Here is a 72,089-nt window from a genome sequence, read left to right as displayed (position 1 = left end):
ACAAGCAGACACAGTGTGTAGACAGAAAAGGGAGAACGGACGCATTTTGGTAACGATAAAGGTGAAGTTATAACATTGAAACGCCCTCAGGAAGAGGTGCTTTAAGACATGGCTAGCTAGCTAGCAGCTAATATCCATCCGCTGTCAGCAGTGTTTTAGCTACTTCTAAATCACTAATCCTGGTCTCCCTGGCGACAAAAAAAGTAAGTTTCTTACAAGTATCATCTCTACAGGACGAGGAATAGCTAAGCATGCTTCACTACACACCGTAGCTCACCGGCATCAAAATGTAAACAAACGCCATTGATGGATCTACACCTAACATCCCCTGCAATGATATCAAGTACAGTAGCGTATCTAGTCGATACTACTATGATTACGTCGATATTTTTTGGCATCACAACATCTTTAGTTTTTTTAAATGTATGTTATGTTTATAAACTCAGGAAATATGTCCCTGGACACATGATCCTGTAACTACTTAACCCACATTTTTGGTATCATCCAAAACTAATGTAAAGTATCAAACAACAGAAGAATAAGTGATTATTACATTTTAACGGAAGTGTAGATAGAACATGTTAAAAGAGAAAGTAAGCAGATATTAACAGTAAATGAACAAGTAGATTAATAATTAATTTTCTACCACTTGTCCTTAATAATGTTGACAAAATAATAGAATGGAAAATGACACAATATGTTACTGCGTACGTCAGCAGACTAATTAGGAGCCTTTGTTTGTTTACTTACTACTAAAAGACAAGTTGTCTAGTATGTTCATTATTTTATTAAAGGACTTAACTGCAATAAGAAACTTATGTTTAATATACTCTAAGATCTGTTGTTAAAATAAAGCCAATTATGCCATTTTTTTGTGGTCCCCTTTATTTAGAAAAGTACCGAAAAGTACCAAAATAATTTTAGTACCGGTATCAAAATATTGGTATCGTTATGGGTTGTACTTGTATAGCGCTTTTCTACCTTCAAGGTACTCAAAGCGCTTTGGCACTACTTCCACATTTACCCATTCACACACACATTCACACACTGATGGAGGGAGCTGCCATGCAAGGCGCTAACCAGCAGCCATCAGGAGCAAGGGTGAAGTGTCTTGCTCAGGACACAACGGACATGACGAGGTTGGTACTAGGTGGGGATTGAACCAGGGACCCTTGGGTTGCGCACGGCCACTCTTCCACTGCGCCACGCCGTCCCTACAACACTAACACCTACTAACCAAGCCGTAGGAGACATTTAACTTATGAAACACATACCAGAAGGTCCCCAAGTAAAGTCAGTTCATGAACTGGAGCTCATAGTAGTTCTGAGAACAACTTCACCTCTCCTGGGTCATGGAGGAAAAGTCCACTCTAATATATGTTGATGTCTTCTCACCACACTGAAAAGGAAAATGTTGGAAGCTTGTTTTGTTTGGTGCCTCAGGCCAGAGGTTTACAAAATGTCCAGAAGGCAAAAGTCTACTGCTATTCTTGCTCAAATGGCTGCTTGTGTATGCAATACAATACCGTAATGTCATTCATTTACTTTGGCTGTCCACCAAATGCGTAAGAGTTAAAACCTTTGCACAACATTTCAATATATAACCTCACGACCGTTACTTGTTGATGGAAATTTAAAGTGGACCTTCTCGCTTGTTTTGATGATACATAGTCAATCGTCCAAAGGCTTCAAATCTAATACAGAAATCATCAAAGAGGAACCGAGGAACTCGTAAGCCTCTTACCTGCAGATGGTGCCATGTTTTGTTTGGATGTTCTCCTTTCTTCTGCTATTTTGGCACACATGCTTGAACTCTTCTTTGCTGCGGTTCGTCTCACATGAAACAAATTTCCATCTTTTTAATGCTCCTTTGTGTGGCTTTTAATCAACGTCCTAAACACGTCACATGCTCGGGCTTCCATTCCTGAAACATGAACTACTTATTTTATGTTAAAAGGTTGACAACGTTATTATATGGCGCTTGAAAATTACGAGTGTGCTGACGCCACTGAAGAACTTCGGTACAAATGTGCTAATAAACTGTGGAGGAGGAGGTAGGAGAATAGGAAAACGAGAGTAATGTAAATGTGCGTCTTTGGTAGACAAACACGTTAAGAGCCAGTGTTGGGACTAACGCGTTACAAAGTAACGCGTTACTGTAACGCCGTTAGTTTCGGCGGTAACTAGTAATCTAACGCGTTATTTTTTATATTCAGTAACTCAGTTACCGTTACTACATGGTGCGTTACTGCGTTATTTTACGTTATTTTTTATGTAGTATCGGCTAGAAACTGAGGATCTGATCGTGTTTTATGGCAGCGAAGCAATGACATGCTTCTGATTCTTCCTCTGTGCTCTGTGTGTGTGTGGGGAGGGGAGGGGAGTGGAGGGGAGGGGGGTGCGCAATACAACGGAAACAGTTGGCCAACAAAAAAGTAACACAGAACACTATACGACTATACTATACGGTATAGTGTTCTGTGGTTACTTTTTGGTTGGCCAAGCGGACGTGACGACAGGCTGTCCTCACTCAGGTCCACACGGACCTGGAGGGGGCGTGCCTTAAGTCCGGCTGGAAATCGGGAGAAATTTGGGAGAATGGTTGTCCCGGGGAGAGGCAAGTATGAGATATTCTCACTTCTTTTCTTTTGTCGAGCACAAAGAAAAGAACATTTTAGTTAAATGTAAGTTGTGTCTTGGATCAAAGATCCCGTCTACTGCCCAAAACAACAATTCAAATCTGCCTGGTTAGGCTCTGTGTATGTCACGTGTGCCTTCCTTAGGTGAAGCCAGCTTTACAGCTATGTTGTTGATTGATTGAAACTTTTATTAGTAGATTGCACAGTGAAGTACATATTCCGTACAATTGACCACTAAATGGTAACACCCCAATAAGTTTTTCAACTTGTTTAAGTCGGGGTCCACTGATTGATGATACAGATATATACTATCAAATATATACTAACATCATAATACAGTCATCACACAAGATAATCATCAGGGTATATACATTGAATTATTTACAATCCGGGGTGTGGGATATGGAGGACGGGGGGGGGGTGTTAGGTTTGGTTGGTATCAACACTTCTGTCATCAACAATCAGCATCAACAATTGCATCATCAGAGAAATGTACATTGAAACAGTGTAGGACTGACTTGGTAGGATATGTACAGCAAGTAGTGGACATAGAGAGAGAGATATCAGAAAGTATAAGAAAAAATGTCTACATTTGATTATTTACAATCCGAAGAGGTATTATGTGGAAGGGAGGGTGTTAGTTTAGGGTTGTAGTTGCCTGGAGGTGTTCTTTTAGTGCGGTTTTGAAGGAGGATAGAGATGCCCTTTATTTTACACCTGTTGGGAGTGGATTCCATATTGAAGTGGCATAGAAAGAGAATGAGTTAAGACCTTTGTTACTTTGGAATCTGGGTCTAACGTGGTTAGTGTTAGTGTTATTATGCTGTTTGTTACTTATGTATGTTATGTTGCAGCTATTTAAAATAGTTTTGTCAATTTGTTCTGGCCTGAAATAAATTGGCCCTTTGAAACATATCTTTGTCTTTGTGTGTTGTATGTAGACCACATTGCTTAGCAGAGTTCAGTGATGCAAATGCATGTGAAGTTGATCAACACATTGTATTATTCTCCAGTGCAATAACAGTACTGAAATGAAGGCTAAAAGGGCATTAATGGGAGCTTTAAAAACAAAAAGGAGAAGAAGTAACTAAATAGTTACTTTTCACAGTAACGCATTACTTTTTGGTGTAAGTAACTGAGTTAGTAACTGAGTTACTTTTGAAATAAAGTAACTAGTAACTGTAACTAGTTACTGGTTTTCAGTAACTAACCCAACACTGGTCGGTTTGTTGGCAATATCACTTAAAAAGTTATGGACAGATTTTGATGAAATGTCTGATGAACTATTCCTCTTATCTAATACGAACACACTTCTCCAGAATACTTCTTCTTTTCCCTATCTTTACGGCGTTCCATGCCCCCACCTTGCTGGTCTTGCGCTGTGCAGAGAATTTTGGGAGATGCCGTTTTTTTTCCAGTCCTACCAACGCAAAAGTGCCAGAAAAAAAATACTCTCACCAAGTTTCCGCTTGATACCGTCACACATCACAGCATTATTGATACCTCGGTATTTACAATACCGTTTCATCCCTATTCCATATCAATAACAAATGCCACCATGTCAGGATGGTTATAAAAGCTGGGAAATATAATTGTTATTTCTGCTCATCATGGACGAAGCCCTTCCACAAGACACATTTTAAAGTGGGATGGTGTGCTTCACTGATGATTGCCTGCAGGCCTTTGCAGAGGAAATAGCTGGGAAGTCAACTCTCTGTTTGGTTAATGATGCTTGTCAGTTAAATGCCAACAGAGGACTCCTGACATGCAGGCAACAAAGATACAGTCCACTGAGGCCAGCATAACAGGGCAACCATTCATTAATGGTGATGCTTGCAGGACCTTTTGCTATGTCTGAAATGAGCCGTAAATGATGATGATGCCCCTTTTTTCTTTCCAGTCTCATGCTTGCTTCCTTTTAATTCCAGGACATGCAAATAAACAAGGATAGATTGCATGCTATTTACTGCTAGGTTGCAATCATGTGACTTAGAGGCACTTTTGGGTTTTAGGAAAAGGTGTTACGGCGGGGTTGCAGCTTACTGCGCGGTTCGTTCTCCCGGGATGCAAACGGACGACTCCGGACAGGACTTGCAGGTAGGAACATGATTTAATCTTGAACAAATCAAAGAGGTACAAAAACAGAAAGCAAACCACCGACGGAACAAGGTGCCGATCGCACTTGAAGCTAAACACTTAGCAGGGGCTAGGAGACAAGCAAAACTTACGTAACAGTAGCGTGAAGCAAAAAAAGAAGCCAGGAAGAGTGACAGGCTTAAATAATGTCTCTGATGAGCAACAGGTGAGCGTCCCGAACACAAGAGGCAGGTGAAAATAATAAGTAGCTATGGTAACAAACTCAGAGGTGCACAAACAGGAACTCAAGGAGTCCAAAACTAACAGAAAAGGTCTAGAGCAGCGGACTTCAAACTACGACCCGCTGGCCGGCCTGCCTGTGTTCACACTCCGGACCACTGCATGTCCCCGAATCAGTAACCAGCAATATTATCCTTGAACTGATGGAAATGTGTTGGACGTTGGAGGGGTCTAGAGTTGGTTGTAATTGACCGTGTGCGTGACAGCTTTGTGACATAATGGTGCATATATTTAATATTGAATAGGATCATCAGAACTCCTCTTCCTCCTATCCGGGAAATCGCAAAATGCCGCTGCCTGACCAGGGCTCAGAAAATCTGTAGAGACTCCTCCCACCCCCACCAACGACTGTTCTGCACTACTGGACTCTAGAAAGAGGTTCCGCAGCCTCTGGAGCAGAACCTCCAGGTTCTGTAACAGCTTCTTCTCTCAGGCCATAAGACTCTTGAACGCATCGTAATAATCCCCTCTATTCCCCCCAAAAATGGATTAACTCGCTGGAATATAAAGACAATATAACATATATCCATAAACGTGGATGCATATGCAAAAGTGCAATATATATTTATCTGTACAGTAATCTATTTATTTATATCTGCACCTTATTGCTCTTTTATCCTGCGCTACAACGAGTTAATGCAACCAAATTTTGTTCTTATCTGAATTGTAAAGTTCAAATTTTAATGACTATTAAAGGAAGTCTAAGTCTAATATATAGGTACCGTTTAGACCGCGTTTCCAACCCATGGTCTGATTAATCAAAATCCAACATAGAACGTTAATATGAGGTACAAAACCACACAACGTGCCCACTGAACTATGTGGACATAATGAAAAATGTCCAATCAATAGCTTTTCCAAAGGTCTTTTGTTTACATCTTCTTTTCTTTAAGTTTATGGTTCACAATGCCTTGAAGTTGATAGTTCTACTATTCGCTCATAATTGATGCAGGCATCGCCTGTTTTGAATGTGTCTATTTTAAAAATAAAAACATGACATTGTTCTGACATGGTACAAGATACATTTAATTTTATTTTCACCACGCAACGCTTCCATCTGTATTGAATTGCATTGAATAGTATTGGATCGTAATGTTTAATAATTATTGTTAGTGAATCGTATTGTAACACATGCATTGAGATTAATATTATATCACCATTCACGGTAGAGATGCACACCCCTAATATATATACATATACTGTATACAGTGTATGTATATATATATATATATATATATACACAGTATATATATACTATATATATATATATATATATATATATATATATATATATATATTTATATATATATATATATATATATATATATATATATATATATATATATATATATATATATATACTGTATACAGTACAGGCCAAAGGTTTGGACACACCTCATTCAATGCTTTTCTTTATTTTCATGACTATTTACATTGTTGATTGTCACTGAAGGCATCAAAACTATGAATGAACACATGTGGAGTTATGTACTTACCAAAAAAAGGTGAAATAACTGGAAACATGTTTTATATTCTAGTTTCTTCAAAATAGCCACCCTTTGCTCTGATTACTGCTCTGCACACTCTCGGCATTCTCTTGATGAGCTTAACGAGGTAGTCACCTGAAATGGTTTTCACTTCACAGGTGTGCCTTATGGGGTTGGGACCATCAGTTGTGTTGTGAATGAGAAGCTGGCCCGTACTGTATATATATATATATATATATATATATATATATATATATATATATATATATATATATATATATATATATATATATATATATATATATATATATATATATATATATATATGTATGTATATGTTTATATATATGCATGTACATATACATACATATATATAGATACATACATATATATAGACATATATATATGTGTGTATATATATATATATATATATATATATATATATATATATATATATATATATATATATATGTCTATATATATGTATATATATATATATATATATATATGTATATATATATATATATAGACATATATACAGTATATATATATATGCAGTATATATATATATATACAGTATATATATATATGCTTTGATAAACAATGATTGTTGAAGGACTGAAAACTAAGCTATGTAGATCTTAACAGTCATAAAATATTACAGTTACTGTATGTTATAATCAATGCTGTGTGGCGAGAAAAAGATTTGTTGTGTGTGGGTGTCTGCGTGCGTGTGTGTTTTATTTGTGTGTTGGCACGTGTGGTTCCATATGACAGCGTATTGGCGAGATTCTCAGAAAATCGTGCTTTATCGATGCAGGTTGTACTGTATATTCACATGTTTATCATGTTTGGCAAACTTCTCTCTTCAATTTGGTGTTAGATTAACATGCAGACTTAAATCATTGTGACCGCTGTTCCTGTGTGAAAGCATCTGTTTAAACAAGGTCAGCACATAGTTAAGAACAGTTAAGCACAATATAGAATAAATAATAAAAAACAAACATCGTTTTTTTCCCTTAAAGTTTTAATGAAAAGTTACTGTTCTGTGTTTCCTTTAGACTATTCTGAAGTTAGTTTAGTGATTAGATATTCATTTAACCCAATGTGGCCCCCAAGTCAAAAAGTTTGGGGACCCCTGGTCTTGAGTCCCATTAGGCTACTGTTTATTTACCTGCATCAGTGCAGATTTGGGCGTATTTTGAAAGGTTTAGAGGCAAATTTATAAGCAATAATGAATTATTGTTTTTTTTTTAAATGGGATGGAATGGATTAATACACTCTTAGGATGAATCATTTTTTTAAGATTGAAACAATTTATGATCACCAAGACGTTACTGCTCACCTCAACCTCCCTTCCTTTGATACTCACAAGGATTTAGAGAAGAAAATATTGAAGATCCACAAGATGATGAAAGTGATAATTTTAAAAGCCATTTCCTTCGAAGCACTTTTGATTTTTTCCTGACTTTATTACCTCTAAGAAACACTTATTTTAGGACTCTGAAAGCTATGTCCTATCTCTCTATTTGAATGACTGTAACACCCAAGAACAGAACAACAATACAGCATTTTCTGCTCAAATTCTACACCCACTCTCACTTGTTTAAATGCTACGCTCAAGGTGCTTGACCATCGTGTGAACTAAGCCTCGAAGAAGAAAAAAGGACGTGATGTAATATTAGGGTTGCAAAATTCCGTGAATATTCGAAGGTGGAAGCTTTCCATGGGAATTAATGGGAAATAATGGGAATAAACATTGAATGCAACATGGTAGATCTTGCAGCATGATTATTAGCTAAAACAACCCGATTTAATGCAAATTCAGTATAATTTTAACCCTGCACAGTGCATTCCTCCATCACACATGCAGTGCATTCTTCCATCACATGCACAGATAATTCCCAGCATGCTACACACTACAGCAGGGCTATTGAGGCCACACTGGTATTTGAGTCCAAGGACTTTATCCAGTCAGGTAAGCTTTGATAATATTACTGGGGTAAATATATTTGATTTTGAGTTTAATATATGTGTAATTGCTTGTTACTGTATGACTGTAGACTACTCCAGCAGACTTCCACTCAAGCTAGCTAGCTGTTCCTGTACTTGTAAAATTATTTTGGGGCCAATATCTCTAGCTAGCTAGGTTTATGTACCACCACAGTCTCATAATGAACCGAAAATATTTCTCCCCGTTAGCCGTGACGCTAATTTTGTCTATGTTAAATCCCATTAATTTATGCTAACAACGTTAGCGATCCGAATTTACTTTTTTTGTGATCTGTAAAGTTAAACTAGCAAACACTAAATCAAAACGTGTATTTTCCTCTGCCTTCTGTTCTGCTAGCCATTCTGTTGTCATACAAGAATGTAGGTTATTTTGATTTAGCATGCTGATTGAGTGTTCATTTATTCATCTAGCCTATTTCTATTCATTTTTCCATCAGTAAAATATTTTTAAAGACTACTTCAATTGTTTAGATGACTATTTATATCTGTGTGTGGCATTGCATTAGTGTTTTACAAGAATAAATAAATATAAACAGAATAATGCCACGTATGAAGTGTGGAGACATTTCACCCCAACCAATGTAGGCGGAAAGGCTGTGTACATTTGCAAATACTGTGCAAAGAGCTACGTCAAAAATGCCACAAAGATGCAGCAGCATATAGACAAGTGCCCAATAATATATCATTATTGAAATTCCCCATTAATTCCCATATATTCCCATTAATTCCCATTCATTCCCATGGATGGTGTCCAACTTTGTATAATCAAAAAATGGTCAATATTTCCAAACTTCCGAGCTTAACTTCCCGTGGTAAATTTCCGGAAATTTTCCACCCCTTTGTAACCCTATGTCATATGCAACCCAGCACAGCTAAAGCTTGTGGATGTGGGACTCACCCCTAATTTAACTCAAGTTTTTCTGACTTTGTCCTTTCTTTTCTCCTCTCTTGCTTGTTGAAACACAACTTATTTTGCATATATAGATTAGTCTGTGATGCATATAAGACATTCCTACAGCTGAGAACTGAGGGGACCCCCAAAAAACTCGTCCATAATAGATCAGAGGCCATTCTGAAGCCCATCGGTATGATGACCGTGAACTCTTTCATCCTAATTTCTCTTTCTCTTACAAAGCCTCCATGTTTTTCTCACCCCTTTCATGAGTCCAAGCTGCTCGTCTGTCTCGGCGAGACACTTGTTTGTTGACGGCCATTGTAGATAGTTTGTATGTTTAGGCCTGGAAGCTGGCTGTCGGTGGGAGGTAACCATGGCTGGCATGTTTGTGGCGGGGTCATCACAGAGTCAGGGGATGCGGGATGAAGTGATGCCTGTGACCTTTGTGTGCCTTGATTGTCACTTTGTGTGAGCGCACTACGTCATCGGAATATCCTCCTGAGACCCAGCGTCCTCTGCAGTGGACATTTGGTTTCCGGTGAATTTTTTTTTGCCAGCGTTACATTTTTGGGAATAAATTTAATCCTGTTATGCAAATCAGAATTGTCGAAGCTGTCCTTAATGCAAAAGCAAAAATGTGGATGAAAGTCATTGTTCAAGTTCTGAGCCCAAAGTACAAATTACCAAATTCTGAACATCTGCGGTAAATACGTTCTAAAGTTTATACATAATTTTTTTTGTTTCATTGGGAGTCTTGGTGTAAGCAATTTTGCATACAATCCCAATTCACACAGATGTTGCAATACCTAAAGACATTCGGATTTGCACACACACCAAATGTGTTCCTCTTGAACACATCTAGGGTTCATATTATGTTTTTTTCTACATTTAAAACACTTCCTTGTGGTCTACATAACATTTAATGGTGTTTTTTTGGTCCAAATTTTGCATGGTTTATGTTTTACAGACCATCTTCAAACCGCTTTTTGACCGTCTCTTCAGGATGCGCTGTTTTGTGGGCGGTCTTATTTACATGGCTCCACTTCGACAGTATCTTCTCCCCGTCATCTGTGTTGTATCGGTAGTTTTTAGCGCTTGCATAGCGAGTCTACTAACAGATTACATTCAAAACCTGCCTTAATACACCATTTACATTTTGTGATTTGAATATTAACCAACTATTAGTGATATTGTTATTATAAGCGCTAACCCTGACAAACTATTTATAGCGGCGCCGTGAAAACTTCCGTGTGTCCCTATGTTTACATCATCGTGTGGTCTGCTGCTTCCTTGCTTCCCTGCTATCTGTGAATTTATTTTAGATCATGAATTATGCCTTGCACCTGGACAGAAGACGGCTGAGTAGGTATTCCAACAAGTTGGTACACTTGAACAGTTATTTAGGACCCAAAACTAAACAAAAAGACGCTTGGTCTCCTCCACAGCCCCTCACCCCTTTTATTTGCGAGGATTAGGAGTCATTCTTCATCTAAATGGGGATATATGAACATCCCAGCAGTCGGCATCCTAATGATAGCAGACTTTGTACAGTAAGTTATTTTTTATTATGTTTGTTGGCTCTCATGAAGTCTGCAGTGAGTAATAAAAAAAGCAAACGTGATGCGTTTTTTTAAATTAATTGCGCTGCATATGCTTAAAATCATCAATATACATAAATATTGAATATTATTAAAAATGTGCCTGCTACAACATTACATATATACTTACATTATATCTATAAAATCTTTATTGGAGGTGTTTGGATTTTTTTAGGGGCTTTTATATGTAGAATTGCACGGCTACCGTAGGCTCCATTGTAAGCAAACTTTCGATCCCATTTGTTTTATACTTTAGAATGCAAAATAATAATAATAATGATCGTGAACGATAGGCAATATTCCAAAAAAAGTGCAGTTCCCCTTTAATCAATTTTCTTGTGTATGTAGTCTGAGACAGTCTTAATTTCAATCAAAGCAACCTTATTATTGAACTATCTCAGCACGATAATCCATAAGTCATGAATAAATTCAAGAAGTTTAGCACAATACATAACTAGTTCTGCAACGCATGCTGGGAAGCAACATTTGCAGCTCTTGTCTTTATGGAAAGAGATGGCTCAACAATTTTCAAGGTGTACATGGAAAATGTTAGAATGTTTTAATAATAAACGTTCAATCAATCAATCAATCAAAGATTATTTATATAGCCCTAAATCACGAGTGTCTGGAAGGGCTGCACATAGGGATGATACTCCAAACCGATTTTCCCGGTTGTTTGATAAGAAAAGAACCGAGTCCTCGGGCTCGAATCCCTTTTTGAGAACCGGTACCCGTTATTGAGACCACTATAGTAAAGAAAAAGAGTTGGTTCTTTATTCCAATCCCTCGGAACAAATCTCGTCACGACCAGAAATGCTCCGTGGCACATCACAAGAAATGACGTCACGTAGCTCAGTCATTAGGCGCAGATAGCGAAAGCAGGAAAAACAATGGACCGGAAAAAGCGCTCCAAGGTGTAATAAAGTTCAAAACAAAAGGTATAATCAATGAATAACTTTACTGAGAGATTTGAGCAGGGTACAAACACATGACGAACACTTTTACGACCACCCGGAAACATAGCAACCAGGCTAGCAACGCACCTCCTTTACGGCAGCTGTTGCAACGTTCTTAAAGCAACCGCAGCACATACATATATATATATACACAACATATATGACATGATCTCCCTTTTTTAACTTTTGTTTTTCTTTCCTTGTTAACCCAACAAAATCACACTGTAAATGTGTTGTCTGTCTAATTATAAATAATGCAGACAAGGCGTGTTGGCTGAGTTCTTGACGTTTACTTTCACAGCGTGCTCATAATCTCATTCTTAGCTGCCGGGTGGCGACATGCAACAACACTTTTCGGGGCTACCGCGCATGCTCGTCACTCCCGTTGCATGCTGGGTAGTGTAGTTGTTATATTCCCTAGCTCATAATATCTTTACCCCTATAAAGAAATAATGTTAACTCAATAAAGTGTATTTCTTTTTTTAGCTTTAACTTTTCATTTTTTAGCATTGTAACCACATTTGCAAACAACCTTTCTCTTCATAGAATTTTCTTTCAATAAAGAAATAAAGTGCAAAAATGTCAAAGCATCATAACAAACAGTTATGTCAAATAGCAGCATATGTGCACTTTTTGGAGAGCTGTATTTTTTTCAGTTTTGTGCCCAAGGGACTGATTTTATTTAACACTATATTATTATTTATACACCTATAGTGATCACAGAGACAAGGTGTTTTTGTGTTACTATATATTAGTTTTTCTGAAAAATCCCACTTAAAGGCCTACTAAAATGAATTTTTTTTAAAAACGGGGATAGCAGATCCATTCTATGTGTCATACTTGATCATTTCGCGATATTGCCATATTTTTGCTGAAAGGATTTAGTATAGAACAATGACGATAAAGTTTGCAACTTTTGGTTGTTGATAAAAAAAAGCCTTGCCTGTACCGGAAGTAGCGTGACGTCACAAGTTGAAAGTCTCCTCACATTTCCCCATTGTTTACACCAGCAGCGAGAGCGATTGGGACCGAGAAAGCGACGATTACCCCATTAATTTGAGCCAGGATGAAAGATTTGTGGATGAGGAACGTGAGAGTGAAGTATTAGAGTGCAGTGCAGGACGCATCTTTTTTCGCTCTGACCGTAACTTAGGTACAAGGGCTCATTGGATTCCACACACTCTCCTTTTTCTATTGTGTACCACGGATTTGTATTTTAAACCACCTCGGATACTATATCCTCTTGAAAATGAGAGTCGAGAACGCGAAATGGACATTCACAGTGACTTTTATCTCCACGACAATACATCGGTGAAGCACTTTAGCTACGGAGCTAACGTGATAGCATCGGGCTTAACTGTAGATAGAAACAAAAGAAATAAACCCCTGACTGGAAGGATAGACAGAAAATCAACAATACTATTAAACCATGGACCTGTAACTACACGGTTAATGCTTTCCAGCCTGGCGGAGCTTAACAATGCTGTTGCTAACGACGCCATTGAATCTAACTTAGCTACGGACCTCGACAGAGCTATGATAAAAACATTAGCTCTCCACCTACGCCAACCCTCATCTGCTTATCAACACCGAAGCTCACCTGCGTTCCAGCGATCGACGGTGCGACGAAGGACTTCACCCGATCATCGATGCGGTTGGCGGCTAGCGTTGGATAGCGCGTCTGCTATCCAAGTCAAAGTCCTCCTGGTTGTGTTGCTGTAGCCAGACGCTAATACACCGATCGCATCTACAGCTTTCTTCTTTGCAGTCTCCATTGTTCATTAAACAAATTGCAAAAGATTCACCAACACAGATGTCCAGAATACTGTGGAATTTTGCGATGAAAACTGAGCTTTTTGTATTGGATACAATGGCGTCCCAATACTTCCGTTTCAACCATCGACGTCACGCGCATACGCCATCATACCTAGACGTTTTCAACCGGAAGTTTCGCAGGAAATTTAAAATTGCACGTTATAAGTTAACCCGGCCGTATTGGCATGTGTTGCAATATTAAGATTTCATCATTGATATATAAACTATCAGACTGCGTGGTCGGTAGTAGTGGGTTTCAGTAGGCCTTTAATATACTTTGGGTAACAACAGTCAATATTTATTTATTTTATTTTATTTTTTTAGGTGGGTAACAGTCAATATTTATTTATTTATTAGATTACATTTTTGTTCTTATATAATAAAAGTGAGCTTTTGTTAAACCAAATATTGTGTTTTTTTTTGCATATACAACAACCTAGCTGGACTCGATAAGAGAATCGATAAGGAATCGGTTCGATAAGAGGATTCGATAATAGGCTCGAACTCGATAATTTCTTATCAAACATCATCCCAAGCTGCACAAGCCACAACGACATCCTCGGCTCAGATCCCACATCAGGGCAAGAAAAAACTCAACCCAATGGGATTACAATAAGAAACTTTGGAGGGAGTGGATCTAGTTAAGTGTGAAAGTCCAGTCCATAGTGGGGCCAGCCGGAGATCGTCTTGGGTGGAGACAAGTCAAATTTGAGACCCATTGTCAAATCTGTGTATTTTCAAGCGCTGAAATGCGATTGTTTTGTAAACAAATGGCTTTCTATCTTCCTATCCAAAAAAGAACTCTGAGGTTTGTTTCCATCAACAAGCGCTTGGGAAGTAGTTCAGTGTGTAGCTCCAGAATGCAGACAGGAGGAGCGGATGATTGAACCGTCAACACTGCACCTTCTTGGATGACATACACCAACTCTGCAGCCAGAATACCTCAAGCGGAATCATGTGTGCTCACGTTCTCTCTCTTTGTCTCGCCGTCATCTCCATGTCCACAGGAACATAGTCAGGAAATGTCACAATAGCAGTTTCCTCATTCTTCTACTGTACTCTATATAATTTTCGCGAAAATCTAATGAAAAGCAGATTCTGAACGGACACGGACTGTGACTAACCCTGTCAAATCACCTCAGGACACAACTCCTATCCTCCTGACCCTTTGCAAGAAGCCAAGCCTTCACAATAAAATGCACTGATTTACATGAAGGGGATTCACTACAAAACCTCCCCAAAAAAGTAGGCGAGTACTAAAGTACTAAAATCCCCACAACATGAGCAACACCAGGTAAACACACGAGCATACACGGCCTGGTGCCGTTCTGCAGCCAGCATGTTTCCGATTAACTTGCATCCAGGCGGCTGAGTATTAAGTTGTTCAAAGATGTACAGTCCAGAGCCTCAAATCACACAGGATTACGCACAACCTCCGGGAGCAAATCAGCCGAGCAATTGGCAGTCCAGAATGGTTACGTTTTGTGGCTCGGTTTATTCAACCTGAAGGCTGCTGTGTGCTCAGTGAAACACAGTCTCCTTCACGTCAGCGACACATGACTCAAGATGAGCGTAGATTTGCAGGAAAATATGATCCAACATTTCACGTTTGTACTCGACCATCATCTTCACTGCAGGTGCAAAAGTTAAACAAAAAGCAGTGAAGAGTGAAGTCTAAAGAACATTCTTGATCAATGTGGGTTTACTGTATTTTTCTGACTATAAGGCGCACCTAAAATCCTTTCATTTTCTCAAAAATCAACAGTGGGCGCTATTACTCTTTTCGCCTAATGTACGAATTATTTCTGGGTGTGTGGGGTGTATATTGTAGCGTCTCGGAAGAGTTAGTGCTGTAAGGGTTTCTCGGTATTTGTTCTGTTGTGTTTATGTTGTGTTACGGTGCGGATGTTCTCCCAAAATGTGTTTGTCATTCTTGTTTGGTGTGGGTTCACAGTGTGGCGCATATTTGTAACAGTGTTAAAGTTGTTTATACGGCCACCCTCAGTGTGACTTGTATGGTTGTTGACCAAGTATGAATTGCATTCACTTGTGTGTGTGAAAAGCCGTAGATATTATGTGACTGGGCCGGCACGCAAAGGCAGTGCCTTTAAGGTTTATTGGTGCTTTATACTTCTCCCTATGTCCGATAATTTCCGATATTACATTTTAAAGCATTTATCGGCATCCCTAGTTGAAAGTGTTTCTCATAATTATTCTTCTTTGTACTTTGTAAGCACTATTAATTTGAACAACCTCTTAAACTGGATCACATCAGTACATTGTTTATTTTATTTACTTAATCCATTCCATAATTGAATTCCACATACTGATATGCTAAAGATTGTAAGTGTTGTACGTGCATACAAATGTTTTCAATTAGATTTTCCTCTAAGGTTATATTTCTCCTCTTTAGTAGAGAAGAATTGTTCCACATTCTTTGGTAACAATTTATAGTTTGCTTTGTACATACTTTTACCTGTTTGCAATTTCACCAAATCATCGAACTTCAATATGTTTGACTCATACCTCAGACCTACAGCCTAAGGAAAATCTGTGGAGAATCTGTCAACAGGTGCTTTCCATGGACAATTTCTAGTTAAAACGAGGTGTATTGTGTGCGTGACTGCAGCTTTTGTGCGAGCGTGTGCTTCTTGTTTTGCTATCAACTTCCTATTATTACAAAACCCGTTTCCATATGAGTTGGGAAATTGTGTTAGATGTAAATATAAACGGAATACAATGATTTGCAAATCATTTTCAACCCATATTCAGTTGAATATGCTACAAAGACAACATATTTGATGTTCAAACTGATAAACTTTTTTTTTTTTTTGCAAATAATCATTAACTTTAGAATTTGATGCCAGCAACACGTGACAAAGAAGTTGGGAAAGGTGGCAATAAATACTGATAACGTTGAGGAATGCTCATCAAACACTTATTTGGAACATCCCACAGGTGAACAGGCAAATTGGGAACAGGTGGGTGCCATGATTGGGTATAAAAGTAGATTCCATGAAATGCTCAGTCATTCACAAACAAGGATGGGGCGAGGGTCACCACTTTGTCAACAAATGCGTGAGCAAATTGTTGAACAGTTTAAGAAAAACCTTTCTCAACCAGCTATTGCAAGGAATTTAGGGATTTCACCATCTACGGTCCGTAATATCATCAAAGGGTTCAGAGAATCTGGAGAAATCACTGCACGTAAGCAGCTAAGCCCGTGACCTTCGATCCCTCAGGCTGTACTGCATCAACAAGCGACATCAGTGTGTAAAGCATATCACCACATGGGCTCAGGAACACTTCAGAAACCTACTGTCAGTAACTACAGTTGGTCGCTACATCTGTAAGTGCAAGTTAAAACTCTCCTATGCAAGGCGAAAACCGTTTATCAGCAACACCCAGAAACGCCATCGGCTTCGCTGGGCCTGAGCTCATCTAAGATGGACTGATACAAAGTGGAAAAGTGTTCTGTGGTCTGACGAGTCCACATTTCAAATTGTTTTTGGAAACTGTGGACGTCGTGTCCTCCGGACCAAAGAGGAAAAGAACCATCCGGATTGTTATAGGCGCAAAGTTGAAAAGCCAGCATGTGTGATGGTATGGGGGTGTATTAGTGCCCAAGACATGGGTAACTTACACATCTGTGAAGGCGCCATTAATGCTGAAAGGTACATACAGGTTTTGGAGCAACATATGTTGCCATCCAAGCAACGTTACCATGGACGCCCCTGCTTATTTCAGCAAGACAATGCCAAGCCACGTGTTACATCAACGTGGCTTCATAGTAAAAGAGTGCGGGTACTAGACTGGCCTGTCTGTAGTCCAGACCTGTCTCCCATTGAAAATGTGTGGCGCAGCCTAAAATACCACAACGGAGACCCCCGGACTGTTGAACAACTTAAGCTGTACATCAAGCAAGAATGGGAAAGAATTCCACCTGAGAAGCTTCAAAAATGTGTCTCCTCAGTTCCCAAATGTTTACTGAGTGTTGTTAAAAGGAAAGGCCATGCAACACAGTGGTGAACATGCCCTTTCCCAACTACTTTGGCACATGTTGCAGCCATGAAATTCTAAGTTAATTATTATTTGCAAAAAAAAAATAAAGTTTATGAGTTTGAACATCAAATATCTTGTCTTTGTAGTGCATTCAATTGAATATGGGTTGAAAAGGATTTGCAAATCATTGTATTCCATTTATATTTACATCTAACACAATTTCCCAACTCATATGGAAATGGGGTTTGTATTACTGTTGGGTCACCTGCTGCTGTCTCTTCATCAGGCTCTACTTTTATTGCGCTCAGTCGCACTGAGCATGTGCAAACACTCCACGGAGCCCCCTGGATACATTTTATGACTCACAACTGATTTGCCTTGTTTTATCTAGCTTGGTTCAGAACATTTATATCTTTGTAAAAGCCCCAGAATTCCTCACTTGTGCTTAATTTGAGTGTGTCTGCTGCAAGCCATATATTCATAAACATGCCATACGTACATATGTCAGCCACCTCCATCACGGCTGGGTGTCAGCTGAGTAAGCACGGTATAGAAATCCAATAATCATTTGTGAGTGGGCCCAAAAGGCCCAAACATGCAACCTTGACCTTGGAGAGCAGTTGGAGCAGATCCAAAAAGTGTCTCATGTTGCTCATATGACTGGCTGCAGGTCAGAAGAGAACGCGGCGTCGTGAAATGAATCCGCTCAGTGTGGCTCTGCTTGATTAGAGCCGACACTTTGGAGCGCCGCGTCGCTCCACCAGATTAATGAAGCAGCACCAACGAACACATCTGAAACACTCGCTGTGTGTGTCCGACCAGTATAATGGGCACGATAGATCCTTTCTGATAACTTGTGTCTTCTGCAGTGTTAATAATAATCACGATTAATAACACGATTGTTCATTAATTTGAAAAACATGAGTATTTATTGTACCACCAAAATTCAACTTTAAATATAATTTAAAGGCCTACTGAAAGGAATTTTTTTTATTTAAACGGGGATAGCAGATCCATTCTATGTGTCATACTTGATCATTTCGCGATATTGCCATATTTTTGCTGAAAGGATTTAGTAGAGAACATCGACGATAAAGTTTGCAACTTTTGGTCGCTGATAAAAAAAAGCCTTGCCTGTACTGGAAGTAGCGTGACGTCACAAGTTGAAAGTCTCCTCACATTTCCCCATTGTTTACATCAGCAGCGAGAGCGATTCGGACCGAGAAAGCGACGATTACCCCATTAATTTGAGCGAGGATGAAAGATTCGTGGATGAAAAACGTGAGAGTGAAGGACTGGAGTGCAGTGCAGGACGTATATTTTTTCGCTCTGACCGTAACTTAGGTACAAGGGCTCATTAGATTCCACACTCTCTCCTTTTTCTATTGTGGATCACGGATTTGTATTTTAAACCACCTCGGATACTATATCCTCTTGAAAATGAGAGTCGAGAACGCGAAATGGACATTCACAGTGACTTTTATCCCCACGACAATACATCGGTGAAGCACTTTAGCTACGGAGCTAACGTGATAGCATCGTACTTAACTACAGATAGAAACAAAAGAAATAAGCCCCTGACTGGAAGGATAGACAGAATATCAACAATACTACCAAACTCTGGACCTGCAACCACACGGTTAATGCTGTATCGTCTGACGAAGCCTAGCAATGCTGTTGCTAACAACGCCATTGAAGCTAACTTAGCTACGGGACCTCGATAGAGCTATGGTAATAACATTAGCTCTCCACCTATGCCAGCTCTCATCTGCTCATCAACACCGAAGCTCACCTGCTTTCCAGCGATCGACGTAGCGACGAAGGACTTCACCCGATCATCGATGCGGTCGGCGGCTAGCGTCGGATAGCGCGTCTGCTATCCAAGTCAAAGTCCTCCTGGTTGTGTTGCTGTAGCCAGACGCTAATACACCGATCACATCTACAGCTTTCTTCTTTGCAGTCTCCATTGTTCATTAAACAAATTGCAAAAGATTCACCAACACAGATGTCCAGAATACTGTGGAATTTAGCGATGAAAAAAGACTATTTAAGCTGGCGACCGACCTTTTCCAAAATGTCTGATTCAACTACTGACGTCACGCGCATACGTCATCATACCTAGATGTTTTCAACCGGAAGTTTCCCGGGATATTTAAAATTGCACTTTATAAGTTGACCCGGCCGTATTGGCATGTGTTGCAATGTTAAGATTTCATCATTGATATATAAACTATCAGACTACGTGGTCGGTAGTAGTGGGTTTCAGTAGACCTTTAAAAGAACAACGGTTATGAATTAGGAATGAATAAACAAAAACAAGTAAAATAATAATAAAAGTAACAACAATAACAATATGATAAAACAAAATAAAATGTTCTATGTTGAAGAGGTTCATTTAGCCTACTAATGTGTATTTATAAATGGTTGATTTATTGAGGCGGTTGAAATCAGGAAGCGGGCCCCAAAGACTATCAACAGGGACGAGGGAGCCTACCAACTATCCCACACCTGGGACACAGTCCTGCAGGACCGCCTCCGGCCGTTTGGTAGACATCCAGACGACAGGGGGCGCCCCGCCATACCCCCAGCGCACACCAGGGGACACCGCCATCCCACCACTTCAGGTGGGATGGAACAATCCATATAACACGTCACAGATGACGTCACGCTAACATCACGTGACACCTCTGATGAAGGCTGCAGAAGCAAGATAGCCGAAACTTGTCAGGTACAAAACTTTACCTTACTAGCCTATATAAATCAACCATTTATAAATAAAATGTTCTGTTTATTTTTTTTAATTAAGTTTTTTACATTTTACACTTATTTGTGTGTGGAGTCTGTGATTTTTGTGCAACTCTTACTGTGTTCACTTCCGTGAGGACTTCTTTAGAATTGTGTAATCATTTAGAAATATCAAGCAGCTAAAAGTCAAACATGGATAAGCGTGGAAGGAGTGTTTTGCATTTTTCCCATCATGCCTTGCAATGGGTGTAATTTATAATTTTTTATGGTGATGGGACGTTTTTTTGTTTTTTTTAATAATATCCACAAATTTCAGTGAGCAGGTTGTGTTCTGTGTGACATTGTGTGTTGATTTTTTGTGCTGGTTGAATTTTAATTCCTTCACCATGACTAGAAAAGTTTGTTTGGATTGGGTCATATACTTAAATGCTGTGTTGAAAACATTAATTTACACATCATATTCATTGGCCTGATTGTCTAACATCCTTCACAAGACAGTTATAAATTGCCACATGTCACTGTTTAATTTTTTTTAATTCAATTCAGTTTTTTACATTTTACACTTATTTGTGTGTGCAGTCTGTGATTTTTGTTCAACTCCTACCGTGTGTACTTCCGCGAGGACTTCTTTAAAACTTTGTAATCATTTAGAAATATCAAGCAGCTAAAAGTCAATCACGGGTAAGTGTGGAGAGAGTGTTTTGCATTTTTCCCATCATGCGTTGTCATCATGCACCACAAATAGGTAAGTTTGTTTGGATTGGGTCATATAACTAAATGCTGTACTGGTGTGAACAAGAAAGTACACATCATAGTCACTGACCTGAGTTGCTAACATCCCTCACAAGTTGGTGACGGATTGCCATCTGTCAGACCCCTGAGTATTTAAATTTCAGACCCAGAGTGTTTAAATGTACAAACCCCGTTTCCATGTGAGTTGGGAAATTGTGTTAGATGTAAATATAAACGGAATACAATGATTTGCAAATCCTTTTCAACCCATATTCAATTGAATGCACTACAAAGACAACATATTTGATGTTCAAACTCATAAACTTTTTTTTTTTTTGCAAATATTTATTAACTTAGAATTTCATGGCTGCAACACGTGCCAAAGTAGTTGGAAAAGGGCATGTTCACCACTGTGCTACATCACCTTTTCTTTTAACAACACTCAATAAACGATTGGAAACTGAAGAAACTAATTGTTGAAGCTTTGAAAGTGGAATTCTTTCCCATTCTTGTTTTATGTAGAGCTTCAGTCGTTCAACAGTCCGGGGTCTCCGCTGTCGTATTTTGCGCTTCATATTTGCCACACATTTTCGATGGGAGACAGGTCTGGACTGCAGGTGGGCCAGGAAAGGAACCACACTCTTTTTTTATGAAGCCACGCTGTTGTAACACATGCTGAATGTGGCTTGGCATTGTCTTGCTGAAATAAGCAGGGGCGTCCATGAAAAAGACGGCGCTTAGATGGCAGCATATGTTGTTCCAAAACCTGTATGTACCTTTCAGCATTAATGGTGCCTTCACAGATGTGTAAGTTACCCATGCCTTGGGCACTAATGCACCCCCATACCATTACAGATGCTGGCTTTTGAACTTTGCGTCGATAACAGTCTGGATGGTTCGCTTCCCCTTTGGTCCGGATGACACGATGTCGAATATTTCCAAAAACAATTTGAAATGTGGACTCTTCAGACCACAGAACACTTCCCACTTCCACTTTGCATGAGTCCATCTTAGATGATCTCGGGCCCAGAGAAGCCGGTGGCGTTTCTGGATGTTGTTGATAAATGGCTTTCGCTTTGCATAGTAGAGCTTTAACTTGCACTTACAGATGTAGCGACAACCTGTATTTAGTGACAGTGGTTTTCTGAAGTGTTCCTGAGCCCATGTGGTGATATCCTTTAGAGATTGATGTCGGTTTTTGATACAGTGCCGTCTGAGGGATCGAAGGTCACGGTCATTTAATGTTGGTTTCCGGCCATGCCGCTTATGTGGAGTGATTTCTCCAGATTCTCTGAAACTTTTGATGATATTATGGACCGTAGATGTTGAAATCCCTACATTTCTTGCAATTGCACTTTGAGAAACGTTGTTCTTAAACTGTTTGACTATTTGCTCACGCAGTTGTGAACAAAGGGGTGTACCTCGCCCCATCCTTTCTTGTGAAAGACTGAGCATTTTTTGGGAAGCTGTTTTTATACCCAATCGTGGCACCCACCTGTTCCCAATTAGCCTGCACACCTGTGGGATGTACCACATAAGTGTTTGATGAGCATTCCTCAACTTTATCAGTATTTATTGCCACCTTTCCCAACTTCTTTGTCACGTGTTGCTGGCATCAAATTTTAAAGTTAATGATTATTTGCAAAAAAAAAAGTTTATCAGTTTGAACATCAAATATGTTGTCTTTGTAGCATATTCAACTGAATATGGGTTGAAAATGATTTGCAAATCATTGTATTCCCTTTATATTTACATCTAACACAATTTCCCAACTCATATGGAAACGGGGTTTGTAAATGTGCAAGCAATAGTTAGTTTGGATTTTTAGTTAAGTCATCGTTCGCTTATGCTGATGTCGACATAAATATTTTTGATTTATGATGATTTTTTAATAATGGAAGCTGTAATTTTAAAGTGAGTGAACAAAAAAAACAAACAATTAGTCTAAAAAAAATGATAATACAAAAAGATTGATCTGGTTTATTTGTAATGTGACTTTATTGAAAAGGCTTTGAGTATCATAGCTAAAATACGTCTTGGCTTACATACAAAATGCAAAGGCTAACATAATTAAGAATAACATGTTTCACATTTTGGGCGTCCAAATGGACCGCACACCCCATTTTGTTAAATAATCACACTCCCCTTTAATGGAGAGTAAAGTTAATTGATAATGTGATTTTTAAAATGATAAATGACTTTGAATTAATCACATCTGCAACAAACAAGTATGCATTGTACACAAGTGATACAATCGTGACACAAACTGTGACAAAAAAGAAAATGCATTCATTCATCTGTGTGGAGTACAATATTAGTAAATATTTTTAGTATTGCTAGAAAAATGTCTTTAAAGTCTTGTGCACACTTATACTCATATTTATTAAATGCATAACGTTTTTTTGTTGCTATGTTAATGCAGTGATTCTCAAACTGTGGTATGTGTACCACTAGTGGTACACGGGTTGCATCTAGTGATATGCCAAAGAATCACATAATTAAAGTACAGTGTTTACATTGTTACTGTTCAAACTGTGTGTAATGTCACAGTGGCCAAAAATATGAAATATACGTGTTCCTTGTTTTTAACTAATACTTAGACATATTATGCTACTGTATTTTAATCTTGGTCATTACGGTGGTCCTTAGAGACACGTTTTCTCTGAGGTGGTACTTGGAGAAAAAGTTTGAGAACCACTGTGTTAATGGAATTTAGAAGTCGATAAATGGAGTAGAATTGTGTGATTATATTATTTTTCTGTATATAATAATAATAATCTTGCATTTGTTTTTGCATACTCAGTGCTGTATCGAATAATTAGTATGGCTTTAAATGAATGAAGGCTGATTAGTATGAATTGTTGCATTGTTGGCTCAATAATATTATCGCTTGTTCACAAGCAGGCTGCCATTTGTCAAACAAAACAAAGATGTTAGCAAAGCAACACTTCCATAACGTTTTATGGATAAAAGGACAGTTTTGCAGAGAATAAGTATACAGGGCGCTGGCAGTGTGTTAATAGAAAGCACATGTTGTTCGCTTAGATCTAAAACTGCAGCTTTTGTTCTGCTTTGGCTCAATCGCTTTACTGACACTAAATACAAACATTGGGCAAAAGTGTAAAAAGCCAATCAAGTGTTAGGTGTGTAATATGTTTCCAATTATTACTCAATAACGATGACTTCTATCCTCAAACAAGAAGTAATACAATAGAATGTTGAATGAATGAATACAGGGAACAAAAACAATAGGAGGACAGTATTTAATTAACTTGCGTTTGAGCAGCAACATTGTTGAAATAAAAAAAAAAAAATCTTTTGATTTCTGCGTTGCATATTGTTTTGGAACCAATAACTAGAAATGGAATTCAGAACGTAATGCACAGTAGCTTAATACTGCTGGAAGTTTAAAATATTCTAGCCTTCATTTGCTGTAGTATTGACCAGTAATGTATGTTGCATTTAAAAAAAAAAAAAAAAAAAAGCAATTCAGTGAGAACACATACAATATAAAAATAAAACAGTAACATTCCCAAGAAATAACAGGTAATAAAGTGGCTCAAAAATATATATTTCTATGTATAAAAAAAAAAAATCATCCAAACTTTCTTTTTGCCGTCATGGACGTTCTCTTTTTGACAATATTTTTTCAAATTGTCAACAATTCAGTCTCCGCTGCCGTGTAAAAATGGTAAAAAAAAACAGGTTCAGAATTGCGATTGTTTTGCTGAGGTTTGTACTTGTGACACTGAATAAATATTTGGTCTCTATAGCGATATGTTCAGTCAGCAAAATCTGCATTAATAAACAATACATATACACCAATGGGACCCATTACCTCCCTGCTTGGCACTCAGCATCAAGGGTTTGAATTGGGGGTTAAATCACCAAAAATGATTCCCGGGCGCGGCCACCGCTGCTGCTCACTGCTCCCCTCACCTCCCAGGGGGTAATCAAGGGTGATGGGTCAAATGCAGAGAATCATTTGGCCACACCTCGTGTGTGTGTGACAATCATTGGTACTTTAACTTTGACAATACTCCACTTATTCAATCCGTCTGTCTGCACTCGATGACATTAACATGTTATAATTCACATTTGATTGCCATAAATTTGCAAGCTAGTGAATATGAACACATTGCTACCTGTAGTTTTTACATGAAAATATAAAGTTGTTGCACCACATGATCAGTGCTTGTCACAACATTTTTTATAAGAGTGCCACTTTCATATTTACTTAACACATTTGATCCAGCGGTAAATATTTGCTTATTTAAAAGACATTGGGAGAGTTGTTATTGTTACCTGCCAACAAAGAATATATTGAATAGGCCCTTTTCCACCGCAGGAACTTTTTTTTTTTTTTTAGGAACTTCCCCACTTAAAGTTCCCCCTGTGTTCCCACCTAAAACTACCCGGGTAGATTTAGTTCTTGAAGAACCTTTCGGAGTTCTTACCACATAAGATATGTTTTAATTGCTGATGCGGGTTTATTGATTTTTGAATGCACCAGAAAATAACCCGTTTTGTACAATGCCCGGTAGTGCGTAAACGCGTTCCAGTATAGTATTTCTCCAGCAATGACATCAATGATGGTATTTTGAGAGATAATCATTGAAGTCGGACATCACTGAAGGCCTAGGTGTGAAACGCACGGCCCGCCACTGTCCATACGTCATAAGCCTGATTTGTATAAACTACAGATGTCCGATAATATCCGATATTCCGATATTGTCCAACTCTTAATTACCGATTCCGATATCAACCGATATATACAGTCGTGGAATTAACACATTATTATGCCTAATTTTGTTGTGATGCCCCGCTGGATGCATTAAACAATGTAACAAGGTTTTCCAAAATAAATCAACTCAAGTTATGGAAAAAAATGCCAACATGGCACTGCCATATTTATTATTGAAGTCACAAAGTGCATTATTTTTTTTAACATGCCTCAAAACAGCAGATTGGAATTTGGGACATGCTCTCCCTGAGAGAGCATGAAGAGGTTGAGGTGGGGGGGGACTAGGGGGTAGCGGGTGGTGTATAGTGTAGCATCCCGGAAGAGTTAATGCTGCAAGGGGTTCTGGGTATTTGTTCTGTTGCGTTTATGTTGTGTTACGGTGCGAATGTTCTCCCGAAATGTGTTTGTCATTCTTGTTTGGTGTGGGTTCACAGTGTGGCGCATATTTGTAACAGTGTTAAAGTTGTTTATACGTCCACCCTCAGTGTGACCTGTATGGCTGATGACCAAGTATGCATGCATTCACCTTTGCGTGTGAAAAGTCGTAGATATTATGTGATTGGGCTGGCACGCAAAGGCGGTGCCTTTAAGGTTTATTGGCGCTCTGTACTTCTCCCTACGTCCGTGTACCACTCCGTACAGTGGCGTTTTAAAAAGTCATACATTTTACTTTTTGAAACCGATACCGATAATTTCCGATATTACATTTTAAAGCATTTATCGGCCGATAATATCGGCAGTCTGATATTATCGGACGTCTCTAGTATAAACTAACCTGAACTGTGAAATGCGGTGGAAACACAAACCACACACTTCTACAGGAACCTATAGATCCAGGAACCAAACATTTGGTGGAAAAGGGCCTATTGTTTATAGGACATCTGACTTGATTCTCTCCCCATAAGCACTTGCCAATAGGAAAGAAAGCTCCACATGCTCTTTTTTCTACACACACACACACACACACACACACACACACACACACACACACACACACACACACACACACACACACACACACACACACACACACACACACACACACACACACACGCACACACACACGCACACACACACGCGTTGACCTAGCGCTCACTAAGACACAATAAACATCATGATGCGTCCGTTATCCCAAGCTAGGCTTTAATTGCACTTGGTGCCACCATAGAGCGTGGGGGACGAGTCAGTGGAAGTCCAGAGGGGCCCATGTCGGGTGGCGGCACAGATTGGCGTCGAAGTGCTGGTTGTGCAAGCGGTCCAGAGAAGTGGACGGGTACATACAGCGTGTTTACATACATCCATAGCAGTGGTAGAGAGGTACACAGGTTGGACCCCAGGATGCTTGGCCTGGTAGAAAACGTTCCTCGGACTTAGTTCTTCTTGTTGTTACGCCTTCTGGACTTCTTCACCCTGCACGCACGTTCAGAAACACAGTGGATGGTCAAACCATGTCCTCTTATTAACGAGGAAATTATCTCACAGCATGATTTTATTCATTCATGTTTTTGTGTGTGTCTATACTGACAATCATTTTTGTATTTACTGGTATACAGCACTCCCCGTGATCCCGTAAGGCAGTGTTTTTCAACCAATATCTCACTAGTGTACCGTGAGATATTGTTTGGTGTGCCGTGGGAAATTATGTAATTTCACCTAATTGGGTTAAAAATATTTTTTGCAAACCAGTAATTATTGTCTGTGCTGTCAAGAGCTCGGCACAGTAACCGTGTAATACTCTTTTATATCAGTAGGTGGCAGCAGGTAGCTAATTGCTTTATAGATGTCGGGAACATGGTTTGTCGTGATCACATTATGCAGACGACAGCGGGAGGCAGCGTGCAGGTATAAAGGTATCTAATGCTTAAACCAAAAATAAACAAAAGGCATTAAAGCTTAGGGATGGCTATGCAAAACGAAAGTAAAACTGAACTGGCTGCAAAGTAAACAAAAACAGAATGCTGGACGACAGCAAAGACTTACAGCGCGTGGAGCAGACGGCGTCCACAAAGTACATTCGAACATGACATGACAATCAACAACAAAATAGGAGCGCAAGACAAGAACTAAAACACTACACACAGCAAAACACCAAACAACTCAAAATAAGTCACGGCGTGATGTGACAGGTGGTGACAGTACACCTACTTTGAGACAAGAGCTATAGTGATTCATGGTTAGTTATGGTTTGAATTTATAACCAACAATTGCGAGGACGACTTTTTACTGTCAATATTGGCTGCTGAGTTTAATTTTTTTATGTTTTCTGCTGGTGTTGTGCCTCTGGATTTTTTCAATGAATAAAATGTGCCTTGGCTTAGAAAAGGTTGAAAAACACTGCCATAAGGGACAAGCAGTACAAAATGGATGGGTGGATACTGTAAAACATCACAACTGTAATGATGCAAAAAAGGAAGTATAATATATATATATATATATATATATATATATATAAATAGATAGATAGATAGATAGATGATGTCCCTACAACAGTTAAATAAGTCAAATAGTGGGCGGGGGTGTGTGTGACCCTGGAGAACATGCTTTATCAGTATCTTGCAGTATCATGCTTCATGCTACAGTAGCTATTAATCCTGACTTCCTCATTTTGATTTGAAAAAAATTCATACAATTAAATTTAAAAACATTGAAAAATCAGCACAACATTTGTTTGTTTTGTGGGTTCAAGTGTTTTTCATATTGTGCTCATTGAGTTTATGCTGCTGATCAATATTGATTTATTATTATTTATTGACTTTATGAAATGTTATTTATCAGGATCAAATTGTTGAAATCGGTCAAAAATTTTACAGTTTGAATAGAGATTTGTGTCCCTTTTTATGTGACACTGGTTCTTTGAAAATGCTACAAAAAAATTACAAAATCCAATACTTATCTAAAACTATTTTGAAAACATAAAATATTGTGTATATATAATACTACAAATGAAGTTTAAAAAACAAAAAAATCAAATATATTTTTCAAACAATTGTTAAAAAAGGCATATGCATTTTTATGCATTAGTCTATACTTAAGGGCAAGGTTCTTCAGTGTTTTTTAGTCCAAGATTATATTATATTATATTTTATTCTACTCCAATTTCTAGCAGCATTAGGATATGATAAAAATAAATACTATAAGTATAAAAAAGTACACTGAAGATATGTTAAAAAATAAGGAGATGTTAAGTACTCCTAAAATTTAAAAAATCTAATCTTAAAATACACACGTAAAATATTGACTATTAAGCAATGAGAGAAATAACAGCCAAATTGACGGAGAGATACTTATATATCCTGTATAAAAATGTATTTTAAGTTAAAGTGGTCCTAATAAAAGTATAGCGCTACTAATCGCTAGCAGCCAAATATAGCACTAAGTGCGAGCTATGCTAAATGCTAACATGAATTTAATAATACAATTATTCATGTTTTCATTTCAAACCTGCAAGGTACAGTGAGAAAGGTGGGCATACTGCTGCCATGTAAAAACTACTCTACAGTGTGTTGGATTAAAGTTAAGTTTATACAAAGACATTTAAATTTGTGGACAAATTGTCAGAGGAATAATATATAAAGAAGACTAATCCAGAGTTTTTCAACCTTTTTTGAGCCAAGGCCCATTTTTTTCATTGGAAAAATTCCGGAGACACACCACCAGCAGAAAACATTAAAATATGAAACTCAGCAGCCGATATTGACAGTAAAAAGTTGTTCTCGCAATTTTTGGATATGAATTTAAACCATAACCAACCATGCATCACTATAGCTCTTGTCTCAAAGTAGGTGTGCTGTCACGATCTGTCACATCACGCCGTGACTTATTTTGACTTTATGGGTGTTTTCTTGTGTGTAGTGTTTTAGTTCTTGTCTTGCGCACCTATTTTGGTATTTTTTTCCTTTTTAGTTGGTATTTTCCTGTAGCAGCTTCATGTCTTCCTTTGAGCGCTATTCCCCGCACCTGCTTTGTTTTAGCAATCAAGACTATTTAAGTTGTGCGGACGCTATCCTTCTTTGTGGGGACATTGTTGATTGTCATGTCATGTTCGGATGTACTTTGTGGACGCCGTCTCTGCTCCACACGCTGTAAGTCTTTGCTGTCGTCCAGAATTCTGTTTTTGTTTACTTTGCCGCCAGTTAAATTTTAGTTTCCTTTTGCATAGCCTTCCCTAAGCTTCAATGCCTTTTCTTAGGGGCACTCGCCTTTTGTTTATTTTTGGTTTAAGCATTAGATACCTTTTTACCTGCACGCTGCCTCCCGCTGTCATCTGCATATTGTGATCACGACAAACCATGTTCCCGACATTTACATCTACGACATTAGCTACTTGCTGCCACCAACTGATATGGAAGCGTATAACGTGGTTATACTGCTGAGCTCCAGACAACACAGACACTCAACAACGGCACATTATTTGCGGATTATAACTACTGGTTTGCAAAAAATATTTTTAACCCAAATAGGTGAAATTTCATAATCTCCCACGGCACACCAGACTGTATCTCACGGCACACTAGTTGAAAAACACTGGACTAATCAACCAGAAATTTCACGACCCCTTTGCAGTACCTCTACGGACCCCCTGTTGAAGACCTCCGCTATACAGACACCCTTTGTTATCATATATACATAATGTTGGGACATGTTAGCAGACTTGATCCTAATGTTGTTCAGCTTTAAACAAGCATTCATTGATGTTTATGATGTGCACAATGTTTGTTTTTACAGGCAATATACAGTGGAGGCATTTTCACAATTTAAAAGGGCGATGGTGACAAAGAGCAGACATGCTCACTTCCTACCAGAACAAAGGTTTCAGATTTTAATCTACAGCTTTCATTCTTGTAAGAGCAACATTTCCCACGTGCCCAGTTTGTAGTCTGTAACGCTTCATATGACATTTCATGTTTGAGTCCACCTCTCGTAGCTGTAAAAACATTGTTGGCATGCGATACACTTGGGCTACCAGGTAGAGGTAGAACTTCTTTATACGGGACTTGTATCACGTGAAGCGCACTAATAAACGAATGTCCGTTCCCATGCCGAATGGACCACAACTAACTTTGAAGTGTTCAAAGTGATGCTGCTTCCCATCTGACGCGCCGTGGTGTGAAATGTTGTGTTTGGTCGTCAGTCTCAACGTGTTATTCAAAACATGTGGAAACATTTATAGTGGGCAGCAGCAGGAAACAACTCGCCTTTTTCGTATCCTCAAAAATAATGTGCGCTGTTGCCGAGCCAAAACCGCTCAACTGTCCTAATTGACCAACATAATTAGTTTTTTGCATTTAAATCAGTATGAAGTAGAGTTGCTGCCCCTTATTCTTTTATAAGGAGCGAGCATATGACAAGCAATACACCGTATTTTCCGGACTATAAGCCACACCCACTTTGTGAAATGAGATATTTACATATAAATATTTAGCAATTGTTTATTTACATACCTTAATTGTTTCCAAATAGTGCCTGTAACGCATACTTGCCAACCTTGAAACCTCTGATTTCGGGAGATGAGAGGTGGGGAGGGGGGCGTGGTTGGGGGCGGGGGTGTGGTTAATAGGGGAGGAGAATATTTACAGCTAGAATTCAACAAGTCAAGTATTTCATATATATATATCATTGAAGTCGGACATCACTGAAGGCCTAGGTGGGAAACACACGGCCCGCCACTGTCCATACGTCATAAGCCTGATTTGTATAAACAACAGATGTCCGATAATATCCGATATTGTCCGATATATATATATATATATATATATATATATATATATATATATATATATATATATATATATATATATACATACAATAAATACTCAAGTATTTCATATATATATATATATATATATATATAAAATCTCCTGATGATTGAGGGTACCCCCCCTCATGAAACAGGCCTGTAGAGATGAAATAGTCTTGTGATTTTTTTCCCACACATACATATATATATATATATATATATATATATATATATATATATATATGAAATACTTGACTTTCAGTGAATTCTAGCTATATATATATATATATATATATATATATATATATATATATATATATATATATATATATAGTATAGCAGTTGTGCACTGCGCTCTCTAAAAGCCGTAGATGTTATTGTCACATATGCATGTACAGTAGATGGCAGTATTGTCCTGTTTAAGAGTGTCACAACATTGCTGTTTACGGCAGACAAACTGCTTTACGGTAGACGAAAACGTGACTGCTGTCGTTGTGTGTTGTTACCGCGCTGGGAGGACGTTAATGAAACTGCCTAACAATAAAGCCACATAAGAAACCAAGAACTTGCCCTCAATCATTCTACAGTTACAACGTGATTGGGCAGGCACGCTGTTCATATTGTGGGAAAGCGGACATGAAAACAGGCTGGCCACTGTCGACACGTCACTCAGGTCCGCATGGAGCTGGAGGGGGCGCGGCCTCCAGCTCCGCCTGAATTTCGGGAGATTTTCGGGAGAAAATTTGTCCCGGGAGGTTTTCGGGAGAGGCACTGAATTTCGGGAGTCTCCCGGAAAATCCGGGAGGGTTGGCAAGCATGCTGTAACGCGGCAGTAAAACCCCTAATTCAGGGGTGTCAAACTCATTTTAGATGAGGGGCAACATAGAGAAAATTCTACTCCCAAGTGGGCCGGACTGGTAAAATCACGACACGATAACTTAAAAATAAAGACAACTTCAGGTTGTTTTCTTTGTTTAAAATTAGAACAAGCACATTCTGAAAATGTACAAATCATAATGTTGTTGTTTTGTTTTTTTTGCACTTACATATTGCGGTTAATAGTATTCTACCTTTATTGGTCGTTATTTATACTTTCTGAATAAATGATGTGATAATGTTCATCAGTCAACTAATTGGTATTAATTTTCAATCTATTAAGATACAAAAATTATGTAAAAATCAAATTACAGGATGGTATTTTTGTAGTTTGCTCATTTTCCTCGACTAGTGTACTAACATCATGTGGTTTATTTTTTTAAACATATGTAGCACCATCTACAAAGATACAAAGAATTGCTATTGAGACATCTAGTGGACACATTTAGAACAGCAGTTTCTTTCATTCAAAAATGTAAGGTTGATTTTTATACTTAGCAAACTCCTCCCACGAGCCGGATAAGACCTGTTCGCGGGCCTGATCTGGCCCACGGGCCGTACGTTTGCTACCGCTGCCCTAATCAAACAAAATGTTGAAACTAAAAGTCATTGATGTCTTTCTTCATCCTTTATGAGATTAATAAGATTTCTTTTTTTTTATATAAAGGTTCAAAACGTATATCAGGATTCTTATTCCTTCTACTTTTTTAAACACTTTGAGTTTGAACAGTTTCTGGATCATTTTGGGACATTGTCTGATTTCTTTGCCTAATCTATTCCATAAATTAGCCATTAGCGAAGAAAAATCCATTAATTAGTCGCACCTGTGTAAAAGCCGCAGGGTTCAAAGCTTGGGAAAAAAGTAGAGGCTGATACATATCGTAATGTGACTGCCATAGGGCAGTATAAACTTTTGACATTGCCCAGCCAATCAACAAAGATTGACTCTGCACAGACACAGTAAATAACACCAGCAAATTATTTTATTGTTTATATTTATATTGTGGGCTTTGAGTGTTCACCATGTTTCAAAGAAGCAGGCACGCAGCCTGGCAATAATCACCACCAGACACATTTTGTTTATGAGGAATGTGTTGATTTTAACTACATTGCTTGTTAAAATCTGAACGCGCTTCTGCTATTGTTGGACTTTTTACGCTTTCCTCCCCCTGTGTTGCCCTGCGGCTAAGGCTGGTCCGCTGTTATTGTGCAATTAGTGGCGATAATTATGCAAAGAATGCCTTTAAAAAGCCAGTTGACATACTTGTGTGCTTAAGTGCGGAGAGCGAACTGATGATGATAAACACTGTGATGACGCCTGTGATTCTCAGGCAGAAGGTTATGAGAAAGAAGGAAGCAGTCGCACCGCAAGAAGATTTATGACTTTCCTCAACTTAATGCAAATCATTTCACAGATGATAACTCAGCTGCATGCGTCAACGCTTTCGCTGAGTAATTACCAGCCAGACGGTCAACCGGCAATTTGTAACTGTGGTTTTTTTGTACTCTCCAGGCTCCAAATTCAAATTATTCATGTCTGTCTTTGTCAAGGATGCAGAAGAAAGCGAGAATTACTCTCACTTGTTAATGGCGTTCTTCAAGTACTGCTGCAGCCACTTGGTTTCAGGGTTGATGCAAACTTCCCGGTTGTTCTTCAGCTTGGCACTGTGTGGGAAACAAAATGACAGAATTTGAATATTTGATTTTCTGAGCTGGGATACACTTAGGGATTTTTAAATCCAGTGTGTACAAATGGGACCTGGTTTGTTGGTGAATTAGATAACATCGCTTACAAAACTCAAAATACATGTAATATTGTGCAGAGAAAGAACCCTTGAAAATATAAAAGCTTATAAAGGCTTATAAAGTGCCTCAGACTGGAAGTCTCTGCAGAGAGTGGTGAGGACGGCGGAAAAGATCATAAAGACTCTTCTTCCTCTTATCCGGGAAATCGCAAAAAGCCGCTGCCTGACCAGGGCTCAGAAAATCTGCAGAGACTCCTCCCACCCCCACCAAGGACTGTTTTCACTGCTGGACTCTAGAAAGAGGTTCTACAGCCTACGTAGCAGAACCTCCAGGTTCTGTAACAGATTCTTCCCTATAAGACTCTTGAACGCATCATAATAATCCCCTCTATTCCCCCCAAAAACGGATTAACTCGCTGGAATATAAAGACAATATAACATACATCCATAAACATGGATGCATATACAAAAGTGCAATATATTTATCTGTACAGTAATCTATTTATTTATATCCGCACCTTATTGCTCTTTTATCCTGCACTACAACGAGCTAATGCAACCAAATTTCGTTCTTATCTGTACTGTAATGTTCAAATTTGAATGACAATAAAGGGATGTCTAAGTCTAAAGATGCATGTAATATTCATAAAAATAATGCAATAAATCGTGTTCCTATTTTGCAAAAATTCACTCACCAGGTTTGGGTTGCAAACTTCCTGAAAAACATATAACCTACATCTGCAAGGCCATTTGTCTTCACCCCTACCTGGTTGGTGGATATTTTTGTTTTGCCTTAATTATTTGTGTTACTGGGACCTGGATTTATAAAATGCATGTTTTCCATTTACATTCCCACCTTAATACGAGACAAAGTAAGTCTATATAACACGCATACTTTTGCTTCCAAATACTGGACGATTCCGTTTTTTTCAAACGTAAACATGCTTACCAGAATGAAACAGGAAGTGACATGCTAACTAACATACAGAGAAACAAAGAAAGGCAAACTTTTTTAAATATTAATGATCTCTTTTTGGAATTACAGTTACAAATTTATCGTCCTAAGGCCCTGTGAAAAATAATAGAACTGGAAACGGTACAGAAACAGTATTTCAAAATCTCGTTTACCATGAATTGATTATGTGGACCCCGACTTAAACAAGTTGAAAAACTTATTCGGGTGTTACCATTTAGTGGTCAATTGTACGGAATATGTACTGTACTGTGCAATCTACTAATAAAAGTTTTAATCAATCAATCAATCAATTGTACATCATTTTCCATGAACAACCTGCTAGCTAAAATGCAAACAAACACAATTAAAAAAAAAATATTAAGTATGTCTTTTTGACATTACAGTTACAGATTAACCATTCCAGCTCCATCTGTAAAATAATGTAAATATAGATGGTGGAGCCCGTTTAGCTACATTATTTTTAAAATCTCAAACGTTATTCTTCATGAACCAGGAAGTGGCCCTTTGGTTAACCTGCAGACAATCAACCATCCACCCATATTTATGATCTGTTTTCTGCATTCTTTTTACAAGATACCTGTCCCAACTCCATCTGTAAAATAATGTAAATAGAAATAGTAGACACCCGTTCAGCTACAGTATTGTTAACCTCGTACGTCATTCTCCATCAACCAGGAAGTGGCCTGCTAGCTAACATGCAAACAAACAAACAATAAAAAAAAATATTAAGTATGTCTTTTAGACATTACGGTTACAGATTATCCATTCCAACTCCATCTGTAAAATAATGTAAATAGAAATAGTAGACACCTGTTCAGCTACAGTATTGTTAATCTCATACGTCATTCTCCATTAACCAGGAAGTGACCTGCTAGCTAACATGTAAACAAACAATTTTTTTCCCACCAAAATTATTTCCAACAAATAAGCAATTTTTTTTGTAAATATTAAGTATGTCTTTTCAACATTACATTTACAAATTACCGTCCCAACACCTTGTGAAAAATATCGCGAATAGAAATGGTACAGACCCATTCATCTACAGTGTTTTTAATCTTGTATGTCATTCTTAATGAACCAGGAAGTGACCTGCTAGCTAACATGCAAACAAACACATTTTAAAAAAGTATTAAGTATGTCTTTTAGACATTACGGTTACAGATTATCCGTTTCAACTCCATCTGTAAAATAATGTAAATAGAAATAGTAGACACCCGTTCATCTACAGTATTGTTTGATTTGATTTCATTGAGATTTAATGGTCCCCGTTGGGGAAATTCGCTTTCACTGCCGTACATTTAAACAATAGAAATTACACATCACGAACAAAAATAACAAAAAGACATCATACATAACCAACACATTTACAGGCTTGTCAGACAGGTCGGCCGGGCCTGCTGTTAAGGGCGGCTATAGCTGCAGGGATAAGGCTTTTCCCGAGGCGGACCCTCTGGAATTTGATGGTTCTGTACCTGCACCCTGATGGTAGTGGGATGATGTATTGGTGTAGTGGGTGACTGATATCCTGGACTATTGTGTTAACCTCGTACGTCATTCTCCATGAACCAGGAAGTGGCCTGCTAACTAACATGGAGACCAACACGTTTTCCAGCAAAATTATTTCCAACAAATAAGCACATTTTTTGGAAATAATAGGGATGTCTTTTCGACATTACATTTACAAATTACCGTCCCAACTCCCTGTGAAAAATTCCGCAAATAGAAATGGTACAGACTCATTCATCGACAGTGTTTTTAATCTCGTACGTCATTCTCCACGAATCAGGAAGTGACCTGCTAGCTAACATGCAGACAAACAAACACTTTTTTTTAATGAATTATCTCTGTTTGGCATTTCAGTGACAATATAACTTTCTCTACTCCCTGTGAAAATAATGTAAATAGAAATGATAGAGACATAATCAATCTACAGTAGAAAGTATTTCTACTCTCGTACGTCATTTTCTATGAACCAGGAAGTGGCCTGCTAGCCAACAAATAGACATAGTATGATTTTGAGCAAAAATGTAATTGCAATTTTTCGCTTCAAAATTTAGTTTACGATTCCATTTGCGACTTTTATATTCTAAACATATAAATGCATAAAACTGTGAAAATAACGAGTGAAGGAAGGCATGTTATTTTTAGACTGTCAACATGGTTGTTACTCAAATGAATAAAAAACTCAGCCTCGTTCGGTCACGTTATCGTACTAATTAAAACCTTGATGTCAATTTTGTTTCTAGCATTTCTTCTCTCTTGTTTAAACTTTTACAACTACATTTCCCCATAATTATTTTTAAAAGGCTATGTTCCTGTTATCTTGAACTAGGTGTAGCCTAGTTTGCTAGCAACCAAAAAGACAACCTTTTCATTTTTTGTTAGAGGATTTTATTTACAGTTTAAAGCCATTTGAGTCAAACTCTGGATTCCCGCCATCCTAGAATCAAAAATGATATGTTCCTTTTGTTTTATCTCCCATTACCAGGAAGGAGCCTGCCAACTGACATAATTGATGGATAAACATGGCACTCCGTTTTGTTAACAGTTCATTTATAACTGTACTTTCGACATTATTGTGTAAACTGCACGAATGTTTGATTCTCCAAAAGGAAGATCGGGCATTAGTTTATCTATTTAACTGTCATACATAAATCAGCTTCATTGTCAATGGGCGCATCCTCCGCCTATAAAGTTGCTTAGAAACATTTTAAAAGTTTATTTGGCAAGATAAGCTGTAAGAATCGGATCACTGAGATCCAGTGATGCAACGACAAACATACATAAAAGTACAATACGTTTCTCTTTGTGGAAATATAAACCACAGACTGAACCACGAGCAACATTAATGAGTCCCTACAGTAGTCTAAATATCATCTGGGGAGGTGATAAAAGGTAAACACTGCGGAAACACTTAAAGGATCATGCGCCGTTTCCAAACATATTTATTTTATCACTAGCTAATAAATCATTTCGGTATTTATGGAAGCAAGAGTTCATCTTTGTAAACTTCTCAAAACACATCACAGTTTAAAACCACATGATTACAACTTCAACCTCAATCTCTCTGGAGGGAAAAATCTCAAACAAGAAATCTTCAATTTATCCTATCTATCTATCTATCGGGATGCCATTTTTAGCACAAAAAGGAACGAAAGTAGTCGTTATCCATACTGGTGTTTAGACACAGTTCATGAAATGGCAGGCCAGAAACACCTGAGCTCAGAAGTCCTACGAAGCTCAGCACGTCCTCTAACACGTGAGCTGCAGATGTGAGGCTGACTGAGCATGACAGGCAGTCAACCAGCAGCAAGCTGAGGAAAATTAACACTCTTCTGTTTCCACTGGAGAACAGCTGCGAGAGATACCCGTGCTCCATCTGAAGCGCATTTCATTGAAATGAGCTAAAATTATGCATGGAAACATTTTTAGAATAGCTGCGAACAACCTTTCAGATGAAATTCTAAGTAGATGTTTAAAATGGCCCTTGCACGCCTGTACTTTTGCATAGTCATTAAATAAAAACTATGATGTCACAAGATCTATACTATACGGAGCCCCTAATAGAATAGAATGGACTTCATTGTCATTATATTTGCATATAACGAGATAAAGGACTCCAATTTAAGGTGCGGTAGTGGCATACTTGCCAACCCTCCCGAATTTTCCGGGAGACTCCCGAAAACCTCCCGGGACAAATATTCTCCCGAAAATCTCCCGATTTTCAGCCGGAGCTGGAGGCCACGCCCCCTCCAGCTCCATGCGGACCTGAGTGAGGACAGCCTTTTTTCACAACGGGAGGACAACAGGGTGACAAGAACTAAATCATCCAGACTAGAGATAAATTGTATTATTATGTTTATCTTACCTAAAAATAAATATATTTATTAATTAAAAAAAAAAAAAAAAAAAGAATAAATTTTTACTATATTTTGCTAAAAACATCAAAATTAATTGTATTTTTATTTGTATTTTTTCTGACTCCTTATTACATCCAGCCATAGAATTATACATTAAAATAAACATATTTGAAATAATTAATTTGAAATGATCATAATAATTCATTTAAAATGACCATATTTAATTATTACAATAATTGCGTGTTTATCAACAACTTTAGCATTTTATTCATTACATTTTGAAGCTCTCAGAAGCCAAGTTATGTTATATTCATGTTATATTTATGCAAGTTTGAAGTATCAATTATCTAAACACAGTTTTGTTTGCATATTTTCAGGATGTAGATAATATATATATATATATATATATATATATATATATATATATATATATATATATATATATATATATATATACATATATATACATATATATATATATATATATATATATATACATATATATATATATATATATATGTATCAAATACTTGACTTGGTGAATTCTAGCTGTCAATATACTCCTACCCTTTTAACCACGCCCCCAACCACACCTCGCCCCACCCCCGACCACGCCCCCCACCCCCTACCTCCCGTCTCAAGGTTGGCAAGTATGGGTAGTGGAAACAAATATGGGATAAAAATAAATTACACAAGAAGTAATAAAGATACAAAATAAGAATTGAAATAAACAGACTACTATCCAATAAAAACAGTAAGCAATCCTGTACAATATACAAAATACTGTACAATATACAGAACAAGACAAGAGTACCGGAGTAATAACAATCAAGTGTCGGATGTATTGCACTCAAAGGGTAATATTGCACAGTAGAGTATTAGGGTAGGATATTGTATAGGGGTGAATTATTTATTATAAGTTTGAGTTCAAGAAGGGAAATGTTGCAAAAGGTTTTTTCCCTATGTCAGTGAACCGGAAGTAAAACAGACACAGTGATGGTGAACCGGAAGTGAAACAGACACCGCGATGGAGGAGCTTACCCATCATCCGTGGGAGAAGTTTATTTTAGTATTGGCCTAACATATAAAGACATAAAATCGTATTATGGTCCCACAACAGAGCACAGAGCTCCCGAATGCTCCCGCTCCTCCATCGCTGTGTCTGTTTCACTTCCAGTTCACTGACATAGGAAAATAATATTTTGCGAGATCTCGCAAAAAGTATTGCGAGATCTCGCAAAACATCCATGTCCCTTTCGGGGCTCCGTAATACTACAATCTATAAAATAACACTACGGTGCTTAATAAATGTGACATACTGTATCTATATTCACACACTAAAAACAGAAAATGTCAGTGTGATTTACTGAAAGAAATGTGTGTGACAATCATTGGTACTTTAACTTTAACTTTAAATGTTGGGGTTGGGTTGAAAATGTGAATTTCAACTTCCATTATATTGACCACCAAAATATTTGGCTAAAAATATAAACAATCAATCGAAGACAATTGAATTAACCTTTCTCAAGGTCAAACTATAACAATCATAAAATATTTATTACCCGAAAAGGTGATATTTTAGGTAGCACTTCTGTAAAAGCTACTACTGTAGCAATTCAACAATAAAATACAATTCAAACACTTTCTTAAATGGGACCTATGATTATTTTTATTTAATTTAAAACCACTTCATTGTGATTCAGCTAATATGTGTTGGATATGCTTTAGTGTAAATTTTGCTCAACAGCCATATTTATAATTGGACCAGATTTGTTGAGTCTGTCCCGTTAGTGCAGGCGTTTCCTTCAGATTTGCATTAAACCTCGCCCCACCCTCCCTAAAAGTGTCGTACGGTAATTTATTAACACACAAAAACATCGCAAACATTTTATACAGATTCACCCGGTCACAACATTAGATGCAACTGCACAATCTCCGATCGATTCAGACTCTGCATAAAACAACATTTATGTCACTGCATGTTGCACGTCGATGTTATTATATGCATTAGATTAGATACAAATAATACGTTATCTTACCTTTGTTTTGTGTTTCCTCATACCCTGAAGCAGAGGGGGAGGACCTTACCAATAGGGGTGTGGGAAAAAAATCGATTCGAATTCGAATCGCGACTCTCACGTTGTGCGATTCAGAATCGATTCTCATTTTTTAAAAATAGTTTTATTTATTTATTTTTTGAATTATTATTTTTTTTTTCAAATTAATAAATCCAACAAAACAATACACAGCAATACCATAACAATGCAATCCAATTCCAAAACCAAACCCTACCCAGCAACACTCAGAACTGCAATAAACAGAGCAATTGAGAGGAGACACAAACACGACACAGAACAAACCAAAAGTAGTGAAACAAAAATGAAAATTATAAATAAAAATCCCGCATTGACATTATCATTAGACATTTATAAAAAAATAAAATGAATAATAGTGTCACAGTGGCTTACACTTGCATCGCATCTCATAAGCTTGACAACACACTGTGTCCAATATTTTCACAAAGATAAAATAAGTCATATTTTTGGTTAGTTTAATAGTTAAAACAAATTGACATTATTGCAATCAGTTGATAAAACATTGTCCTTTACAATTATAACACTACTCAGTGGCCTAGTGGTTAGAGTGTCCGTCCTGAGATCTGTAGGTTGGGAGTTCAAATCCCGGCCGAGTCATACCAAAGACTATAAAAATGGGACCCATTACCTCCCTGCTTGGCACTCAGCATCAAGGGTTGGAATTGGGGGTTAAATCACCAAAATGATTCCCGGGCGCAGCCACCGCTGCTGCCCACTGCTCCCCTCACCTCCCAGGGGGTGATCAAGGGTGATGGGTCAAATGCAGAGAATAATTTCGCCACACCTAGTGTGTGTGTGACAATCATTGGTACTTTAACTTTAACTTTAACTTTTAAAAGCTTTTTACAAAAATCTACTACCGGTACTCTGCTTGCATGTCAGCAGACTGGGGTAGATCCTGCTGAAATCCTATGTATTGAATGAATAGAGAATCCTTTTGAATCGGGAAAAAATCGTTTTTGAATCGAGAATCGTGTTGAATTGAAAAAAAAAAAAATCTATTTTGAATCGAATCGTGACCCCAAGAATCGATATTGAATCGAATCGTGGGACACCCAAAGATTCACAGCCCTACTTACCACCCTCTAGCTAAGAGCTTGACTTAATGTCCAAATAAGTACGTCCACCTCGTTGTGACGTCACACCAGAGCCAAACAGCAAAAATCCACGAAGAGAGGCATCCCAAACTGCGTGCAAGCCCACGCCGAAATTAACCCTGTAAGACCCGGATATAGAAATACATGAATAAAAAAATATTCAACCTGTCAGATGGTGTTGTAGGGGGCATTTGGGAATTAAAATGAAGTGTTGGCAAATTTTTCATATTTTCATAAGGTTTTATGGAACCGTTGTAACGATACAACATTGGGTGAAAAGGGTAGCAAAATTTTCCATAAGCCATTTGTATTCATTTTCTGAACAACATGTTCTACATGTTTTCACTTCAGTCAAACAACTAATTATATATACAGTATATATACTGATATATTGTGTTTTAATACATCATACAATCGATCTACTTTAAATAATATTATACACTGCAAAAAAGAGCTGACAAAATATAAAATAAAAATACAAGATTTTAGGATTTAAATAAAGAAACTAGGGAAATTATCAGTGCATGCAGCTCGTTAATTTTACTTGATAAGACATTCTAAATTAAAATTTTTGTATCTAGAAATTAGCAGGACTTTTAAAATACAAATAAGTGTTTAATTCTGAAAACAAGCATTATTTAACTTGCAATTCTTTAAATTAAGCAGAATTCTAAACAGAATTTTCTATATCGGGAAAACCAAAATGTCTTATTTGAATAGTTTTTTTTTTCCTCAATTTTAACATTTCTAAACTAAAATGGACAATATATAATTATTCTTGCTAAAATTAGGATTATAGTTAATGACTAAAAACAAGTAAATAGCTCTTAAAAATAGGGAAATTTCAAGAATTAAAAAAAACAAAAACCTGGCAAGTGGCAAATAGTTTGTAGTGTTGAGGTACTTTATTATGTGAATGCATGTTCTTGACACAAATAAATAATCTAAATGGTATGTATACTGTATATTATATATACAGTATATATACTGATATATTATATTATTATATAATATATACAATATGTAACAAATCCCAATTTCCATGTACAATTTTACAGTATATGTAACAGCTGCAGCAAAAAAAAAAAGGGAGCATAAAATAAAGAGTAGATACAACAGAAAATAAACATTATAAACAAAGAGAGGTAGCTAACGTAGAAGCGGTCAGGTAATGGACAAATATCATCTATTGCTGTATGGCGAGTGATTTTGATATAGAACTGCTTAGTAACATTTCATGTTTGAAACCTATACATACATTTCAAACATATCATATTTTTGCTAATACTCAGATGTGTGCAAGCAGACTGCAAACTCTCTGAGATCTGTGGCATTGTAGTGTTTTCAGCCTAATGGCCTGCATGTTTGTGTGATATTCCACAGACTCAACAACATCTGTGCACAGGGTTTGATGTAAACTTTGTATTTTTGGTGAGTCCTTTTGATCTGACCGGTGGTTCAATTTAACTCTGATTGAACTAAATGATCACCGGATACACAATTAGGGTCACTTTGAACACTAATGCACTTTGTCTGACAAATCTCTATTTGGACAGACTTTTCTTCAGACACCAAAAAACAAAAAAAAACACAAATTAGGTTAATTCGATATCTGCATTACCATAAATATTGTTTTTAAATTTAAGTATTTTAAGTCTGTGTTTTAATTTTATTGAATTATCATTTGTGCTTATTTGTTCGCTTCTTAGACCCTGAAAAGATATAATTTTATAATTTAATCTATCCAAAGAACCAATTCCCTTAATAATATATAAGAATTTTATATGAAAAGTATTTTTTGGTGACTTAATTTTTTTGCAAAAAGTGTTCCAATATTATCCTCTGCAACTCCCAACCATTTATGGTAAAATATAATTGTAGTGCTATCCTAGTGTTATCATCATGTTATGCAATTGTTTGTTGTATAGTTTTCTTAAAGGATTGATTTGAAGGAGACCTAATGATTTTCCTCTTTTCTTATGTTAATTGGATATAAATAATAAATAGTGGATATTAAGCGTCAAATTATAAGGTTCATGCATTTGGGCGTGAGCGTGCACGCAGTTTTGGATGCCTCTGAACGCTGTGTTTTGTAATCTTTTTTTTAACCGTGGGCCATTTGTCATGTCACAGATTGACAATCTAGTATCTGCTGTCGACCATCCTCCTCCTCTGTTGAGATTGCCTCTTCTTGTCTCATGCCCTCCCGCCTGCTATAATATCTACAAAATGATTATAATGAAATTAATTCGTCCACATATTTTACACGGGACTGTTTAGTCAGCATGGACTGGAACAAAATTGGATAAGCCGCGCCGACGAAAAAGACTGCACTGTAAAAACATACATATACACATACTGTACATATACAAGTACATATACATACATACACTCGTGCATATAATCACGTTTCATCAAACATACATTAGCGTTATTACCCTAGGGGAAACTGGGTAACACATGGCACACTGACAAAGCTTAACCTATTGTTACTATAACAATCTACAAGGTTAATATAGCTGGCTTCTTTTTTTCTCTTTCTATCCCCTCCTGCTCCGTCCCGGCTGCACCAAATGATAATATACATACATTTAATAAAGTCAAATACAAATAAGGCAACAAGAGAAGTATACCACACTTCTCTTTTGTAAAGTACATGTGTACATGGACATCTACATCAACAATATGATTTGCCTGAGAAGCTGGGCAGGACAAAAAAACAAACAAAAAAATTGAAAAAAACGGCGCCATTGTGACATTACTAATTGATTTGATGGAAAACAAAAATAATGGGATTAGGAATTGTAGGATAAAGTTTTATTATTTTTCATCTAATCGTGGCATGTGCACAATAATGACCTGTGCTGAAAATGCAGCTTTTTGCGTACCTAATGTTGTAAGCGGTGAATATGTATGCTGTTTATGACGTTTATTTTCAACTGTGTTTGAAAATATATATTCTTTAAGAGAGGATGGAACGTGGTGGGTTTCATTTGCCATCTAAAATTGCAGGCAGACCCAGAAAATGGTTTATAAATGTAACTGTGGAGCAAAAGTTATGGAGAAAAATTTCCACCAAAGCATATCTCATACATGTTATCTTGAGTAGACCACGAGGACATGTTTTAATTTGATCCTGCAGTAGGTCCCCTTTAAATAATATTATACACTGCAAAAAAGAGCTGACAAAATATGAAATAAAAAGAGAAGATTTTGGGAAGAAAAAAAAAAAAACTAGGGAAATTATCAGTGCATGCAGCTTGTAATTTTACTTGATAAGACATTCTAAATTAACATTTCTATATCTAGAAATTAGCAGGACTTTTAAGATACAAATAAGTATTTTATTCTGAAAACAAGCATTATTCAACTTGCAATTCTTAAATCAAGCAGAATTTTAAACAGAATTTTCTATGTCGGGAAAACCAAAATGTCTTATTCGAATAGTTATTTTCTCAATTTTAACATTTCTAAACTAGAATGGACAATATATAATTATTCTTGCTAAAATTAGGATTATAGTTAATAACTAAAAATAAGTAAATAGCTCTTAAAAATAGGGAAATTTCAAGATTAAAAAAAAACAAAACCTGGCAAGTGGCAAACAGTTTGTAGTGTTGAGGTCATTTATTTTGTGAATGCATGTTCTTGACACAAATAAATAATCTAAATGTTATTTTCAATCAACACGATTTGTTAAAGTGGAATAATATCTATAAACCCTCCACATATTACCAGGTGTGAATGGATCATTTTTGCAGCTCATCTCCTGGGATATTAGCGCGTTCAAGCCACTATATGATTAACATTGTCGCGGTCGAAGTGTGTGTGTGTGTGTGTGTTTTCCTGTGAGTGATGGAACCTTGGGCCAAATATTTAAGAGAGGATTTGTAGCTGCCTCTCAACATGTGGGTCTCACACCTCAGTGGCAAAAGGTCGCGCGTGAGAGTTAACAATCTTTCCTCCTTCCATATCTCCATCACACCGCTCCACAAATGAAACACCCCCCACATCCTGTGTAGGCGCCCCCTCGTCACTCAACCACTTCAACCTGCCGCATCGCTAACTGCTTCTTTGTTATCACTTTTACCATCATATTTGTACATATCGTATTTGCTGATGTTGCTCTATTGTTGTTGTGTTTGCTGTTGTTGTTTTTGTCTCTCTGTCTAATCCCCCTCTCGTCCCCACAATTTCCCCCTCTGTCTTCTTTTTTCTCTCTTTCTATCCCCTCCTGCTCCGGCCCGGCTGCACCAAATGATAATATAAATACATTTAATAAAGTCAAATACAAATAAGGCATCAAGAAAAGTATCCTACGCTTCTCTTTTGTAAAGTAAATCTGCACAGCCGATACGGGCATCTACATCAACTTTATGATTTGCCTGAGAAGCTGGACAGGACAAAAAAATAAATAAATAAATAAATAGATAAATAAATAAAAATAAAGGGCAGCATCGCGGGCCTCAGCCTCCAATCCCGATCCCTCAAGCGAACATGTCAACAGCACCCGTAACTGGATCTGTGCTTACTTTCTCTGCCTTCTTCTTTTATTAGGGGTGGCCGGCCCATCCGCTGGGGAGCTCGGTGCTGTTTTGGAGGTGTCCTTCTTCATCCTGTTTATCTGTCTCCTCGTCGACTCGCAGCTTCACCTCGAAGTGACTCGGCTAAAGTTCCACAAGCAGCAGGTAGTAATTACTTCACAGCAAGGTAATACCAACAGCATGCTGGGATGGCTTGGCACGGGTGGGGGGTGGGGGGTCATTTAGGGGTGCACGGTGGGACACTGCTGGGCGGGGGGGGCGGTAGAAGAGTCTAGTGTTACTAGCCGCCTTTCATGTGCCTCAATAGAGATATCAGAGCAGCACGGAATACATCCCGCCTCGCCTAAATGACTTCTTGACTCCTCTGGCAGCGCAGTTTTTCCATGCCTGGTCAGAGCTCTCCATGTCCTCTGCGACCTTTCGCTATTCATTCTCGCTTCCAACGCTCACGAGTCACTCCCCCCCCCCGCCCCTCCTCATTTGGCAGCCGTTTCGCCTTTTGGCTGTGAGGCTTCTGCCATTTTCTATAGCAAACAAATGAATGAAGCTTTGAGTTAATGTGTTCCAGACCAATGACATTGGCGGCAAATAAAAAAAACAAACAACAACAGTGAATAGTGATAAGGGACACGGGGGGGGGGTCAGCAAACACAAAGGTAATCACTTTGACCCTTAATTATTGCTTCCTTGGCAAAACATAAATAGCACCCTCGAGCTGTGGCCGTCATCACTTTCTTTCCTCTCTTTCTTTCAACTGGAGCCTCTTGTTTTAGCAGGACATTAACATCACGCACCTCACTTCAGGCCCACGTTAATATTCATGATCAGCACCACAACTCTACATCAGGGCTGTCAAACTAAACAATGGATGTCCGCTAACTTTTTGCAACTCAACGCTAAGAAAACGGAAATGTTGATCATCGGTCCTGCTAGACACCGACACCTATTTAATAATAGCACCTTAACATTTGACAACCAAACAATTACACAAGGCGACTCGGTTAAGAATCTGGGTATTATCTTCGACCCAACTCTCCCATTTGAATCACACATTAAAGGGGAACATTATCACAATTTCAGAAGGGTTAAAACCATTAAAAATCAGTTCCCAGTGGCTTATTTTATTTTTCAAAGTTTTTTTCAAAATTTTACCCATCACGCAATATCCCTAAAAAAAAGCTTCAAAGTGCCTGATTTTAACCATCGTTATATACACCCGTCCATTTTCCTGTGACGTCACACAGTGATGCCGATACAAACAAACATGGCGGATAGACCAGCAAGATATAGCGACATTAGCTCGGATTCAGACTCGGATTTTAGCGGCTTAAGCGATTCAACAGATTACGCATGTATTGAAACGGATGGTTGTAGTGTGGAGGCAGGTAGCGAAAACGAAATTGAAGAAGAAACTGAAGCTATTGAACCATATCGGTTTGAACCGTATGCAAGCGAAACCGACGAAAACGACACGACAGCCAGCGACACGGGAGAAAGCGAGGACGAATTCGGCGATCGCCTTCTAACCAACGATTGGTATGTGTTTGTTTGGCATTAAAGGAAACTAACAACTATGAACTAGGTTTACAGCATATGAAATACATTTGGCAACAACATGCACTTTGAGAGTGCAGACAGCCCAATTTTCATCAATTAATATATTATGTAGACATACCCTCATCTGCTCTCTTTTCCTGAAAGCTGATCTGTCCAGTCCAGTTGGAAATGCATCTGCTTTGAGTGTCGCAGGATATCCACACATTCTTGCCATCTCTTTCGTAGCATAGCTTTCGTCGGTAAAGTGTGCGGAACAAACGTCCAATTTATTGCCACTTTCGCATCTTTGGGCCACTGATGCAACTTGAATCCGTCCCTGTTCGTGTTGTTACACCCTCCGACAACACACCGACGAGGCATGATGTCTCCAAGGTACGGAAAACAGTCGAAAAAACGGAAAATAACAGAACTGATTTGACTCGGTGTTTGAGAAAATGGCGGATTGCTTCCCGGTGTGACGTCACAATGTGACGTCATCGCTCCGAGAGCGAATAATAGAAAGGCGTTTAATTCGCCAAAATTCACCCATTTAGAGTTCGGAAATCGGTTAAAAAATATATGGTCTTTTTTCTGCAACATCAAGGTATATATTGACGCTTACATAGGTCTGGTGATAATGTTCCCCTTTAAGAGTGTTACTAAAACAACCTTATTTCATCTCCGTAATATCGCTAAAATTTGTTCCATTTTGTCCACCAGCGACACTGAAATCAATATTCATGCACTTGTTACGTCTCGTCTCGATTACTGTAACGTGTTATTTTCGGGTCTCCCTATGTCTAGCATTAAAAGATTACAATTAGTACAAAATGTGGCTACCTCAGTGGAAGCATTTAAGTCCCATCTTAAAACTCTTTTTGTATACTCTAGCCTTTAAATAGACCCCTCTTTTAGACCAGTTGATCTGCCGTTTATCCTTCGTGGAAAGGGGAGGAGGGGGGGTGCACAGATTCGGTGACCACAGATGAGTCGCTAGCTGTCTAAATTCGGGACCCAGGGTGGACCACTCATCTGTGCATCAGTTGGGGACTTCTCTGCGCTGCTGACTTGTCCCCACTCAAGATGATCCCCTGCTGGCCCGACTATGGACTGGACTCTCACACTATTATGTCAGATCCACTATGGACTGGACTCTCACAGGTTTCCCATTGTCATCCCATTGGGTTGAGTTTTTTTCTTGCCCTGATGTGGGATCTGAGCCGAGGATGTCGTTGTGGCTTGTGCACCCCTTTGAGACACTTGTGATTTAGGGCTATATAAGTAAACTTTGATTGATTGATTGATTGATTGAAACTCATTTTATCTCAGGGGCCGCATGGAGGAAAATCTATTCCCAAGTGGTCCTTAATGGTAAAATCATGGCATGGCAACTTAAAAATAAAGACAACTCCAGGTTGTTTTCTTTGTTTTACTTTGGCCAAGAATAGAACGAGAACATTCTGAAAATGTACAAATCACAAATAATCCTCTGGACAAAACGCTTCAAGTTTGTTGAAGATTCTGAGGAAATTGGTGCAGCTTCAAAAACACAATGGGCCTCATTCAGCAACCGTTCTTAAGAACAAATTTTGTTCTTAGGCCCACTTTCGAAGTTTTTAAGGAGATTTTTGTATTCACCAATGTTTTCTAAGATGGGATTTGTTCGTAGGTAAGAACACAATCTAAGAGTGTTCCAGAGCACTCTTAGGGTGGCCTATTTGTTCTTAAGTGTGACAAATTCCCTTACTTCTATTGTCTAATGTTAAATTAATAGCATAGATAGATAGATAGATAGATAGATAGATAAGACAGACAGACAGGCATATAGCAAAATGAACAATATATAGACATGTCAAAATACTGTGTACGTGCGCACACACACACACACACACACACACACACACACACACACACACACACACACACACACACTGCTGAGGATCACTACTTTGTTTTTCTCCACTTCTTGCAGGAAAACCTCAATTTCTGAACTCGACCAGTTTTTCTTCCGCTTCGGGGCTACCTCAGCAGTCCCCCCTTTCTTAAACTTACGTTTTGACATTATGTATTTCCCCCGCAGGATAATACGAATTTATCTTCTGTAATGTTTGTGTTTTCTCCGTGTGTTTGATGTTCGGCTTTTCCGCCGGAATTGTGCCCTTATATGGGGAATTAAGGGCGTTTACCTATGCAAATTACGGAATTAAGGGTGTTTACATATGCGTATTGGGGAAATAAGGGCGTGTTTATATGCAAATTATGATAGACAAGCAAGCGCTAACCATTTGGCATTCAGCAACTTAAGCACAGCAGGTGGGAACAATTTGGCCGTTTAAAAACACGTCATGAATTTGAATGGACTCCACTTAGGAAATCACTTAGAAAGAAAGATAAGAGGAAAAGTAATAGAAAATAATGGAGAAGCACTGCCATAAGTTGGTATCGCGTTGCACTTCTTTAGACTAGTTGGGACTGAATCAATAGCACCTCTGCAGGTTGCAGTTAGGTAGTGCACTCAATTGCATCAGGACACTAATTCAACATACTTATCGATTAATGTATTTATCAAAGTAACTTAGTCTATTTGAATATTTAGCAACATTTTACAAAAGCATGGCCGTCTTTGCATACAGAGCCAACGCATGCAATGCAACAATCATTCTGGAAATAAGTCTAGGTGAACTACATTATCTCAGTGTTATACAGTATATCATATACATTTGTGTAGATATGACACTCTAGAAAATAAAAACATTATACTATTCAGGTGTACTGGAGAGGAGGCTACGCCGGATAGTCGAACCTCGGATTCAGGAGGAACAGTGTGGTTTTCGTCCTGGTCGTGGAACTGTGGACCAGCTCTATACTCTCGGCAGGGTCCTTGAGGGTGCATGGGAGTTTGCCCAACCAGTCTACATGTGCTTTGTGGACTTGGAGAAGGCATTCGACCGTGTCCCTCGGGAAGTCCTGTGGGGAGTGCTCAGAGAGTATGGGGTTTCGGACTGTCTGATTGTGGCGGTCCGCTCCCTGTATGATCAGTGTCAGAGCTTGGTTCGCATTGCCGGCAGTAAGTCGGACACGTTTCCGGTGAGGGTTGGACTCCGCCAAGGCTGCCCTTTGTCACCGATTCTGTTCATAACTTTTATGGACAGAATTTCTAGGCGCAGTCAAGGCGTTGAGGGGATCCGGTTTGGTGGCTGCAGGATTAGGTCTCTGCTTTTTGCAGATGATTTGGTCCTGATGGCTTCATCTGGCCAGGATCTTCAGCTCTCACTGGATCGGTTCGCAGCTGAGTGTGAAGCGACTGGGATGAGAATCAGCACCTCCAAGTCCGAGTCCATGGTTCTCGCCCGGAAAAGGGTGGAGTGCCATCTCCGGGTTGGGGAGGAGATCTTGCCCCAAGTGGAGGAGTTAAAGTACCTCGGAGTCTTGTTCACGAGTGAGGGAAGAGTGGATCGTGAGATCGACAGGCGGATCGGTGCGGCGTCTTCAGTAATGCGGACGCTGTATCGATCCGTTGTGGTGAAGAAGGAGCTGAGCCGGAAGGCAAAGCTCTCAATTTACCGGTCGATCTACGTTCCCATCCTCACCTATGGTCATGAGCTTTGGGTCATGACCGAAAGGACAAGATCACGGGTACAAGCGGCCGAAATGAGTTTCCTCCGCCGGGTGGCGGGGCTCTCCCTTAGAGATAGGGTGAGAAGCTCTGTCATCCGGGGGGAGCTCAAAGTAAAGCCGCTGCTCCTCCACATCGAGAGGAGCCAGATGAGGTGGTTCGGGCATCTGGTCAGGATGCCACCCGAGCGCCTCCCTAAGGAGGTGTTTAGGGCATGTCCGACCGGTAGGAGGCCACGAGGAAGACCCAGGACACGTTGGGAAGACTATGTCTCCCGGCTGGCCTGGGAACGCCTCGGGATCCCCCGGGAGGAGCTGGACGAAGTGGCTGGGGAGAGGGAAGTCTGGGCTTCCCTGCTTAGGCTGCTGCCCCCGCGACCCGACCTCGGATAAGCGGAAGAAGATGGATGGATGGATGGATGGACTTAACAATCATTTGATTTTTTTTGCCATTATATGTGTATAGGGGGATGTATGTTTAATAAGTAGGGATGTCATACTTTTACTCCAAGCAACTTTTGTAAAGTTTGTCGATTTGTTTTCTTCCATTTAAGTATGCAGGTTAAAAATACATATATCAAAATTCTTAAAATATTAATAATGTAGCTATGAAAGTTCAATAATACAGTAAGTAGGCATGTGTATTGTTGGGATTTTATCCATACCAATACCAATATATATATGTCTTATCAATACTGGTATTCATCGTCACGCTTATCGGTACTATGTGTAATTATTTTAAATAAAGATGCGAAAATAATAAAACCATGTAATCAATATTTTATTGGCACACTAGTTTGTGCACCAGCAACATCATGATTTAACATCTCACATCAGGGAAGTGTTTTGTAAACACTCAGTTTTTAGGTCTTAAACAAGACGACTCTGTTAACAGTGCAAGGTGCAATGCAGTTATGTCATCATCTTGTTAAGACCACTCAGATCCATCACTGTGTTTCTATTCATTACAATTACACTCATTATATCCATCCATTCATTTTTATTTGTTTATAGCTTGTCCCAACAATAACATTTAAAATAATAGTAATAAAATAATAAATAATAAAGTAAAATAACATTAATGTATGGTATTCATGTTCCTTCACAGACCTTTACGATGATATATCATATCAAATATATAATACATCTATACAATCAATTTGCATGTTAGGTAGGTGTGCATTTTGTAATAATAGGAATTGTTTGTGTTTAAGTGGAACACAAACATATTTGAGTGACGGACTGGAAACCGGTGTTGTAAATAAAAAGACCCAGATATATATTAACTTTTTTTAATATTGGCCTGTGGATTACTGGATCGCCTAGAGCACTGTTTTTCAACCACTGTGCCGCGGCACACTAGTGTGCCGTGAGATACAGTCTGGTGTGCCGTGGGAGATTATCTAGTTTCACCTATTTGGGTTAAAAATATTTTTTGCAAACCAGTAATTATAGTCTGCAAATGATGTGTTGTTGTTGAGTGTCGGTGCTGTCTAGAGCTCGGCAGAGTAACTGTGTAATACTCTTCCACATCAGTAGGTGGCAGCAGGTAGCTAATTGCGTTGTAGATGTCGGGAACAGCGGGAGGCAGTGTGCGGGTAAAAAGGTGTCTAATGCTTAAACCAAAAATAAACAAAAGGGGAGTGCCCCTAAAAAAAGGCATTGAAGCTTAGGGAAGGCTGTGCAGAACGAAACTAAAACTGAACTGGCTACAACGTAAACAAAAACAGAATGCTGGACGACAGCAAAGACTTACTGTGGAGCAAAGACGGCGTCCACAAAGTACATCCGAACATGACATGACAATCAACACTGTCCCCACAAAGAATGATAAAAACAACTGAAATAGTCTTGATTGCTAAAACAAAGTAGATGCGGGAAATATCGCTCAAAGGAAGACATGAAACTGCTACAGGAAAATACCAAAAAAAGAGAAAAGGCCACCAAAATAGGAGCGCAAGACAAGAACTAAAACACTACACACAGGAAAACAGCAAAAAACTCAAAAAGTCATGGCGTGATGTGACAGGTCGTGACAGTACACCTACTTTGAGACAAGAGCTATAGTGATGCATGGTTGGTTATGGTTTAAAGTCATATCCAACAATTGCGACAACAACTTTTTATTGTCTACCGAGTTTCGCTTTTTAACGATTTCTGCTGGTGGTGTGCCTCTGCATTTTTTCAACGCCAAAAATGTGCCTTGGCTCAAAAAAGGTTGAAAAACACTGGCCTGGAGGACGGTCGAGTTGATGAAGCGACGTTGTGGCGGTTGTGAGTTAAGTAACACTACAGTAACTCTTATTAGCATTAGTGTGACTTTGGGGACCAGGAGGAAATATTGTTGTGTTACAAACGTTTGTATGGTGTTGCTTCTCTATTTGTGATTATTCCGAGCTGATTATCTACCCGTGTGTAGTAGCGGCACTTGAGCGGACTGTGACAGCGTGTCATAACGACCACGGTCAGCTTGATAGCAGTATAATTAGTCCAGAATCACAACGGTCTTCCTGGACCGACCCAATTAGAAACTGGTACCAAAATACAGGGTATGCATCCCCAATAATAAGGTTGCTTGAATCAAATTTAGAATGTGTAACACTACTACCTACACCTCCTTAACAAACATATGAAATGGTTCCACCTGGATAGCGGCAAACCTAACTTCGTACATTTCACTAAACACAGACGTCATAACATCGTCAAAGTCCACCTTTAAGCTTTCACACACAGCACCAACATTTTGGATCAAGGGTGAGGTGATGGAAGAAAGAAAAATATATAATACATCTATTTATGGCAGCATAGGAGAATGTTATGCACAAGTTTCACTTTTACAACTCATTGCGCATAACTGTGGTGCGTTCAAGGAGCCTTGATTAGAGTTAGAAGCAGATGTGTCACAATTTTTCAAAGACAGGGGGAGACTGAACTCCTAGGTGATGTCCTAAAAATAATATAATCATAATAATAATGATGTGTTGCTGTGATTCGTATTATTCAGTGATAATAATCAGCTAATCTCTACTTTACACTCTGAAGTAAAGGAAAACTTGAGTTACAATCATATTTAAGTGAATAATGATTATTTAAATTCATATTCCGGTCACTTTATATTGAAATTGTTGGCACTTTTTTGTAAAAATATTTTTTCTTCAAAAAGTAAGAACATATATTAAATTTTTTTAAGATGGTTTCAACCAAATCAATGCAATAATTAGTATTTTAGTGCACGTAAACATACCAAGTATGTGTATGGGGCGGCGAAGTTGGGTTTCGGGGGGGGGGGGGGGGCCCTTAAAGAGTGGGCCCAGAATTTGGTACTTGAATTAGGTACTTTTTTCCATCGGTCCAAACCAAAGCATTTTCATGCAGAAAAAGTCCATAAAAACAGAAATGTGATCAAACTTCACATACTAAAAAAAGGCAACTTGGGAGTTCCTGCTGTGTGCAATGTATTGAAATTGATATATTCCAGCTTGTCCTGCAGGATAGAAACTGGCCAACTATTTTATGTTCACACGTGAAAATCAAATCAAAGCAAAGAATAAAAAACCGTTTTGTGTTTGTTGTTGCCGAGCTGCCTCAACCTTGGCTCTTTGCAAGGAAGTGAGGCAAACACTACACATCACTTGAGAATAGAGCTGACAACCTGTACATCATTTAACTATGCTTAGCAATATCTGGGGATGTCAGTTGTCTGCCTGAATAACTCACATCAGACAAACTGAGCTTTCATTTACTTAGAGTCCTAATCTTTAAGTCGTGTACTCACATGACTTGGAAGGGGCAGTTGGGCGTGTGCAGGAACTTGAGCTCTCTGATGGAGCGCTGAGGAACCGTGTTGAGAGTGGAACGACACCAGCACCGCTCCACCAGACTGATAGGCTTTGCTGTAAACACATCACGAAAAAACAACAACAAATATTATTAATGAACAATATCAAAAAAATGTAAATGATTAAGCTGGAAAGAAAGCTTGGGGAAAAATAGTTAATCTTGACAAAAACTTTAAAAAAACATAAGAATTTTGTATTGACTGCACTATATTTTTTTATACATGTAATTAAAATAAAACAATGATGTATGTGTTAGACAGGCCTCCTCTCTTCCTGTTTTTAAATTGCTCTTAAAAACACACTTTTATTCCATGGCTTTTAAGACTCTGTTATCTCCATCCTGCTATGGCGTCCCATAATGCACCTGCTGTGAACCTGTTTCTATGTTTTATTAGTTGTTTTCTTTATCGTGCTCTGTTTGTGTTGTCTTTTAACCTGCCTATTGTACAGCACTTTGGCTACCCCTGTGGTAAATTTTAAATGTGCTTTATAGATAAAGTTGATTTGATTTGATTTGATCATGTAATGCTTGCATAAAGAAACATGCAGGGGAAAACGAGTTCGTTGTCTCTCAAATTGTGGTATGGAAATGTACAGAATTTGTGTATATATATATATATATATATATATATATATATATATATATATATTAGGGGTGTGGGAAAAAATCGATTCGAATTCGAATCGCGATTCTCATGTTGTGCGATTCAGAATCGATTCTCATTATTAAAAAATCGAGTTTTTTTTTTTTTTTAATTTTTAATTTTTTTAATTTTTTTAATTAATCAATCCAACAAAACAATACACAGCAAAACCATAACAATGTAATCCAATTACAATTACAATTTCAACATAGCAGTGATTAAAAATCCCTCATTGACATTATCAGACATTTATAAAAAAAAAAAAAAAAAAAGAACAATAGTGTCACAGTGGCTTACACTTGCATCGTATCTCATAAGCTTGACAACACACTGTGTCCAATATTTTCACAAAGATAAAATAAGTCATATTTTTGGTTCATTTAATAGTTAAAACAAATGTACATTATTGCAATCAGTTGATAAAACATTGTCCTTTACAATTATAAGAGCTTTTTTACAAACATCTACTACTCTGCTTGCATGTCAGCAGACTGGGGTAGATCCTGATGAAATCCTATGTATTGAATGAATAGAGAATTGTTTCGAATCGGGAAAAAAATCGTTTTTGAATCGAGAATCGTGTTGAATTGAAAAAAATAAAAATCTATTTTGAATCGAATTGTGACCCCAAGAATCGATATTGAATCGGATCGTGGGACACCTAAAGATTCACAGCAATAATATATATATATATATATATATATATATACATACATACATACATGCGGTATACCGGTATTAGTATAGTACCGCGATACAAATGAATCATATTCTGTACTATACTGCCTCTGAAAAGTACCAGTATAACCCCCGCAATAGCAATTCTTTGTATCTGTAGATGATGCTACATATGAAAAAAAACAAAAAAAAACACCTGATGTTAGTGCACTAGTCGAGAAAAATGAGAAAACTACATAAATAACATACTGTAATTTTTTTATCTTGATAGATTGAAAATTAACACCAACGAGTTGACTAAATCATCACATAATTTATTCAGACAGTATAAATAATGACAAATAAAGATCGAATACGATTAACCACCACATGTAAGACTAAAAAAACACAGCCACATTGTGATTTGTACATTTTCAGAATGTGCTTGTTCTATTTTTAAACAAACAAACAAAAAACTATCTGAAGTTGTCTTTATTTTTAAGTTATCGTGCCGTGATTTTACCAGTCCGGCCCTATTGGGAGTCAATTTTTCTCCATGTGGCCCGTGATCTAAAATGAGTTTGACAGTTTGTCTGATAGTTTATTACCTCTTTGTTACAATGAGTTGTACAATGAGAGGGATACACATTTCAAGCCAACGCCTTAAGCTTTAATTTAATGTAGGAATGTTTATTGAAATATGTTTTGATGATGAGTTATTCGTACTAAAGAGCAAAGGGTGTGACAACCAACCAATTTAATATCAAATGACCAATCAACAAGACAGTGCAGTTGAAGATAAATGCAATAATGAATTGTTGGCTCCCTTATGTTTTTCACATCCCTCCCTAAAAGGGTGTTTAATCCACTGTAACATCTCTTTCCAAAGCACGGGAACATATGAGTTTACCTGCTATTGCTCTCCACAACGTGTTCATTAAAAAGAGATTAGTCCCTTTTTTTTGGAACCACTTTCTCTCTTTCACATGCACACACAGACGCTCGCAGAATTTTAGCCTTTCACTCGGACAGCATTCAGCCTGACCATTCTCCCACTAAAGGGTCCTCAACATTCAATTTCTAACGTTGCCCCCTTTCATAAAAGGGCCCTCTGTGGCTCACACACCGCATCTGCGGTCTCAGTGGAAATCACCCTAAGTACATTCTTAAAATGATTACAAATGGCCCCTGTGCCACCAGCATGGAGGCTGGCGAGGCCCCGTGCACCACTGCAGATGCACGCTGATAACATCAAACATGAAAGTATAATATTCACATTCCAAAATAGAGCTTGCAGATGGCCCAAATATGTTGATGCTTATCAAATGCCCTATGTTATAGCAAAATGTGTTAAATGTGGTTGTTTTTTTCCCATTATAAAGCAATGTTGAGACAATAATGAATCCACAATATCCCTTTTTTTAATAATATAAATGGACAAATAAACATTTTGTACCCAATCTAGTTAACAAAGTGTTCTTCAGCAGTTCCGCATATTGTTCCTGACACATGTTTATAAATCAGCACCAAATGTGCCACCACAAATGGCTGAGGCCCAAATAATATCAGCCTAATGACGCGCACCCTTTTCGGGGCCCATTCTCATGCAAAGCGGAGGATCATTATGCCAGGGCCACAAGTGAGCATCCGCCGCTATCACCAGCGCATTGTTTATCCCTAATTAGAAACTAATTAAAAGAAAGCACAGAGAAGAGCCCAATGCACACATGTCTTTAATATGCGATCAGGGGGTCCTAGCAGGGCAGAAACAACAAGCTTAGCATCATGCAGGCCAACCTTGGCTGCTCGCCTGGTAAAGAACATAAGGGGGGCAGTTTGTGGCCCCCTTCCAAAACAGTCATTTTTGTTGATTCTTGTACAGAATTTTAAAAAAGCAGCAAAATTGTATGTGATTTTAATTGACTTTTAATTGTTACACTTGCTCCATGCACACTATTGCATTGAAGAAATACATCGTCAAACAAAGTGCAAAGATGGCACAAACACAAGTCTTTAATAAAAGTAAAACTTGGAATGTATGGGATCCATCCATCCATCCATTTTCTAACGCTTGTCCCTTTTTGGGGTCGCGGGGAGTGCTGGAGCCTATCTCAGCTGCATTTGGTTTATGGAATTGTTTTAACTATTAAATTAACCTAAAATATGACTTCTTAATTTTTGTGTTTAATAAAGGATACAATATGTTGTCAAGCGTTTGAAATGCAGTGCAAGTGTAAGGCAATGTGACACGTTATTGCTTTTTTTATTAATGGTTGTCATGGTGATGGAAATGATGAGGCGATAATAACAGTGATTTGTTTGTTTGTTGTTGTTTAATGTTTTTAATCACTATTATGTTGGTATTATTATCGTTGATACTGTTGTTGATATTATTATTTTTTTTTTGGTGTTGTATTTGGGTGTTTTTTCAATTGCTCTAAGTGTTGCGTGTCTTGGATTGGTTTGGAATTGTACTATTATGCGTTATTATTGTATTGTTATGTATTGTTTTGTTGCACTGGTTAATATTCTGTTTGATTTTTGTAAATAAAATAGAAAACATTTTTTAAACTAATGTTAAATGTCCATTTAACCATTTTCTTTATCATTTATATTTATTTGGAATTGTTTTTTTTAATAACAAAAACCAAGATAAAACCGTGTTTTATTCACACCTAAATGCATGCATTTTTGCACAAATAATTGCATTATTTTCCAAGTTCCTCCAATTTCAATAAAAACAAACAATTTAGATTGTGATAAAATGAGCTTTGAAATTGGAAACTAAACCATATACGTTGTAGATAATTAACATTTTGGTTAACAATTTCTTAAGAGTATATGTTTTTAATAGAGAGAAGGGTTATGAAAGTGAATGTAAAAACATGTTAAGACTTCAGCATCCAAATGAATTCAACCTGCAGTTTGGAAGAAGTACTTGAAATAAATAAAATAATCTAATATTTAAAAAAAACATGACATTCATAACCATTTAAGACCGAGTGACTCACCGGTGCTGATCGGTCCATGTGTGATCACGGCCAACAGAAGCATCAGTGGCAGCAGTTTGACATCCATGCTGTGGCTGCACTCTCTGCTACAGTCCCGGGCTCAACTGAGGCCGCCAGCGTTGCATTGTGTTAAATCCTCACACGGGAGAGGGAGAGCGAGAGATTGAGGGGAAGGAGGGAGTCCCACTTTCTCAGAAGGGGGAGGGCGGAGGAGAGGGGTCCCAGCATGAGGAGGTGAGAGGGAGGAGGAGAGAGCTGTGGAGAGCCAGGAGAGACTTCCTTGCTCGTAAAAAAGAGTTGGCAGGGAGTCAAAAAGGGAAAGTCTGGAGGATATTTTTTTCCTCCTTTGTTCTATTTGTCAAAGGCTCGATGGAGTTACCTTTTCCAGTGTAACCTTGATTGATATCAATGTGTCCCTCCTTTGATGTTGCAGAGCATCTTTCACCTTCCAAAACATCTGTCACACACACATGGAAGTTTGGGTGACCTCCCTGCAGAGCTCCCTGCTGTTAACTAATATTATTGTTGTATTCCGCATATATCAGCCAAGTGTGACTATTGTCTCTCTCTCGATAGGACGCTTGCATGCTGTAATGTAAAATATGCAGCTCTGGCTTTTATTACTTAACGTTTGGTAATCTAGTTTGGTTGCTGGATGGAAAATGCTATTACTAATAATAATTAGGGTTGTACAGTATACCGGTTTTAGTATAGTACCGCAATACTAATGAATCATATTCGGTACTATACCACCCCTGAAAAGTACCGGTCCGTACACCTAACATCCACTGTAATGATACCAAGTACAGGAGCGTATCCAATCGATTCTACTATTATTATGTCGATATTTTTTGGCATCACAACATCTTCTTTCATTTATTTTTTAATTCGTATTATGTTTATAAACTCATGTAATATGTCACTGGACTAGTGTTGTAACGATACCAATATTTTAGTACCAGTACTAAAATGATTTTGGTACTTTTCGGTACTTTTCTAAATAAAGGGGACCACAATAAAATTGCATTATTGGCTTTATTTTCACAAAAAATCTTAGGATACATTAAACATATGTTTCTTATTTCAGTTAAGTCCTTAAATAAAATAGTGAACATACAAGACAACTTGTCTTTTAGTAGTAAGTAAACAAACAAAGGCTCCTAATTAGTCTGCTGACATATGCAGTAACATATTGTGTCATTTATCATTCTATTATTTTGTCAACATTATTAAGGACAAGTGGTAGAAAATGAATTATTAATCAACTTGTTCATTTACTGTTAATATCTGCTTACTTTCTCTTTTAACATGTTCTATCTACACTTCTGTTAAAATGTAATAATCAGTTCTTCTTCTGTTGTTTGGTACTTGACATTAGTTTTGGATGATACCAAAAATGTGGGCATCAATTTGATACCAGGTAGTTACAGGATCGTACATTGGTCATATTCAAAGTCCTCATGTGTCCAGGGACATATTTCCTGAGTTTATAAACATAATATGCATTTTAAAAAACCAAAAGAAGATGTTGTTATGCCAAAAAATATCGACGTAATCATAGTAGTATCGACTAGATACACTCCTGTACTTGATATCATTACAGTGGATGTCAGATGTAGATCCACCAATGTTTACATTGTGATGCCGGTGAGCTGCGGTGTGTAATGAAGCATGTTTAGCTATTCCTCGTCCTGCAGGGATGATACTTGTAAGAAACTTACTTTATTTGTCGCCATGGAGACCAGGATTAGTGATTTAGAAGTAGCTAAAACACTGCCGACGGCGGATGGACGTTAGCCGCTAGCTAGCTAGCCATGTCTTAAAGCACCTCTTCCTGAGGGCGTTTCAGTGTTATAACTTCACCTTTATTGTTAGTTTTTAAGCTAAAATGCGTCCGTTCTCCCTTTTCTGTCTACACACTGTGTCTGCTTGTAAGTACTCCATGATCGTGCGCTGCCGAACACGCTCGTAAACTAGAGGGCGTGTGGGACCGGTACGTTTTAGAGACGGTATCGTACCGAAAATGCTTCTTTAGTATCGCAGTACTATGCTAATACCGGTATACCGTACAACCCTACCCTGGACACATGAGGACTTTGAATATGACCAATGTATGGTCCTGTAACGACTTGGTATCGGATTGATACCCAAATTTGGGGACGGCTGAGTAACCTGAGTGTTCCTGGTTCGATCCCCACCTTCTACCAACCTCGTCACGTCCGTTGTGTCCTTGAGCAAGACACTTCACCCTTGCCCCTGATGGGTCGTGGTTAGCGCCTTGCATGGCAGCTCCCGCCATCAGTGTGTGAATGTGTGTGTGAATGGGTTTATGTGGAAATAGTGTCAAAGCGCTTTGAGTACCTTGACGGTAGAAAAGCGCGATACAAGTATAACCCATTTACCATTTGTGGTATCATCCAAAACTAATGAGTCTATGATTGTTGTAAAATGTTCTTTATCACATTGTTTACTTTCACACGTCCATTAAAGATATGATTCATGTATGATGACTCAGGTGTGATTCACTGCAATAGTCTAACAGCTGCTGATGGTGAGGCAAGCAAGCATACTTGCCAACCTTGAGACCTTCGAATTCGGGAGATTGGGGGGGTATTTGAGGTGTGGTGGGGGGCGAGATTGAGGTGGGCGGGGTTGGGGGGGCAGGGTTTGGTGGTAGCGGGGGTGTATATTGTAGTTGTTTGTTGTGTTACGGTGCGGATGTTTTCCCGAAATGTGTTTGTCATTCTTGTTTGGTGTGGGTTCACAGTGTGGCGCATATTTGTAACAGTGTTAAAGTTGTTTATACGACCACTCTCAGTGTGACCTGTACGACTGCTGATCAAGTATGTCTTGCAGTCACTTTTCTGTGTATATAAAAGCTGCATACAACATGTGACTGGGCCGGCACGCTGTTTGTATGGTGAAAAAGCGGACGCGTCGACAGGTTGTAGAGGACGCTAAAGGCAGTGCCATCACGGCACACCCTTAATATTGTTGTCCGGGTGAAAATTGGGAGAAATTCGGGCGAATGGTTGCCCTGGAAGATTTTCGGGAAGGGCACTGAAATTCGGGAGGGTTGGCAAGTATGCAAGCAAGGTTTACTGGTAAAAGAAATGGGGCAATAGTCTACATTGAAACACAGGGTAAGGATACACTTCCAGGTCATAGGTGACTATGACGCATTTATTTCGCACATGCATACTAGGTCACGTTGCGCCGGCAGACGGAGGGGGGAGGGGGTCTTAAACGACCATTGTGTGTGTGTGTGTGTGTGGGCACGGATAAGGTTAGGTGGGATTTACCCTGGATAACCTTAGAAGGGGCCTAAGTGAACCCCCAAGGACATGTGAATTTTGAATCAATTGTTGTTTTCATTAAATAAAATAAAATTAAAGCATCGATGGGATAAGGAATGACACAAATGTGCTAAAAATAGAACATTTCCAAAGGATTTTAATTATTATATTTCATGGTAAAATAGAAGCAACGACAGGGAACACATTCTATTTTTAGGTAGGGTAAATTCACCAACAAATATGCAATCAGATCAATGTGCAGGACACAAATATTTTTTTATTCTACAGTTAATTTGATCCTGTATTTTTATACATTTTATTTCCAGGCGACACAAATGGCGCCGATGCAGTGGAATTACCCGTAAGTGAGATGATGCCCCAGCAGGTGGGAAGATGGAGCTTAAATGGTCCGTGAAAAACTTCATACTACATTTGGAAGTGGGAGAGACTAAAACACTTGGCAATATGATACAGTCCTGTGTGTGTTTGTGTGTGTGTGTGTGTGTGTGTGTGTTCTTGTAATTCTACCCTTCTTGAGACATCAACAAGGAAAAGTACCTTCCATATGAGGATCGGTGAACAAGTTAGGACATAAATCATGGTCCCACTACGGAAAAGCATTGCATCTAATAGAGAATGTCTCATTTGCACCCCTGGTGGTGACATCTTTCAAAATTAGGGTGGTCCCAAAAAGGAGGGATTTTTCAAATTGACTGTGTGTCGTTTTTAAAAGTGCTCCCCCTCTGGTCAACATATGAAATAACAAGTGTGTGTACAAATTTGAAGTGCTCCCCATCTGGTCAACATATAACAAGTGTGGCTAAGAAATTGAAATGCGCCCCTTTTGGCTAAAATTAATAACACAAATAAAATAAATATGTATATAGAGACATACTATAATAACTTGAAGTAAATATTGAAGATTAAAAACCTATTACAAACAAACAAAAACAGAAATAACTAAAAGCTTTTTTTTTTATATCTGTATAGTATGTATTTATTATTTAATGTTATAAATACAAATCTTTATATATCTAGAAAGGGTGGTCCGAAAGAGGTAGGAATTTTTCGGAGGTCTCAAGAAGGTAACAAATACAAGAATGTGTGTGTGTGTGTGTGTATGTGTGTGTGTGTGTGTGTGTGTGTGTGTGTGTGTGTGTGTGTGTGTGTGTGTGTATTCTTGTATTTCTGCCCTTCTTGAAGCATTAACAAGGAAAAGTACCTTCCATATAAGGACCGGTGAACAAGTTAGGACATAAATCATGGTCCCAATACAGAAAACCATTGCATCTAATAGAGAATGTCTCATTTGCACCCCTGGTGGAGAAATCTATCAAAATTAGGGTGGTCCCAAAAAGGAGGGATTTTTCAACTCGACTGTGTGTCGTTTTTAAAAGTGTTCCCCCTCTGGTCAACATATGAAATAATAAGTGTGTGTAAAAATTTAAAGTGCTCCCCCTCTGGCCAACATATGTAATAACAAGTGTGGGTAAGAAATTGAAATGCGCCCCTTTTGGCCAAAATTAATAACAAAAATAAAATAAATATGTATTTAGAGACATACTATAATAACTTGAAGTAAATATTGAAGATTAAAAACCTATTACAAACAAACAAAAAAATAATTAAAAGCTTATTTTTTTATATTTGCATAGTATGTATATATATTATTAATATTATAAATACAAATCTTTATATATCTAGAAAGGGTGGTCCTAAAGAGGTAGGGATTTTTCGGAGGTCTCAAGAAGGTAACAAATACAAGAATGTGTGTGTGTGTTTGTGTGTGTGTGTGTGTGTGTGTATTATTGTATTTCTGCCCTTCTTGAGGCATCAACAAGGAAAAGTACCTTCCATGTGAGGACCGGTGAACAAGATAGGACATAAATCATGGTCCCAATACGGAAAACCATTGCATCTAATAGAGAATGTCTCATTTGCATTTGGTGAAATCTGTCAAAATTAGGGTGGTCCCAAAAAGGAAGGATTTTTCAACTTGACTGTTTGTCGGTTTTAAAAGTGCTCCCCCTCTGGTCCACATATGAAATAACAAGTGTGTGTAAGAAATTGAAATGCACCCCCTTTGGCCAAAATTAATTTTAAAAAAATTAAATAATGAAGATTAAAAACCTATTACAAACAAAAAATTAAAAAAATAACTAAAAGCTTACCTTTTTTATATTTGCATAGTATGTATATACTATTAATGTTGGAAATACAAATCTGTATATATCTAGAAAGGGTGGTCCGAAAGAGGTAGGCATATTTCGGAGGTCTCAAGAAGGTAACACATTCAAGAATGTGTGTCTGTGTGCGTGTGCGTGTGCGTGTGCGTGTGCATGTGTGTGTGTGTGTGTGTGTGTGTGTGTGTGTGTGTGTCTCTACACGACTTAATATCCATTATCATGCACATTACCATTCATTTGTGTCACCCCTCGCTGTTCTCAGCTGAAACTGAAACCAGTCTTCATGTCAGAACTCGGCGCCTCCCCCTGTCATTACACCCCTTACGCCCCCCCCTTCACCACTTCACCGCCGCCAGCACCTCGGGCAGTAAAACCATTCGACTGCTCAAGATCTGCTGTCGAGACATCCACCAAACCCTCGCCACCAGCCCTCGAATCCTTTACGGGCCCATGCTGCTGTGTGGCGTTGAAGGACTCGTGGCAGGTCCTGCTGTAAACCCTAAACCCGAGAGGGTGTTTACAGTTGGCCGCAGAGTCGCCTTGTAAAACTGCCACCATGAGTGGAGAGATCAAACTGAGCTTCCAGGAGGTAAAATGTAAATGAGCGGTCTGGAATGGACTTCCTCTAATGACACAAACAACATGTTTTTAGTGTTTTAGGGCCTGACTAAATAAGCCTGTAGAATCAACACAGCATTTAGTCATTAACTCTACAGGCCTCCATCACAGTGCAATGGACATTTAGCATCTCCATCCCAGAATGTGTGTGTGTGTGTGTGTGTGTGTGTGTGTGTGTGTGTGTGTGTGTGTGTGTGTGTGTGTGTGTGTGTGTTAGGGACGCATTAATTGAGTAATCGAGTAATCTATAAATTAGTTACTTGGATTAATCGAGTAATTGGATAAAACACTCTTTATAACCTCACTGCGTAGTTTAGGGAAAACAGTTGAAATTAAAAACATAAATTTAATTTTTTCCCCCCAATAAATTAACATCTTAAACATGGAAATTGCACTTTTTTACATGTGTGCATAAAAAACAACAACAACAACCTCCACTTCCTCTCAGTTCAGTTCAGTTTCAGTTTATTTGGAACATGCATACGATACAATGTAATTCATCACACATTTCCAGTTGTTTCATTACAGCACGTCCGAAAAGGAGGAGGAAGAAGCTGAGTTTATTTAATCCTACCCCTTTTCATACCATATCAATTTTATCCTATTTCCTTGTTCTCTGTAACAGAACAGTGAACATATAAATAATAAACAAATAATATACCATAAGTAAACAAATATTAAATACATAAATAATATTAGTCTCAATTTAAAAAAATAAAAAATAAAAAAAGGGTTCAAGATGTTCATCATAATTATTGTTCTGTGTACTTTGTGAACACTTGTAGTTTGAACAGTCTCTTAAAGTGAATCATATTGGTGCTTTGATTGATTTCTTTGGTTAATCCATTCCATAATTGAATTCCACATACTGATGGTTTTAAGTGTTGTATGAGCATACACTTGTTTTAAATTAGATTTTCCTCTAAGGTTTAATTTCTCCTCTTTTGTTGAGAAGAATTGTTGTACATTCTTGGGTAGCAGGTTATAGTCATTTGAAAAGATGGTCAGATTAATCTACAGCACTTATTTTCCGTGCCTTATTTTTCTTTCTTTTCAGATTATAAATCACCATAAAAATTGATATTGTTACAAATCTTGTTGATTCCTGTCTTTGATTGGTGATATTGTACAACTTTTTAAAGAAAAGTTTCTGGTTAAAAGAGTTGTAACTCAATGTCATGCCGCAGTTCAAATATTGAGACGGTTTTAAAGCAGATATTAGTGGTATTTAATTTAACTGAAGGGTTTCTGTGTTCTGGTCCCAGTCCAGCCTGTACCATGGCCCAAAGTCAGCTGGAATAAACTAAAGCTGACCTATGAGTAGTGGGAGAAAACGAATGAAAATGTCTGCATATACCCTATTTTTATACAACTAATTGGTGGTGCACATGTGCGTACTCATTGGCAATTAATATAATTTATATCAGGGGTCCCCAAACTTGTTTGGCCTATATACATACATACATAAAAATGATACTACTATGGTTACGTCGATATTTTTTGGCATCACAATATATCGATATTATCGGCCGATAAATGCGTTAAAATGTAATATCGGAAATTATCGGTATTGGTTTTTGTATTATCAGTATCGGTATCGTTTTTTCTTTTTGTTTTTTTTTTGTTTTTTTTTAATTAAATCAACATAAAAACACAAGATACACTTGCAATTAGTGCACCAACCCAAAAAACCTCCCTCCCTCATTCACACTCATTCACACAAAAGGGTTGTTTCTTTCTGTTATTAATATTCTACATTATATATCAATACAGTCTGCAAGGGATACAGTCCGTAAGCACACATGATTGTGCGTGCTGCTGGTCCACTAATAGTACTAACCTTTAACAGTTAATTTTACTCATTTTCATTAATTACTAGTTTCTATGTAACTGTTTTTATATTGTTTTACTTTCTTTTTTATTCAATTATTTATTTATCTTTTTTTATTTTATTTATTTATTTTTAAAGTACCTTATCTTCACCATACCTGGTTGTCCAAATTAGGCATAATAATGTGTTAATTCCACGACTGTATATATCGGTTGATATCGGTATCGGTTGATATCGGTATCGGTAATTAAAGAGTTGGACAATATCGGAATATCGGCTATCGGCAAAAAGCCATTATCGGACATCCCTAATGACAACATCTTCTTTTGTTGTTTTTTTTAATGTATGGACACATGAGGACTTTGAATATGACCAATGTATGTATAACTACTTGGTATCGGATTGATACCCAAATCTGTGGTATCATCCAAAACTAATGTAAAGTATCAAACCACATAAGAATAAGTGATTATTACATTTTAACAGAAGTGTAGATAGAACATGTTAAAAGAGAAAGTAAGCAGATATTAACAGTAAATGAACAAGTAGATTAATAATGAATTGTCTACCACTTGTCCTTAATAATGTTGACTAAATAAAAGAATGATACACAATATGTTACTGCATATGTCAGCAGCTAAATTAGGAGCCTTGTTTGTTTACTTACTACTAAAAGACAAGTTGTCTTGTATGTTCACTATTTTATTTAAGGTCTTAACTGCAATAAGAAACATATGTTTAATGTAACCTAAGATTTTTTTGTTAAAATAAAGCCAATAATGCAATTTTTTTGTGGTCCACTTTATTTAGAAAAGTACCGAAAAATACTGAAATAATTGTAGTACTGGTACCAAAATATTGGTATCGTTACAACACTAGTCTGGACTAAACCTAAACTTAGAAAACGTGAAGTAAGGCTTTGACGAATAATCATAATGGTCTTTTTTTTTTCATTATTTTTTGGTTCTACTGTATATACTACGTTGGAGGTAGTGAATATAATATGACTTCTTTCCCATTAAAAATGTCACAAGTGGGTTTTTTCTTATTATCCCCATTATCTGTCCTTTTTATGGGCACATGTGCGGTTTTCCTGCCATGCTTGAATGAAGGATTATTACTCCTGCTTGGTGGAATAAACTCAAATCCACTAACATAACATATGTACAGATTCAAAAAATCGGTCTTTTCAGCCCAAGATTCTGAGATAAAGACATACCGCTGACTTCAGTGACCATCTTTCATCACCGTGTACGAAACGGCACTTAAAGCTATAACTAACACAAACACAATATTAGTAGCGTTGCATGTTAAAATGAAGCAAAACAAACACAGACTAATCTTTTCGGTCATCTTGCTAACAACTGCAGATCCCTGACTTTCCTGTTGGGATGTATGTAATGATATATGTGGTCCACCGTTTATTGTGTTGGATTTTATTTTGGCGGGGCACATGAAGGCTTTCCCTCCACTGGTCTTGGATAAACAGTAGTTCACAATCACAGTCGGGTCTGTATAGGGGCGCATGTAAACACACATTAATCAACATGTGGAGAAATTCTCTTTTCTTGACCATTTAAAAAGATTTAGTCTTGATTAAAAGTTTTGGCCAGTTGCAATACATTGACTATGTATACGGGGAATGCATACAATTTATATAAAAAGGTAAGTGTGTAGATACCACGTGTGTGTTACAGCAGGTTTCAGTAGATTTAAAGGTATAATGTTTGTGGGTGAAGAAAGGGGGTTGGATGTGCGATGTGTTGGGGTGGGGGTTGTTGTTATCAGTTAGCACTTCTCCCCCAAGATCCTCAGCAGCTGGCTTCTCAGGACACACACACACACACACACGCACACACACACACACACACACACACACATAGACTTGTATTTATTACTTTCTTGAGACCTCCGAAAAATGCATACCTCTTTAGGACCACCCTTTCTAGATATATAAAGATTTGTATTTACAACGTTAATAATATATACATACTATGCAAATATAAAAAAGCTTGTTGTGAAAAATGAGTTGGAATTTAACAAGAAAAACTGAGAATTTTGGCAGTATTATAAAAAAGTCGTCATTTTACTCAACGCAAGTCAACATTTTACAAGAAAAAGTGAACATTTGTGCAATATTATGATAAAAGTTGGAATTTTACGCAATAACAGTCGCAATTTTACAAGAAAAGCTTCAAGTTTTGGCAATTTTATGAAAAAAGTCTTAATTTTACTTGACATAAGTCACAATTTTGTAAGAAAACTGCAAAATGTTGGCAATATTATAATAATAATCGGAATTTCACTTGGCAAAATGATGAGAAAAGTCATAATTTTACTCAAAACTACAAAGAATAACCAAAAAAATGGCAATATTGTGATAAAAGTCAGAATTTTACATGACAAATGTCATAATTTTGCATTAAAAAGTAATAATTTTACATAAAAAAAAGTAATCATTTTACGAGAAAATATTGCAATATTACCTAAATGGAAAGAATATGAGAAATTGTTCCCAATTTTATAAGAAAAAAGTCGACACATTGTGAGGAAAAAGACTGCTTTTAGTTAATGTTTTGTTTGTAAATGGTTTTTAATCTTCATTATTTACTTCACATTATTACAGTATGTCTCTACAAAAATATTTTTTTTGAATTTTTTTTTATTAATTTAGGCCAAACAGGGCTCATTTCAATTTCTTAAACATACTTGTTATTACATATGATGACCAGAAGAGGAGCACTTTTAAAACCGACACACAGTCAAGTTGAAAAATCTCTCCTTTTTGGGACCACCCTAATTCTGATAGATGTCACCACCAGGGGTGCAAATGAAACATTCTCTATTAGATGCAATGGTTTTCTGTATTGGGACCATGATATATGTCCTAACTTGTTCACCTGTCCTCATATGGAAGGTACTTTTCCTTGTTGATGTCTCAAGAAGGGTAGCAATACAAGAACACACACACACACGCACACACACTCACTCACTCTTGTATTTTTTACCTTCTTGAGACCTCTGAAAAATGCCTTACTCTTTAGGACCACTCTTTCTAGATATATAAAGATTTGTATTTACAACGTTAATAATATATACATACTATGCAAATATAAAAAAGCTTGTTGTGAAAAATGAGTTGGAATTTCACAAGAAAAAGGTCACAGTTTCGGAAGAAAAACGTAGCATATTGGCCGTATTATAATAAAAGTCGTCATTTTACTCAACGCAAGTCAACATTTTACAAGAAAAAGTGAACATTTGTGCAATATTATGATAAAAGTTGGAATTTTACTCAATAACAGTCGCAATTTTATGAAAAGAGTGTTAATTTTACTCGACATAAGTCACAATTTTATAAGAAAACTGCAAAAGGTTGGCAATATTATAATAATAATCGGAATTTCACTTGGCAAAATGATGACAAAAGTCATAATTTTACTCAGAACTACTAAGAACAACCAAAAAAAATGGCAATATTGTGATAAAAGTCAGAATTTTACATGACAAATGTCATAATTTTGCATTAAAAAGTAATAAGTTTACATAAAAAAGTAATAATTTTACGGGAAAATATTGCAACATTACAGAAGCAGAAAGAATATGAGAAATTGTTCCCAATTTTATGAGAAAAAAGTCGACACATTGTGAGAAAAAAGACTGCTTTTAGTTTATTTTTTGTTTGTAAATGGTTTTTAATCTTCATTATTTACTTCACATTATTACAGGATGTCTCTATATATATTTTTTTTTAATTTTGTTTTTATTAATTTAGGCCAAATGGGGCTCATTTCAATTTCTTAAACACACTTGTTATTACATATGTTGACCAGAAGAGGAGCACTTTTAAAACCGATATAAAAATCCCTCCTTTTTGGGACCACCCTAATTCTGATAGATGTCACCACCAGGGGTGCAAATGA

The 72,089-nt window shown here is 37.8% G+C and overlaps 1 protein-coding gene across 2 annotated transcripts; it reads right to left on the bottom strand.

The window, feature by feature from the left end:
* Positions 1-24,506: 24,506 nt before the first annotated feature.
* cxcl12b (chemokine (C-X-C motif) ligand 12b (stromal cell-derived factor 1)) lies at positions 24,507-60,369 on the bottom strand. Of its 2 annotated transcripts, XR_012051249.1 has the most exons (5): positions 60,236-60,369; positions 55,860-55,977; positions 34,197-34,280; positions 27,008-27,412; positions 24,507-26,947 (listed from the first exon to the last, which is right to left on the bottom strand). XR_012051249.1 is itself a non-coding variant. In XM_061922746.2 (4 exons), the coding sequence occupies exons 1-4, from the start codon at positions 60,300-60,302 to the stop codon at positions 27,373-27,375; spliced, it is 309 nt and encodes a 102-aa protein (XP_061778730.1). In that variant the 5' UTR covers positions 60,303-60,369; the 3' UTR covers positions 24,507-27,372. The 2 variants fall into 2 exon arrangements, 1 of the variants encoding a protein (XP_061778730.1); XM_061922746.2 differs by having other exon boundaries at positions 24,507-27,412.
* Positions 60,370-72,089: the final 11,720 nt, after the last annotated feature.

Source organism: Nerophis lumbriciformis, linkage group LG27 (assembly GCF_033978685.3).
Source record: "Nerophis lumbriciformis linkage group LG27, RoL_Nlum_v2.1, whole genome shotgun sequence".
NCBI lineage: Eukaryota > Metazoa > Chordata > Actinopteri > Syngnathiformes > Syngnathidae > Nerophis > Nerophis lumbriciformis.
Note: the sequence above shows the minus strand (reverse complement) of the source record. Positions and strands in the feature narration are given on the sequence as shown.

Bases quoted from the DNA above. Each gene is read 5' to 3' on its own strand.
- cxcl12b (XM_061922746.2), bottom strand. From the start codon at position 60,302: ATGGATGTCAAACTGCTGCCACTGATGCTTCTGTTGGCCGTGATCACA. The intron at 55,978-60,235 runs GTGAGTCACTCG...ATGTGTTTACAG, and splicing joins ACATGGACCGATCAGCACCG to CAAAGCCTATCAGTCTGGTG. The intron at 34,281-55,859 runs GTGAGTACACGA...TTTCCCACACAG, and splicing joins AACTGCCCCTTCCAAGTCAT to TGCCAAGCTGAAGAACAACC.